At 41.4% G+C, this 72089-nt stretch overlaps 2 protein-coding genes and 1 pseudogene across 2 annotated transcripts; 1 reads left to right on the forward strand and 2 right to left on the reverse strand.

The window, feature by feature from the left end:
* The first annotated feature begins 5521 nt into the window (after window positions 1–5521).
* Window positions 5522–9831, forward strand: GJD4 (gap junction protein delta 4). The gene is made up of 3 exons (XM_087815462.1): window positions 5522–6018; window positions 7919–8801; window positions 9168–9831. Exons 1-3 carry the CDS (start codon window positions 5955–5957, stop codon window positions 9289–9291), a joined length of 1071 nt encoding a protein of 356 aa, XP_087671588.1. The 5' UTR covers window positions 5522–5954; the 3' UTR covers window positions 9292–9831.
* A 1441-nt stretch (window positions 9832–11272) lies between these two features.
* On the reverse strand, window positions 11273–11848 carry LOC107525089 (large ribosomal subunit protein uL6 pseudogene; annotated as a pseudogene).
* Window positions 11849–41988: 30140 nt separating this feature from the next.
* On the reverse strand, window positions 41989–45429 carry FZD8 (frizzled class receptor 8). Its single transcript, XM_087824002.1, has one exon. The coding sequence runs from the start codon at window positions 45037–45039 to the stop codon at window positions 42985–42987; it is 2055 nt and encodes a 684-aa protein (XP_087680128.1). The 5' UTR covers window positions 45040–45429; the 3' UTR covers window positions 41989–42984.
* Between the last annotated feature and the right edge of the window lie 26660 nt (window positions 45430–72089).

The following is a 72089-nucleotide window of genomic DNA, read 5'->3' on the forward strand; positions in this document are numbered from 1 at the left end:
CCCTCTCCTTCCCTCTCTCTGAAATCAATAAAGATATATTTAAAAAAGAAAGAAAGAAAGAAACACCATGGAGCCATATTTTCTTCATCTATAACATACTTCACTCACAGACACACAACACAAATATTAGTTCTCTCCTTCATGCTCTCTTCACACCTCTATTAGAGGCCTTGCTGTTCTATACTGTTACATGACCATGTGTCTTAGATATTTTGAGATCTGGAAAGTTGGTCACTGTTCTTACTGTTAGAAATGTACTTGTCTACTTCCTTCTTTTAAGGGAAAGGCTATATCTTATTCACCTACTTCCTGGCACAGTGTCTGCCATGGAGGAGATGTCAATATACTGTTGTTAAATAAAGCCCTTACTCTTTTTCAGAAGTACTCAACAAGCTCTCTTTAGAGAAGAAAAACAACACAACTCCAGTTTCTCTTGCAGCTCCCTCAGACAACCAGTCCTTTTGGGGGCGGAGGCCACAGCACTCTGATGCAGGAGAGGGTGAAAAGCTTTGATGTCAGGCCCTGTATTTTAGTTTCAGCTCCTCCACCTGGGTGACCTTGAGCCATCAAATGAGGAGATGTGTGCACACTGGCCAGGGTAGGCCTGGCTCACGGGAAAGACACAGGATATTTTGTCTCTGAGCTGTCCCCTGCTCCTACCCAGATTACACTCTTAGATCTAAACCTGACCCCTCTACAAATGCTGCCTGGTCCACTTCTGCTCCATCACCAGTCACTCTACACTGCAGTCTGGTCCATTTCCTGCACACTTCATTTTCCTGCTTTGTTGTCTTTGATTCCACATGGAAACAGAGCATGGTAATTGCAGGCCTGGTTTTTGGGAGAGGTCCTGGCTGTTCCGACAGCACTGCAGCAAATAAAACGGGATATTTCCTACCTTCCTTTTATTTTTGTTCCTTAAGAGAAAACAAATTAAAAAGGCTGTCTGAGGATATCCTCATCTCTGAAATTGTGGGGTACAGGGTACGACATTGGCTCAGAGATGAACTGACTGTTGTCTGCTCTTCGAGACACCACTGTCTGGGACTTCTGAATATATCTTTCATTTGTAACAAACTGGCTAATGACTTGTTCCAAATCAAAGTGGTTGTGAATATTTTGAGGATTAGTGTTCAACAGTTGTGAGTTTTAAAATAGATCAAATTCCTTCATTCTCCCTTCTAGTATTTCATGGTAGAAAACAGGCAGAGAGAAAACATACAGAGGGATAACATGAACTGGTCTTGTTAAGCCTCTTCTAACACTGAACTCACCTATTTGCAGCCACTCATTGTCTCCTTCTTTTCCTTCCTCTCTCTCTCCCACCTTTCTTCCTTCTCTCTGCTATTGCCTAAAACGTAAAAATGAATAAGAGGAAAACATGAGGACTCATAAACTTGAATGTGGCCTTTCATTATGTAAGAAGTTTGGAGCTTGGGAAAATGGGACAGTGTTTATGATATCCCACTGGCCCCTTTTCCCTAACCAAGGCCCTTACCTTCATATAAAAGCCTGCTCCCAGGAATGATGTTTCTAAACTCACACTATAGTGAAAATGACTGATAGGAATTAGTGTGCTGCCTCTCCTAGAGGTATTTTTATTGTCATCACTTTTGAAAGCCAAAGGACATCAAGCATTTAACACTGACTATTAGATAAGAGGTAGAGGTGTTTTGAGGCAAGCGATCCTACCCAAGGCCCCTGAAACTGCCTCTCAATTATTTAGAGAGGGAAATAATTAAAACAATCATTATTCTTTTTTCCTCATCTACCTGTATTGGAGATATATATATAAATTAAAATATTGTAACTTAAAATATTTTCAAAAACAAAGCATTCACACTGGTTACAAATAGAGAGGACCTCCTCCCCACACTGCCATTTGTGAACTAAATATAGTATAGTAATGAATAATCAGACTATGGCTAGCAAAGCGCTATATGTGGGTTGCCTCTACAGAAGACTAGAGTTTCTCATGGGACAAGTCTCTGCCATGCATGGGATGTGATGTCTAGGGAACATCAGGGGCTCATGGATTCTTTTTTCTCAGGGAAAAACTGCAATACCCGATAGTTCTGGGTAATGAAGATTTGGGCAAAATGTCTAGCTTTCAGGAACCCTAAGCATCTGGGCTGAACACAGAAATGTTGGGACAAAATAATTGACACCAAACATCCAATCCCAAGGAAAATTGAGTCAGGAAGGGCTCAAAATATAAGAAACAGGCCTCCAATGTGCTGTGACTACTGTTTTTACTGAGTAAAGGGAAAGAACAACTCTAGCTGGTTGACCATGCCAAAAAGACCAGCCTTGTATGCAGAAGTAAGAGACGCACAAAAAATGAACTTAATTACACTTGCCGTTTATTGAATGTTTCCACTGTACCTGGGAGATTATATGTTTTACCTCCTTTAATTCCCTTAGCTACCTCAGAGGTAGGTGCTATTATTACCTGTGTTTAACAGCTGAGGAAATACAACCGAATAAGTGATGGGACTAAGATACAAATCCATTTTCCCATTGTGTTCTCTCTACTCCTTTGATTGTTTAGTTGAACTGATGCCCAGCTGAGAAGCAGTGAGTATAAAGCAAGATGGCTGGACAGTAAGGAGAGCTGTGGTCTTGTTGGGAAGGGGTGGCAGGGTGAAGAGGGTGGGCAGGGACAGACCCTAAACAATTTATAATGCCCAGTGTTGCAAGTCATGCACATAAGCACTGGATGCTACCTGACTATGAACGAGACCACAAAACCTGATCTTGGGTGAAGCAGAAGGATGTCTCTGGAAGCCAGCCAGAGAGAGGATAAGGTGCCCCAAGCAGAGGAAACAGCTATGGCAGATCTCAGAGGCAAAAGACATGGCAGGGGCTGCAAGAAGTTCAGTTCTGCTGGAGGGCAGAATGCAGGGTTGGGGGGAGAGGAGCCCAGGTTGTGTGGGGCTTGGTGAACTCGTTTTGACATTGTTCCGAGGCAATGGGAAGCAACTGAAGAGCATTAAGTAGTGAGACTTTTTTTAAAAAAGTGTTTAAAGCAAATTAAGTGCTGGGATTTTGGCTTAGGTGAGGTGGATCTTGGTTTATTCAACTAGAGAGAGAACACAGGTGTAGTCTGTTTGTTACTTTGAGGTTTAAGCTCTCTTGGTGATGTTCAGAGTGGATCTGAACTTACAGTCTCCTATTTTCCTACACAATGCCTTTCTGAAACTTCTCATTAAATTAAATATGTGAGGGACTGATATCATATGACTGTTGTATTTTATTTCAACTGATATTACAGTGCCTCAGTTCATTCTGTCTGCTATAACAAAATATCATAGGCTGGGTGGCTTATAAACAGAAATTTACTTCTCACAGTTTTGGAGCCTGGAAGTCAAGGGACTGGCAGATAGGGTGTCTGGTTAGGGAAAGCTTCTGGTTCATAGATGGCCATCTTTTCCCTGTAGCCTAACTCTGTCTTTCCCCTAGGAACCCTTAGTATTCACTAATTCTGTGTTTGTGGTAAATTTATAGAATGTAACTACCACAAATAATGAGAACTGGCTGCAGTTACCATTCATTGAGAGAGTCTTAAAGGCCAAATAATGTGCTAGAACTTCATTTAAATTAATCCTAATTCTCAATAACCCTATAAATGAAATTTCATTATCTATAATTTATAGATAGTAAAACTGAGGCCTAATAATTTGCCAATGTCACTAAGCTAGCGGGGATGAATCCCAGGCTTAATAGCAGATGACTCTTGTTCTCTTTTCTTTTTCCTAAGTTCATTTTGTGCACTAATCCTAGCTGGTCATCTTGCACAATTCTGCCATATCCATGTGTCTTACTCCCGGGGGGTATCTTTCCCACTGGGTTTAGCATAATATTCCCTGAAATCTTTTATCCACTCCACAAACACACACACGGACATTCCCCATTGATTTAGGGCACTTTTATAAAGACAGTGCCACATGTTTGATGCTCTAACCACATCCTCCTTCTCCTCCTCTTCTGTACTGATCAGGCTTCTGGCGGCCACTGGAGTTAGGATGTCAGGCCAAGCAAAAATGTCGCCTAGCATGAGAGGGCAAAATGGAGAAAGGGGACAAAAGACAAAGAATAGGGACAGGATGGACTTAGAGAAGGAAGAGCAAAAGTGATAACGGGAACAGGCAGCCTTGTCTGTTCAGAAGATGAGTGGAAGTAAAGAGAAAGACTAAGGGTGAGAATGCAGAGGAGCAGACCCTGAGATGCACCAGTCACTGATGCATCTTGTGTAATTCTTTATATTTGAAAATCACTTTCATTTCTATGATCTCATTTGTATATCACAACCACTCTGCATAGGTGAAGGACACATTTGTTTTCTACTTTACTGGTGAGAAAACCAAGGCATGAAAAGCTCTAGTGATGTACTCAAGATCACAAAATTTTAATTTACTTCACATCCAAAATAGGCTATTTATATCACACAGCAAAATTCAGTAATTGCTTTCCTATTATTTTGATTTTTAAGCCCAATATCATGAATAGTCTATCAGGCAGCAAATATATTTTCCTTTATTTTATGCTTGAACCATATGACTGTTTCAATATTTTTAATTAGCTACAGCTTCTTAAATTTTATTGCTCATGTTGAAACATTTGACTAAAATATAGCAAAACTGCTATTCTTTTTAAGGGGGTCGAAATGTTTTCAATGGATGGAAACATGTCATGTGAATAAAGATGAAGGTGGCTTTGTTGTACTCTTCTGGAATCTTGCTAGGGATATTACTAAAGTCAAGAATAGATCAGGAATGAAGAAAATATAGGAATATAATAACTTCCATGGAAAATTGAAATAATTCCTTTTAAAGTTTACAGATTTTACCCTGATGATAAAACCTTGAAGGATGGGTTCTTTCCAGATATAATGGTGACAGCCACAATAGGATTTTTATGCAACTGTGATTGATGTCAGCAGGTCCAGACAGTGATATTTTATTCCAAATTTAACAGACATTTATGTAACTGATTCAAATGGAAGAAGCCCTGGGCTAGATGGGGCTGAGAGATGTACAAAAGGAAAACACAATCTGTGAAGGTTTTTGGGCCAGTAAGAGATTGAGATTCCATTGATGAGGCCTCTCAGTGCTATCATGTCATCTCTGCTTCCCACAAACCCTGACGGAACATTATAGGGCATAGTGGTTCTCCCTGTTGCAAGAAGAGGATATCTGCAGAGATTCAGAGACTTCCCCAGTGACCAGGTGGCTGCCCCAACTGCGCGTAGGCCTTCTTTCTTAGATTGAAGAACTCCTGTCACTAACTAGACAGGAAACAGCTAGAGAATAACTGAGTCACAGCCTAAAGTTGGGTTCAAGTCCAAGGTGCAGATACCTGCTTCCCTCAATGGTACAGGAATTGAGAATGAGGACAAGAGCCTTTTGGGTTATAATGGGTTATGCTTAAGAGAGAGGACAAAAATGAACATTTTAGTGTTTTTTTTAACAAGCGAGGTGGTGTGGAAATGTTTGCAAGGAGAAAACACCTTTTTTTTTTTTTTTTCCATGTAGAATTTGCTTGACTAGTTAACAGAACTTTTCTTTCTTGGGCTAAATGTAGTCAGTTCTATTATATATCCTAAAGCCCCTGTCTGTCCTGGCGGAGACATGTGAGCACTTCCAAGGGCCTGGAATGTCCCAAGAGGGTAAGAATAGCCCACAATGAGAGATGACTCCTGCTGTCTTCTGGTTACTGCAGTTGTCAGGAACACTTTGCCTTAGAGGCAAACAGCTCGAGGGCCTTCTCAACTCAGAGACAGAAAAACTGACCTCTTGCTCCTAGGCTCAAATCTTTCCTTTCATATTTCCAGCTTTCATTTTTAAGCCTTTTGTAGGTAACATACATCTATTCTTCCAAAGGTTTTCCACCTTCTTGGAGACTACAGGCTTCTGACGTCCCCAGCAGCCTTGAGTCTGTGACATTCTGGAAGCATGGACCGTTTGGACTTGCTTGGGTTCCTTATCATCACATTAAACTGCAACATGACTATTGTGGGTGAGTACAGGAAACACCCCCAGAGCTCTTACTCTGTTTTTCGCTTTTATTGGTTTCCCACACTTACCCCAACACAAAAGCATATGCACTGCTGGAGCAAAAGGGGGCTATGGGTCCAAGCTTCTGGTTGCACCATGGTTCCACTATCATTTAAGGAAGGCTGGGTGTGAGTGTTTTTTCTCTCCTGGGGCCTCTTATTGCTGACATGCTGGTGATTCTGAAGACCGAGCAGGTGAAAGGGGTAACACTTCTCTGGCTGCATTACCAGGAAAAGGAACAATACAGCAACAGTTAAAGAGAAATTAATGCCTCAGTTATGCTTTCTTCTTGTTCATCTTTTTACAGTTTAATCTTGAAGCTTAATTTGTAAAAATTAGCAATTTCTCTTGAGCTTTAAACTAAATCCCAATTTTAGTTTGGTTATTTTATTTTATTTTTGACAAAGAAAATAATAAGGATTTCTGAGTTTAGTGCAGATAAGACATATTTTTAGAGAAGTATAGATGTCCTGGAAAAAAGGATTGAGAAAAAAGGATGTCATTGATATTTTTCTTACTCATTATTTTGTAGAATTTAAACAAAATCAACTTGGTCTTTAAAAGTTTGAGTCAATAACTTTATCACGAAATAATATTCTTTAACTGCCTTCATTTATAATAGAGTTTTGTTTTTCTGCTATCTGATGATGTTTTCTATATCTTATCACAGAACAAAATATTTACAAATTATTTTGACTGAGTCTTAAACATGTTTCAAAATAGTTGATTCGTGACATGAAAAGAAGACTTTTGAAGTTATTTTGATTCCCCAGATTGGCCACATTTATTCATGATAAGTTGAAAAAAGACAAACCTCATTAATTCATAATAACTGAAACAGGGGAAAAGGGATTCTGAATTACTAAAAATTCTGAAAAATTTAATGTTCTTAAATTTTTGAAATCCTCACTCAAGAACATATTTATTGATTTTTAGAAAGAGGGGCAGAGAGAGAGAAACATTGATTGGTTGCCACCCATAACATGTCTTGACGGGGGATGGAACCCGAAGCCTAGGTATGTGCCCTGACCAGGAATCAAACCCGCCCCTTTTTGGTGTATGGGACACACTCCGACCAACTGGGCCATCCAGATAGAGTTTAAAGAAATTTGATTCCAAGGGCTATAAAGCAATGTTAAATACAAGCCCTGTGACCACCACCACCCCCTGCCCTGTGTGGCCCGTGTGGCTCAGTGGATTGAGCTTTGTCTTATGTGCCAAGAGGTAACTTTTTAGATTCCTGGTCAGGGCACATGTTTGGGTTGTGGATTGATCCTCAGTAGGGGGCGTGCAGGAGGCAGCCGATTGATGTTTCTATCTCCTTCTCCCTTTCCCCCCTCTCAAATCAATAAAAACATATTTTAAAAAACAACTACAAGCCCTGTTATTAAATGAAGGCCTTGTCATAAATAAAGAGACCATTATTGTAAATAAAGATTTGCTGTATTTGCTATTCACAGTTACAGGAATGCACTAACGTCCTTTAAGAAGCTTAACTTCTTAGAAAAGTAAGATCTTATTTGCATTATATTCTCAGCCCAACTTTCTTTCTAGACTAGTCCAGGAAACATTACCAAAAGGCTAAACTAGCAGAGTCAACTTAAACATTTTTAGTATTTATGCTTCTTTAAAATCTGCTAATCTCAAAGCACTTTACAAACAAGTAGAAGTTCACGCAGTGTCTGACACAGTTAGTGCTCGATAAATATTTGTCACATGTGCTAACTAGCTGATACTGTTGCTGTGACTAAAATGCATGCTTATGGACCTTATACTTCACTATCAGCCCCAGTACATACTTAAGCGTTGTTAGAAGGAAGTTTCTTTCCATGATCGTGCCCATCCTGCCTCCTCTTTTCCAGGGAAGATCTGGCTTATCCTCATGATCCTGCTGAGAATGGTGGTGATCATCGTGGCCGGGTCCGCCGTCTACCAGGACGAGCAGGAGAGGTTTGTGTGCAACACGCTGCAGCCAGGATGCGCCAACGTCTGCTACGACATCTTCTCCCCAGTGTCCCACCTGCGCTTCTGGCTGGTCCAAAGCGTGTCTGCTCTCCTCCCGTCCGCGGTTTTCAGCGTCTACGCGCTGCACAAAGGAGCCGCGCTCGCCGCCCGGGGAGCCTGCGGGCCCGAGGCCCCGAGCTCCGCGGACGCGCGCGGCCCGCCGCCCTGCAGGGCGGGGCGCGGCCGGGTGGTGCCGGACTTCTCCTCCGGCTACATCGTGCATCTCTGTCTTCGGACCTTGGCGGAGACAGCTTTCGGGGCCTTGCATTACCTCCTCTTCGGATTCTCGGTCCCCAAGAGGTTTTCCTGCGCTCACTCTCCCTGCTCTGGCGCGGTGGACTGCTATGTCTCTCGGCCCACGGAGAAGTCCGCTCTCATGCTCTTTCTCTGGGCACTCAGCGCGCTCTCCGTGCTGCTCAGCGTGGCCGACCTGCTCTGCAGCCTGCGCACGAGGGCGCGCAGGGCCCTGGGACCCCCCGAGGGCCCTGCGGGGAGGAAGCGGGCTCCCTCGGTGCCGGACTGGCCTGGGGAGGAGAGGGAGGCACTAGCGCACTCTGGTCCGTGGACCGGAGGTCACAGTGTCCGCAGCTCCTGTGGTCAGTCTGTTGTGTCAGGGCGGATGGAGTTTCCAGATGAAGAGAATGAGGGGCTGTCCTTAGCCAGCGACAAGCTGCCCAGGGCTTGCACAGATCCTAGGGGCAGGCCCCGCGCAGAGGCCCCTCAAGACTCGAGAAACGAGCATCCCGGCCCTCCCGAGCGCCCCGGCCCTCCCGTGCATCCCGGCCCCGAGCATCCCGGCCCCGAGCGCCCCGGCCCCCAGCATCCCGGCCCCGAGCGCCCCGGCCCCCAGCATCCCGGCCCCGAGCGCCCCGGCCCTCCCGAGCATCCCGGCCCCGAGCGCTCCGCCCCTCCCGAGCATCCCCGCCCCGAGCGCCGCGGCCCCCAGCATCCCGCCCCTCCCGTGCATCCCGGCCCCGAGCGCCCCGGCCCCCAGCATCCCGGCCCCGAGCGCCCCGCCCCTCCCGAGCATCCCGGCCCCGAGCGCCCCGGCCCCGAGCGCCCCGCCCCCCCCGTGCATCCCGGCCCCGAGCGCCCCGGCCCCGAGCGCCCCGGCCCGCCCCGCCGCCCGCCCGCCCGGCACTGCCCGTCCAGTCCGAGTCAACTCCTGACCCGCCGGCCTGGCGCCCAGAGCGCCCCCCTCCTGGTGGCCAGAAGGTCCGAGTGGGTGTGAAAAGGGCGGCCAGGTAGCGCAGTGACCGAGAGAAGGCTGGGACGCGAAGGTGCAGCGTTGCCTTGGCACGTGGGAAATCTTAATGTCCCTGGGGAACGTCAACGGGCAGGAAGGCCGGCTGGCCTGCGACAAGGACGCGGTGGGAGCCTTGCGTCGATTTCAGTTGGATAACCCTTCCTGCTGAGGAGCCCAAAGTGGGGCTGTAGGCTAAGCCGATGCATTGGAAAGTGTCGGGTTACTTACCGCTCATGTACTCCCTGGTCTATTGTCTTGTCCTTTACCATAATATGTGCTTTATGTAAAGCATGTTCTTTCACGTTAACAGAGCTCATTACTGTTCTAAGGTTTTCTGGTGAGTTGTTACGAGGTTTTGTTTGTTTATTTTTCTGCTTGGATAAAAGAGGCATCTTAAGCATGCCATCAGTAGAGAGACATTAGTTTAACTTCTCCAAACACCTTTAATAAAAGTAATGCTGCTTGCTTACGGTATTCCACTTCATACTTCATTGTGTTAGAGGAGAAATGACAAATGCAGAAAATACGACCAGTTGGGGTCTTTGGGGGCATCTTTGAGGGCTTTTGCATGCGGATGGAAGGTGCACAGGAAGTGGGTTGGGCCCCGATTTGCTTGTTTCCCCCCTGCCTGTGTCTCTGAGTGGTTGTCCTCACTGATTAGAGGAACTACTTGTGCTGTTGATGAGTGGCCCTAGCATTGTCCCACGTTTCTAGTTTGGGTTTTGTCTGTGTCCTTTAGAGAGCTGTACAGCTCAGGCTGTGCTGAGCCTTCATGTCCTGTGCAGCGGAGGAGAAGCACCGGCAGTGCTGTGGTTTCAGCTCTGCTCCCGCTTGGTGTGTGTGCGTTAGACGCAGCCAGCTGCCTCTGCTCCTGGATGGGCTTCCCACAAGCTCCTTGCTGCACTTCTCCGTGTTGCTCTGGTTTTCGTAACTCTGTTAGAGCTTTAGTGCTGCCTTTAATTGCCTGATGGGAAGATGCAGTGCAGCAGAAAGAGCCACTGTGGGACAGGACAAACCTGCTCACCCTTATTAAGAGAGGAGGATGAGCCGTCTGTTATGGTTCCAGAACTGACAAGTACCTGCTGTCCCCAAGCCCAAAACGGCCGAGGAAGACAAATTGACCTCACCCATTCAAATAATGAAAAAGGTGAACAAATGTACTCATGAAACCAATGAACACTGTTACCCGTTCTGAAGAAGACTTTGACAATGAAATATATGCCAGGATGGAGAGTAACATCCCATTAACTATATCTACAGGATGTGAAAGCAATTGGTTAAAACTTAAAATATCATCCAAAATTGATTTTGGCATAAAACTATTTGAATGAATGTGCCTATATATATATATTTTTAAATATATCTTTATTTATTTCAGAGAGAGGAAAGGAGAGGGAGAGAGAGAGATAGAAATATCAATGATGAGAGAGTCATTGATCAGCTGCCTCCTGCACGCCCCCAACTGGGGATCGAGCCCGCAACCCGGGCATGTGCCCTGACCAGGAATCGAACCCTGATCGCCTGGATCCTAGGTCAATGCTCAACCGCTGAGCCATGCCCAGCTGGGCAAATGTGCCTATATTTAATATATGCAGTAAATCAATTTCTCTCTCCTTTGCTCCTCAATTCATTGAAACTGTGAGCCATGACTCAGACCCCTTTCTTCAATACTTAGATCAATGTCTGCACATAACAAATAAATGTGATTTTTGAGTCTGATATTCCTAAAGTATTCAGGAGCCAATCTGGTTTTTGTTTCTTATGCATGCAATTCTGGTGGACTTCCCAAGGTTGGGCGTAGCCTTAGAGATATAAGGGTTCTCTAGGACTTCATTATTGATTTTTCCCCCTAAATCAATACATGTCTTTTATTGTATCTTTAAAATATCACAAGTAAGCCTGAGGAATCATCAGGCATCTTGCTGTTTAGCTTGATGAATAAGATCTAAGCCAAACGACTTGGATCTTATTCGTCAGCCTGCTCAACTGTTCCTTTTTCAGAAACATAAATACCATCTAAAATTTTTCTGATATCCTTGTTTTTAACTGTTCTGACTTGCTGAATCAAAGCAGCTGAATTTGATACAAATTCCATGTTGCTCCCTTCAAGAATCAACTCCTCTTTCTAGGCTTGAGATACTGAACAAGCAATGTCTGACCTCATCTGAACCCTGTGGATATATTTTTCACCCAATAGAGTTCTGATTTCATCAAGAGAACCATTCTCCTGAATAATGAAATTGATGGGGAAGTGAATGTACACATACTTCATCTTATAATGGAAGCCCAGTGTAACACCCTTGATCATGTTCTGTACATGACAGTAGATGGTGCAAACAGTAGCCAGTTCCTTTCTATTTTCCCACAGTTTGTCAGCCCAGAGCCTCTTCTTTTTCTTTCCAAGGAGACTGAATTCTACATTGATGTGATCCAAGTCCCTCTGCAGGGTGCCCCTGGGGCCCTTCACAACTGTACATCCCTTCAGAATGATGTCCACATTTTCTGGAATGTCAACAGTCTGATTGTTGAGAATGGTCTTCATCCTCACAGCAGCTGTGACAAAGAGCTTCATTACTATTTTAAAAGTAAGCCCCATAGGCCCCTCAAACAACCCAGTATTAGCATTGATAATGTTGATTAATGGAATCGACTCAGTTTGGTAATATGCATCCAGTCAGGGTGCCTGGATAATAGCTAGGAAAGGAAGGTGGGAAATGCTGAGCTGGAGTTCTTTCTCAGCCAGGGTCTGAGTGAGAACTAGGCAGAGCATGACTGTGCCCTTTTCTTACCAGGGTCTATGCTCAAGTTTGGGTTTACAAACAAGTGTGATTTTATTTGAGTGGCACTAGGAAGGGCTGCTTTGGTCACTCTGCTGATGTCCACAATCTCACTATCAGAGAATCAGAGACGAGTTTGTCCCATGGAAAAGTATATATACTATTCAGAGCTATGGGTGCTAAGAGGGAAGGGGAGAGGTAAGGAGTCAAAGGTAGGAGTCTGGGTTCTTATCTCATGTCCATCATTACTTAACATGTCACTTCATTCCTCTGGGCCTGCTTCCTTCTCTGAGTGACAAGGGACCCAGGCTGGATGGTTCCTTACTATTCTACAAGCTTAGAATCCATCAATGAGATGGGCAGCTGTCAATCATTTTAACCTAAGAGGGGTTAGTTCTCCAGGTCCTTCCATCCAGATAACTGCCTAAGCACAGGTTAAGAATGAAGGACAGAACAAGAGAGGCCTGTGTGTCCTGGGAAGAGCTGCCTTGTAAGAGAGATGGGGATCCCATGGAAAGTTGGAGGGGGCTGAAGACAATTCACTGACTTCACGCCCTATTGAATGATGGTAGAGGGCTTAGTTGACAGACACTAGGGTCATCTGATGTGACCCCATCCTATGAGGAGCAAGCTTGCAAAGACAACTTTGAGTATTCTGGAACCTAAATGGTTGTGTTAGTGTGACTGTGAACGCACTGTTGGAAAATGCAGACAGAGACCCTTCGCTTCTCTTTTCTGTCATATAGGACACCTAGTTTTGTAACTTAGGTTTTGGAGCCTTTAAAGATCTTTTCTAGATATTTAAGGGGAGGGAAAAATCTTAGATTATATCTAAAAGGTAAAAAAAAGTAGAAAATCATGTGACTATCAATCTTCCTTTTTAAGATTTTAACCTGCTTCTCTGCATCTTTGGCACAATGATTAATGAAAGATTGTTCATGAGTTTGTGTCCCTACTCCAGAGAGTTACTGAATCACCATTTGCCTAAGGCAGAGGCTATAGCAAGTTAAGGCAATTGTAGCTACTGTAACAGGTATTCCCAATCTTAGCTACTTAATACAGAAGTTTCATAAAGTACAAAGTGAGTGTTCCTGATTGATGGGCAGCTTTCCTCTGGGTGGTAACTTGGGGATCCTTCCATCCTGTGGCTCTATCATCTTCCATCCATGAGCCAAGTTGCTGTGGCAGGGACAAGTACAGTGCTATAGGTCAGGCCTGGAGAGGGCACCAGCTTTTCTGGCACATTCTCCAGTGAAAACTCAGTCCTGACTGCTCTGGAGGCTGTTATGTGCCCAGGAAGAAGGAGGAAAAGTCGGGCCAACAGTTAGCCAGTGTTTGCCGCAGGCAGCAACCATCTTCTGGGTACCTGTCCCATAAGAGGTGTTTACTAAATCCTTAGTGACCAACACACTGAGCAAAGACGTTAGCTCAGGTGCTTGGATGCATTGGGGCTGGATAGAAGAGAAAGGATGCGACAAGCTTGAAGAGAACTGACTGAACTAAGCCTAGAATCCACATCTCTTGTGCTTAGGGACTGTCCTCTTAAATACGATTGTTTCAAATAAGAAAGGATCTTAGTTGGTTTAAGTGTGTGTGGGGGTATGTGTCTTAGTTTCACTCTTTGGTCTTTGAACTGTATGAAGTCTAACTTTCCAAGAACTTTAATTCAGAAATTTTCCCAGCTTAGCATCCTCAGGTGGCCTGGCAATGGCGGGAACCCACTGGTGGAATCCAAATGCTGAATCCACGCTATTGCAGCTGGCTGCCTGCTGAAACAAACACAAAAGAAAGATTATGAGGATCAATGAGATTATGCCTATGCTTTACCAAGAAAAGTATTATTTACAGAATTAATAAATATGAGTCTTTTTTTTTTGGTAGGATGTTGCAGTCTAATGTGAGAACTTATTTCAAATTTTCTGAGTATAAATTTGGTTTCAGATAAGAAATGATGAGGAGGGTGGTGCTTTGTAGATGAAGAGAGGGGGCGTCTGGGCTTCTCAAGCACAGACTTGCCCATGATTTCCTACAGTGGAAATGCTTCCCACCCATAATGTCAGCAGCCCCGTCCAGGGGCTGGCTTAGCAGCAGAGTCTGTAAATCCTGCCAGCTATATTTTGGTTGTGCTGTGGGATAAATATTTTCTAGAAATGAAACAGATATCTCTTCCCCATTTGAAATATACATACACATATATGTATTTTTTTCTTCCTCCTGCCAATCATAGAGCAAATCTCTTCCTCTCTGCTGTGACCCAAAAGAGATATGAGTGGCAGGAAATAGAGCTGAAAGAAGTGACAAAATTTTCTCATAAGCTGAACTTGGATGGAGAAGTAGATGACATGTTTAAAATAGTGAGTGACTGTAAAGACTGTTCTCACCTGGCCATTACATCGATTGGCCGTTCACTTCCTTGGCCATCTTGGAACTGGAAAACTCCATGATTTATCACCCATGTACCACTGGGCAGTTCTCTCCCTTCAATCCTTCTTGCCCCTCTTCTGGAGGCACTCCTGGGTCTTCACACACCCCCTGTATGTGTTTTATCAATAGGCTGAGGAATATGATCTCAGATCAATAGAGCTATGTTGATAAACCAGTATTTATTGGGCATCGGCTCTGCACCTAGCATTTCACTTCTTGCTTCTGTTTCTTTCCATGAAGCTAAAAAAAAAAATCAAAAAAAAAAAAAAAATCAACTTATCACATGAGAAGCCAGCAAAATAGTAGGAAGAGTTCTAGCACATGGTTATTGTACCATCGCCACTGTTCAAACAACTCCAATTCCCGTGAACTTTACTTTTCTCAGTGTGGGAATGGGCATAGAAGGACTACCTTACTTAGTGGGCTTGCTGGGAAGCTCATGCGATAGTGGATGGTGGAAGATGCCTAAGAGGGACATAGTCACGTGTCATGGTAAAGCATTTCCTGGGCTGTGAAATTATCTATGCTTGACAGATCACTCTAAGCAGGCCTCTCCAGGAATTTGTGATGATAAGACATTTGCAAGAGGAAGGAATGCTCCCAACCTTCTTCCCCCATCCTTTCTGACCAGCAGAGGCCTTTCTTTTTCTTTTTTATAAAAAAAAAAAAATGTGTTTCAGAGAGAGGAAAGGAGAGGGAGAGAGAGACAGAAACATCAATGATGAGAGAGAGTCACTGGTCAGCTGCCTCCTGCAAGCCCCCTACTGGGGATGGAGCCTGTAACCCCAGCCGAGAATTGAACCTTGATCATAGGTTGATGTTCAACCACTGAGCCATGCCAGCCAGGCCGGCAGAGGCCTTTCTTGGACTATATTTAGGTTGTAATATCTATAAGCACCCAAATGTTAATTTATTATTGGTGGTACTTCTGGACCATTTCCACTCTTCTCCTTTCTTGCTTATGTCTGCACAGAAAAAGAAGGATTTCGGAACTGTCAGCAGCAGATCTAGGAATTGTATTGTTACTTTGGATGACAGAGTGGGTGATAAATGAGGGATAATGAAGAAATCATGGGCAATCTTTTGGGGTTGAGATGCAGCCCTTATTTCTAATTTTTATTTTTGCCCACAAGTGTCTGATCTTGTCCTATTTCCTGGCTTTTCACATGATGACGATGCAAACTGCAAAGGTTTGGCTTGAGATGCAGATTTGTAATAAAAGATGACAGCTGAGGCAGACAATGGTGGAACTAGATTGATATCACAAGTCCTGTGGGTGACTGCTCAGGAAGCCATCTAGTGGTGCCAAGCAAGGACAAATATCTCCCTTCATTTAAGATTCCTTCTTTCAGCTGTTTACTAAAGAGCTACAAAAATCCTTTGGCTGTAACTTGTCAAAAAAGGTATTTGCAAAGGTGTGTGAGGTTTTCCCCCTTGCTTTAAGAAATGATGTATTACTTTATGTTTAAGATTTTTTTCTCCTGTTCTTGTGCTTTAGAAAGTTAAAGTGCTTTTGAGCTCACAAACAGTATTTGGGAGGCAATTAAATGTCTATAAATTGGCTTTCCTCTCCTGGGATACTTGATCTCAAAAAAGCCTTAGGCATTATTCAAGTTGACACCAAGTGTGTTTGGTGCCATTTCTTTCAGAAATGAAAATTCAGTATTTTTATAGAGGTGGTTTGTGGGATTGGCCATTAAAAGGAAATATAGCCCTATGCTAAAGCAAGTTCATCAAGTTTTGTCGTATGCCCAAAGTGGTTCTTTAGAGAGAAGGTTAAGAGAGAGATTAAGACTTGTACTCCAGGGACAAATATTTCCATTTGCTCATTAGCTGAGAACATTAGCTTTTCTTTGTGTGTCTTCATTTCCTTATTGATAAAAAAAAAAGCTGAGAAGGAGTTGTCTACAGGAGACAGATGTTTGAGGAAATGGAATCTGTGTTCTTGTTACTGGTTGGGAGTGGGAGAATAAGGAGGAGGGATGAGATTCTGGCTTGGTTTACTTGGTTGCATTCACCCAAAGAGAAAACCCTGGTAGAGAACATGGATGCTGATGATCCCTGGTTTAGAAGTGTCCATGTTAAGTTGTTTGTGGAGAATTTAGAAGGAGATGTTTGATGGGGAAGTTGGCTCAGAGAAGGGTTTGGCAGGACATAGGTTTGGGAATCGTCAATATAGAGCTGCTGTCTAATCCTTGGGCATTCTTGCCCACATACTACCCTCTGCTTCAGGCAACCCCACACCTTCTTGGTGACCCTAAGGGACAAGAAAGCCAGTGGTGTCAGCAAGTCTATCAGGATCCTTATCGTGACTTCTAAGGGAGTGAATCCCTTGTTTTCCAGTTTAAGAACCAGACCTTTGCCCTGGCTAAGTGGTTAGAGCACGGGTCCCAATCACCAAAAGGCTGTGGGTTTGATTGCCTGTCAAGGGCATGCACGTGAATTATCACTTCCTGCACCCGTCAGGCAGCCAGTCAGTGTGTCTCTCTCACATGGATGTTTCTCTCTCTCTCTCTCTCTGTGTCTTTCTGTCGCTCTCTCTCTCTCTCCCTCTCTCTCCCTCCCTTCTACTCTCTCTGAAAAGCAATGAGAAACATATCCTCTGGTGAGGATTAGCAACATTATATACATACAGAACAAGGCCACAGCAGATCTTCGGTATTCCAGTTCTCAAATATCTATGCTTGAGTTTACATATTTCTTTAAAACTCTAAACTCCTTCTGTGTTCCCTCTTCTGACATTACCCAGGTTTCTACCCCAAAACATTGAAGGGCTTGATGGTCCGTACCTCGGGGGGCTCAAGTGCTGCTACCCTGTCCCCCTTTGTATTTTCATGTCAGTACAAGAGGGGAGTGCTCAGGTGCCTTACACACTTCATTTGGTGGAAAAAGCAGAGTTACTTATTACTTAACATTATTTTTATAGGCATGACTTGGTGTTACATCTGATCTCTCTGGTTTGTTTGCTGTTTTTTTAAAACTGTCCTCATACTATTGTTTTTATTTTTGTTCTTGTTGCCTGATTATTTTTTTCAAAAATTAAATTTACCTCTTTTGGAGGAAATATATTTCAATTTCAACATGCCAATATATTTTATTGCCAATTTTACTTTCCAGACACAAATGGGCAAAATGACCTGGGGACAGTGCTCAGAATGCTGGGAAGAGATGACCAGGGCACTGGTCTAAGGGGGCTGCCTGGCACTGGCCTTTCTGGAGAAAATGGCCCAAGCACCCAAACTGGTGCCATTATAAATTCATGGTCTGTAGTAGGGTCCTTAAAACTGTTTCTCCAACTTTCCTAGTTAGCTCACTTTTGTTTTTTACTCTCCTTATACCTTAGCAATGACAATGGGAACTTCTCAACTGCCCACAACTTTTCAGCCCATTCCCTAACTTCTCGTTTGCATGGCTATATTGCTCATTAGATTCTAACACTAAAGGAGGATTTCCTGTGTGCCAGGCAGTGTTTTGTGCCTTGTCTGGATTGTCTAATTTAACCTGTCACAATGCCCCTATGAGATAGTAGGAATACAGTAGTGATTCTTAGGATTCAGATGAAGAAACTGTGGTTAGAGAAGGTTGTATAAGTTCCAAGTTCCCCACTGTCGCCCTAATGATGGGATAGTGTCTGGGACTGGGTAGGTGTTTGATAAGTAATTTTTAAAATTAATTTTAATATAGGAGAAACTTAAAGCCTTTGGGGCAAAGGCAGCACATAAGAAAGGCTTGAAGACATGTGATAGAGAGAGAGTTACTAAAGGAATAGTCATTCAAGTCAACAAAGGAACAGACAAAGCACACAGGCGAGGGTATTAGTTCTGGAAGGGGACAGAGGAAAAAGGGCAAGTGTGGAGCAAATAAGGCTCTCCTATGAGAGTGAGGGCATTTCATAGCCAGGTGTGTATGGAGAAGGTGAGGAGGAGAGGAGTCAAGTCTGGAAAAGCTGCTGCAGGGAATGGGGGAGAAGGTGACCAAGGACACACAGAAGATATCACCTGGTATCCCTGTGGCTGGAGGAGGGCATTTATTAAATGCCTACTACATGTCAAGAGCACAGGTCATGTCATTTGATCCTCCCAGTAGCCCTGTGACTGTTATTTTACAGATAAGGAAACTGAGGCTCACTGCTAACCTTCTTAAGGTCACACAAACTGGGGTAGGAATTTAGATCTGACTCCAAACACCTGTGTTCTTTCCCACTGCCTTCAGCAAGCTTTTGGCTCATTATGAAGAAAAGCACTCCTCACACTGTAATCAACTCTTGGCTGACTCAAGGCTTTTTAATCACTCCTTTTCTGCGTCAGGAACAGAAGGAGAATGCTTATGGTCACAGAGGGACTACCTTTGCCAACTGCTGATTTTTTAATCAGAAGAGGATTTTTCAGCTGCTTGATTAATTCATTCTATGCGTGTCTCTCTGATTGAGCATGTAGAAGTCTGTTTGCACCTCCCCCTTTATCAGACACTCAACATGTACAGAATCATTTGCTCTGGGCGTAAGTCACTTCAACCATGTGTTTTTACACAACTTAAATTTCAAAAATGATGTAAAACAAAATGCAACAAGTCTTTAAAACAGAGGTGTGAAATAGTATTTCTATCACTCTTGGTATTTTTATTCTAGTTGGTTGGGGTCCACCTATGGCTAATTTTTGAAATTACCCATAAAAGATTCAGCTCTCGAATTGAGTATTCAAACACGAATACCTTTTAAAATCTAAATGCCTTGGGAAGAACTGTTCCCTGTATCAGTCAATTATACTTTGGTGAGCATGACTAACTGATATGTTAGTAAAATATCTCTAAGTGGGGCCATCATAGGTCTAACAAAGACTCTTTTGAGTCAGTCCAAGGTAAAGGAGTGTATGTAGTCTCTTTTGTGACAAGATAGATGGGGGGCTGGAAGACTCAGCTTCTGACCTTACCAATAACCCTGGGTGTATTTCTAACACCACTGTTTCCTAATAAGTTGTTGCTCATTAGGTACTGTTGGATCAGAAAGCATACTTTCTATGTTACATTTTTTTAGATCTGACAGAAATTCTGATATGAATAGAGTATGTGTTCTGTTCTGTATTCCTTTCCTTGGAGTCTTGATGGGTTTGATTAGCATAGAGACAAATAATGAATTTTATTATAAGTAAAAGAATGCAGGACAGAATTTGGTACCTGAGAAGGAAATATGAAAGTTATCAAAGGAGGACAGAGAAAGAGGGCTGGAGGATTCCAAAGTCATATTTCACCTGTTTCTCAATTTGGTCCTTGCCCCAACCACAGCACAGTGCTTCCAGATAGGCTCTGGTCCAACAGGGGAGAATTACATAAAATAAACGGTAGAATGGCATCCAAGTTGTTTCAGCAAAGTCTTAATGTGCTAGGGAAAAACACTGCTGATAATCCAAATGGAAATAAGACCTTTTGTTGCCTTGACACTTGCCACACAAGTTAATGAACAGTTTACAGGAAAACTTTAGGGGTCTAAAAAAGAGTTATTGGCTTACTTTAGACCCATCTGTCACCCCCCCCCCCCCCACACACACACATACACAAACCATGGGAAAAAAACCAGAGCCACTTTAAAATGGAATTGGAGTTGTCACCCCAAAGGGACTGCTTTGCATATTTTGTTCCCCAAACCTTTGGAATGATAAAACAGGGCAAAATAATCTTTGGACTGGGTCTAAGCAGCCCTTTTTTCCCAAAGAGCTGTTTGCAAAGATAACAAGAAAGCAGTTATCATGACTATTAGACTGATGATCACTGGGCTGAAAATTTAAAACATTATTTAGAATTAACATCACTATGTTTTGCTATCTGTACCAATTGAAATGCCTTCCTTCTATTGAAATAATTGGCCCCCTTCCCTTTCTCATAAATAGCCATTGCCTTTGTCTACTAATTGAAACATTAGTTGGGCTTCTGCCTGAATTAATGATTCTTGAATAGCTTTTTTAAAAAAAATTTATTTTTGTTTAAAATATTACAGATGACCCTTTTTCTCCCCAATGACCCGTTCCACCCCGTCCCTTCCCCCTCCCCAGCCCCTCTCCCCACCATTGTCCGTGCCCTTGGGTTGTGCATATATGCATATAAATTCTTTGGTTACTCTTTCCCCCTCCACTCACCCGCCCTCCTCAATCCCTCTGACATTCATAAGTCTCATCTATGCTTCCATGTCATTGAATCTATTCTGTTCATCAGTTTATTAAATTCTTTAGATTCCACATATAAGCAAGATCATGTGAGGTTTGTCTTTCGCTTCCTGGCTTATTTCACTTAGCATAATGTTCTCCAGGTCCATCCATACTGTCCCAAAGGGTACGAGATTCTTCTTCTTTACAGCTGCGTAGTATTCCATGGTGTAAATGTCCCACAGCTTTTTTATCCACTCATCTACTGATGGGCACTTGGGCTGTTTCCAGATCTTAGCTACTGTAAACTGTGCTGCTATGAACATCGGGGTGCATATATTCTTCCTGATTAATGTTTCAGGATTCTTAGGATACATTCCTAGGAGTGGAATCACTGGGTCAGACAGCAGCTCCATTTCTAATTTTTTGAGGAGCCTCCATACTGTTTTCCATAGCGGTTGCACCAGTCTGCATTCCCACCAGCAGTGTACTAGGGTTCCCCTTTCTCCACACCCTCGCCAGCACATGTCATTTGTTGATTTGTTGATGGAGCCATTCTGACAGGTGTGAAGTGATACCTCATTGTGGTTTTAATTTGCATCTCTCTGATGATTAGCGACGTCGAGCATTTTCTCATGTGTCTCTTGGCCATCCCTATGTCCTCTTTGGAGAAGTGTCTATTTAAGTCCTTTGCCCATTTCTTAATTGGGTTGTTTGTCTTCCTCTTGCTGAGTGCTATGAGTTCTTTGTACACTTAGCCCCTTATCAGATACATCCTTAGCAAATATGTTTTCCCAGACCGTGGGATTCGTTTTTATTTTGAGGCTGTTTTCTTTTGTTGTGCAGAAGCTTTTTAGTTTGATGTAGTCCCATGTGTTTATTTTTTCCTTTGTTTCTCTTGCCCTAGGAGATGTATCAGTGAAAATTCCACTACGTGGGATGTCTGTGACTTTACTGCCTATGTTTTCTTCCAGGATTTTTATGGTTTCGTGACTTACATTTAAGTCTTTTTTCCATTTTGAGTTTATTTTTGTGTATGGAGAAAGTTGGTGGTCTAGTTTCATTCTTTTCCATGTATCCGTCCAATTTTCCCAGCACCACTTATTGAAGAGACTGTCTTTACTCCATTGGACATTCTTGCCTCCTTTGTCAAATATTAACTGACCATAATGGCGTGGGTCTATTTCTGGGGTCTCTGTTCTGTTCCATTGATCTATATGCCTGTTGTTGTACCAATACCAGGCCGTTTTGATTACAGTGGCTTTGTAATATAGTTTGAAGTCTGGTAATGTGATCCCTCCCACTCTGTTCTTTTTTCTCAAGATGGCTGCAGCTATTCGGGGTCTTTTTTGGTTCCATATAAATTTTCGAAATGTTTGTTCTAGGTCTGTGAAATATGCTGTTGGTTATTTTAAAAGGAATTGCATTAAATTTATAAATTGCTTTGGGTAGTATGGACATTTTAATGATATTAATTCTTCCAATCCATGAGCATGGTATATTCTTCCACTTGTTTAAACCTGCCTCTATTTCTTTATTCAGTGTCACGTAGTTTTCTGAGTACAGGTCTTTTACATCCTTGGTTAAGTTTATTCCTAGGTATGTTATTTTTTTAGTTGCAATGGTAAATGGTATTGCTTTTTTGGTTTCTCTCTCTGAAAGTTCATTGTTGGCGTATAAGAATGCCATTGATTTCTGGATGTTGATTTTGTATCCAGCTACCTTGCCAAATTCATTTATCAAATCTAGTAGTACTTTAATGGAGTCTTTAGGGTGTTCTATGTACAATATCATGTCATCTGCAAATAATGACAGTTTTACTTCCTCCTTTCCAGTTTGGATACCTTTTATGTTTTCCTCCTGTCTGGTGGCTATGGCGAGGTCTTCCAGTACTATGTTGAATAAGAGTGGTGAAAGTGGACATCCCTGTCTTGTTCCTGTTTTTAATGGAAATGGTTTTAGTTTTTGCCCATTGAGTATGATGTTGTCGGTAGGTCTGTCATATATGGCCTTTATTATGTTGAGGTATGATCCCTCTATTCCCACTTTGCTGAGAGTTTTTATCAGAAATGGGTGCTGGATTTTGTCAAATGCTTTTTCTGCATCTATTGATATGATCATATGATTTTTGTCCTTCATTTTGTTTATGTGATGTATCACATTTATTGATTTGCGGATGTTGTACCAGACTTGCATCCCCAGAATAAATCCCACTTGGTCATGATGTATGATCTTCTTAATGTATTGCTGGATCCGGTTTGCTAGTATTTTAGTGAGGATTTTAGTATCTATGTTCATCAGGGATATTGGCCTGTAATTTTCTTTCTTTGTAATATCTTTTTCTGGTTTTGGGATTAGAATGATGCTGGCCTCATAAAAAGAATTTGGGAGTTTTCCCTCCTCTTGAATTTTATGGAATAGTTTGAATAGAATAGGTGTTAATTCTTCTTTGAATGTTTGGTAAAACTGGCCTGTAAATCCATCTGGTCCAGGACTTTTGTTTGCTGGGAGTTTTTTGATTACTGCCTCAATTTCATTAGTTGTTATCGGCCTATTCAGGTTTTCTGCCTCTTCTAGATTCAGCTTTGGAAGGTTGTATGCTTCTAGGAATTTGTCTATTTCCCCTATGTTATCCAATTTTTTGGCATATAGTTGTTCATAATATTTTCTTACTACCTTTGTATTTCTTTTGGGTCAGTTGTTATATTGCCTCTTTCATTTCTGATTTTATTTGGGTCCTCTCTCTTTGTTTCTTAGTGAGTCTGGCTAAAGGTGCATCAATCTTATTTACCTTTTCAAAGAACCAGCTCTTGGTTTCATTGATTTTCTGTATTTTTTTTTTTAGTCTCTATGTTACTAATTTCTGCTCTGATTTTTATTATTTCCTTCCTTCTACTTTCTCGGGGCTTTTCTTGCTGTTCTCGTTCTAGTTCTTTTAGTTGTTGTGTTACATGGTTCATTAGATCTTTTTCTTGTTTCTTGAGATAGGCCTGTAATGCTATGAATTTTCCTCTCAGGACTGCTTTCGCCCTGTCCCATGGGTTTTGAGTTGTTGTCTGTTCATTTTCGTTACTTTCCATGAAGTGTTTGATTTCTTCCTTGATCTCCTTGGTAACCCATTCATTGTTTAATAACATGCTATTTAGCCTCCATGTGTTTGAATATTTTTGAGTTTTTTTTTTATAGTGGTCGATTTCTAGTTTCATGGCATTGTGATCCGAGAAGATGCTTGATATGATTTCAGTCTTCTTATATTTGTAGAGACTTGCCTTGTGCCCTAACATGTGGTCTATTTTTGAGAATGTTCCATGTGCACTTGAGAAGAATGTGTATTCTGCTGCTTTGGGGTGAAATGTTCTATAAATGTCAATTAAATCCATTAGGTCTAGTGATTCATTTAAGGTCTCCGTTTCCCTGTTGATTTTTTGTCTTGATGATCTGTCCAGTGCTGACAGTGGGTTATTAAAGTCCCCCACTATGATTGTGTTGCTGTCAATCTCCCCTTTAAAGTCCTCCAAGGAATTTTTTATATATTTAAGTGCTCCTGTATTGGGTGCATAAATGCTTATAAGGGTTATTTCCTCCGGTTGGATTGATCCCTTTAGTAATATGTAGTGACCATCTTTGTCTCTTGTTATGCTCTTTATTTTGAAGTCTGTTTTGTCAGAAATAAGAATTGCTACTTCAGCTTTCTTTTCCTTTCCATTTGCATGGGATATTTTACTCCATCCCTTCACTTTTAGCCTGTGTGAGTCTTTTGGTCTCAGATGGGTCTCTTGTAGACAGCATATATTTGGGTCCTGTTTTCTTATCCATTCAGCTACCCTATGTCTTTTGATTGGACCATTTATTCCGTTTACTTTTAAGGTTACAATTAATATCAACTTATTTAATGCCATTTTCCCCCTTTATGCTGATGTACTTTTCTCTCACTATTCCTTCTTTTTCTTAAAGCAGTCCTTTTAGCATTTCTTGCAATGTTGGTTTAGTGGTACTGAACTCCTTTAGCCTTTTTTTTTTGTCTGGGAAGCTTTTTATTTCACCTTCAATGCATGTTCTTGCTTTTCATTACTTGCAGAACTTCATGCCACTCCCTTCTGGCCTGAAGAGTCTCTGTTGAGAAATCAGCTGTCAGCCTTATGGGGGTTCCCTTGTAGGTCACTGCTTGTCTCTCTCTTGCAGCCTTTAATATTTTTTCTTTGTCCTTGACATTTGCCATTTTAATTATGATATTTCTTGGTGTGGGTCTCGTTGGGCCTCTCTTGTTTGGAACCCTCGGTGCTTCCTGAACTTGTGTGGCTTTCTCCTTCGCCAGCCTAGGGAAGTTTTCTATCATTATTTCCTCCACCAAGTTCTCTATCCCTTGCTCTCTTTCCTCCCCCTCTGGCACTCCTATAATGTGAATGTTGTTTCCCTTCATGTTGTCCCAAAGTTCAATTAGATTGTCCTCATGCTTTTTAAGTGTTTTTTCTTTTTGCTGCTCTGACTGTGTGATTTTTCCTACCTTGTCTTCTAAGTCACTTATTCTATCCTCTGCTTCATTGAGCCTGCTTTTAATTCCTTCCAGTGCATTCTTGATATCAGATACAGCATTCTTTATCCCTGTCTGAATTTTATTTATGGCATGTATCTCTTTTTTCATTAAGGTTCTCGATCTTATCATCTAGAGTCGTCTTTAGTTCCTTGAACATCTTCATCATCCATACTTTGAACTCCATATCTGATAACTTGCTTAACTCCATCTCATCAAAGTCTTTTTCTGGCGATATTTCCTTTTCTTTAATTTGGGGGTTTCTTTGTCTCCCCACTTTGGTAGGTCTTAGTATTTGTATCTATATATTAGATATATTTGCTGTCCCCCAGTCTTGTGGGATGGGATTTTGTCTTGTGGGTCCAGTGGAGCCCAGAGATGTGTTTTCCTTATACCTCTGAGCTCTTTGCTCTAGGCATGTCCCTCTTGTGGGTGCCCCTTTGTGGTTTCTTTATGTTCTTCTGTTGTGGTTGGGTCTAGATTGTTGTTGATCAGTCCTTGGGAGGACCCTCCTCTCAGGTTGGCTAACTGTGTCTCAGCCCCAGCCTCGACGTGTAAGATGTTGTACGGGTGCTGTCCAGGCAGGACAATACACAACTAAAATTCCAGGAAACAAGAGGTATCTTACAAAACATCTTCACCGTCACAATGAAAACAACCCACATGAAAATAGAACTGGGAGAGTGAAGGGAGGACACACATACATACACGTTAAAAAAAAAAAAATGCTTAAAAAAGAGAAAGAGAGAAAGAAAAGTAATGCTTAGAGTGAGAGAGATGTATATTGTTGTTAATATTGGTGAAAATTTAGAAAATAATAATAAACTAAAATGTGAAAAGTAGAGAAGCTACTAGGAGATAACAGAAGCAGAGAAAAGATTCTGAAAGAAGGTCCAGCAAAAAATTAAGGGAGAGAGTGGGAATAGGATAATAGTTGAAAATGAGAAAACAAAAATACAATAAAGAGAATAAGAGAAACTAACAATTGGACAGGAAGACAGAAGGGAGCATAATGAAAGAAAAGTAGAAAAAGAAAAAAGAAAAAGAAGAAAAAAGTTATGTCAATGGATTGAGAGGAGAGAGAGAGATATAGCCCAGGCAGGGAGGGAGTCTGGTAAGAGATTTGGGGGAAACTATAGAGGAAAGCAGTAAACTTGGTTATAATGATAAAGTTCCAGTCATTAGCAGGGATATCAAAAATGTCTTGATATTAGAAGCAAGGATAAAATAAAACAAAGCAAATAACCAAAAGAAAACTAAAAACAAGCTAAGCAAGACAAAATTCTTTTATAAAAAGGAGGAAAAAAAAATTTAGTTAAAAAATTAAAAAAAAAATTTAAAAAATTATTATAAAATTTAAAAAAGAAGAAAAAACAAATTTTCTCCCCTTTCTCTTCTTCCTAAGGAAAAAAGGGAAAAAATAAACAAACCCACAAACAAAAAAACCCCAAAATCAAACCAAAGAAAACAAAACAAAAAAGCAGCAGAAAAAAAGGGTAGTCAATCAGGTGAGTTTTTCTGGGCAGCTTATGTTGTCTGAGGGTCACTGTTTTGTGTGCTGATTTCAGTTCTCCTGGGAAGTGCTTGTGTATCAGCCAATGTGAGGAGCCGTCTAGGTTTGGCTCTGGTGTCCTTAGGTAGATGGTTGATGTGAGGCTCTCCATGGGCCACTTCCTCTTGTCAGCTATTTTGCAACCTTGTAGTTGCCTGGTCTTGCTCCAGAGTCTTCTGTAGAGTCTTTAGGGTGCAGGGTGGCTAGTGTAGCTCAGGGTATCCCTCCCCTTAGAGGTGTTGCTGTCAGGCGTGCAGTCTGTGGGAATGAGTCTCTGCTCCACCACCAGCTCCTCAGTACCTACCCTGTCCTCTGATTCTAGTTCCCCAGGCTCTGGCCTGCTGCAGCTTCAGATTGATTTCAGCCTGTTGCCTTTTCTGTATGGGCTGTTTCAGCAGCCTGGGCTCAGTGGGTTTGATTAAAACACATTCTGGTGAGCCCTTTGCCTGCCCAGCCCCCAGCGGGGTTTTCAGTGTTTCCTCCAGCTCCCAAACAACAGTCCGTGAGAGTCTTATTCTTGTAAAATCCTCCTGTGAGCTGCTCTCCCTCCCCCCTCAGGACTGTGCCCTGCCGGTGTGTCTGGGGCTTCAGTGAGCGGGACCCACCCCTTTCCTGTTGGGGGGGTGCTCCTGGCTGTAGGAGAGGCCAGCAGGCTCCGCCCCTCCCTGCTCAGCTCTGGTTGGCTGGTTGCACCAGGCCCGCCCCTCAGACAGTCTACTGTGCAGACCCCATGGCAGCCTCCACTGGTCTGTCCTCACAGTGCACGCTGGGAAGGTGGGGACCAGTTCCGTGACCAAACCCACAAAGCAACACACAGGCTGAAAGTCCACCCTGCAAGGTTCCAGTGGGAGGGGACCCAAAGTCAGCTCTACTCAACTCCCCGCACCGCTGGTCTCAGCAAAGCTGGAGCGGCTTCACGTGCCATCACGGTACCCCTTAGGGCTGGTCACAGATCCCAGCCTCTTGGCACCGGGAGCTCAGGGCTGGGAAGGCTCCTCCCCTCCCCCACGCCACACAGATTCAGCGCTTTCTGGGGCTCAACACAGTGCCCCACAAGGAGGCAGAGGGTCCCCGTGTGTGGCTGCTCAGCACAGTCCTCTGTTCCCTTACCACTTGGGTGCCTCTGTTCCCTTACCACTTTGGGACAGCCTTCCCTATGGTTGGCACCTGGAGCACCAGACGCCAGTCGCAGCTGCCACTAGAGGCTTCGTTTCCTCGGAAGGCACCGTGCCCTCTGGGACTCACCGCTCCCCTGAGTCCCTCTGCCCTGTGTGCGGGGCGCTCCTTCCCCTCTCATTGCTCCAGGTGTGGGATCCCCGCTTTTGGATGCCGTCCGCACTCCCGAAGAGAGGGAGCTTGGCAGCCTCCAGGCCTCAGGGCTCGGGGCCCAGCACAGGTTTCAGGGGGCACTCCCCCCTCCTACGCCCCCCTCTCTTACCGGACTCGTGATGTGTCTTCAGGTCTCCCCACTCGCATTCCATCCACTCAGGTATGTTTCTCTGTTGTTTTCATGCTGGTTACATAGGATTTTAGGAGTAAATCGAGTGCGTGGCTGGGCGTGGGGGCGCTCTGCTGCTTCTCACAGGGCCGCCATCTTCCAAAGTCCTGAATAGCTATTTTTATTGATCGTAATAAATACTTGTTGCCTCTCACTTTGAAAGACCTTCTGTTTTAAAGCTAATACACCCTTACTTACTGAAGCAGGAAGCATCTGCTAGTCTTGCACTTATCTTTCTTGAGTTGGTTCAACATGATTGTGTTGGAAAGTCATGAAATTCACCACACTCATCCTTTAATTATACTAAACTTGAATTTAAAAGCTTCTGTGTATTTGGAAACATACAATCTTTGGTCTCAGACTTCTAAGTCCTTTAAGAATTTTTGAAGTGCAAATATACGAATCATAATACAGTGTTAGCTTCTGTTAATCTAAGAGATTGTGAGTCATTTTAAACCTAGAGTATTTTAGACTTAGTCATTTCCTTCATATGAAATCCAACTTTCTAGCATAAAAACGACAAAGTGTGAAGTTTACTAGCATATAGAATTTCAAGTCTAAAATATGGAAACTGTATCTGGATGTAACATTGCTAATGTGACTGCAGCATTTTGTTGCAACTGTGATTAAAATTTTTCTTTTAATAATCTGTGCTTTTCTTTTCATAAACTTTCTTCTCTATTTTTCCTTGCTTCTTTATTCTTTTCACTGATTTAGCTTACCCGTAAGTTCATTTCCTCCATAGGCCAGTGAATTTCATATAAAGTAAATGTTTACAGCTGACTATGGTGTTCTGAATGCCCTCCCATATCATGGTAGTTAATGGAGACACTGAATGGAATTCCCAGTTCTCTGTACACAGTAGGTGCTTAAAAATTTGTGTTGAATGAAATTTTAGAACAACATTAATTTTTAATTAAAAAAAAAAGAAATTCTCTCTTTTGAATGGATTAAAGCAGTGATACTTAACCATCATAAGTGCTTTGGTTAAAGCAGTGATACTTAACTATAATAAGTCATGATAATTGCTTTCTTGTTATCTTTGCAAACAGCTCCTTGGGAAACAGGGCTGCTTAGGCCCAGTCCAAAGATTATTTTGCCCTATTTTATCATTCCAAAGGTTTGGGGAACAAAATATGCAAACATCTCAGTGAGGAGTACAATATCTTAAATTTTCTTCTTTTTCTGTAAATAGAGATTTGAAATATACTATTATTTCTCTATCAAGTCAGTTGTTTCTCAGAAGAATTGAGTGAGAAAGGCAGAGCAACAATTTTATCATCCTCATTTCATGGGTGAGGAAAATCACGTCCAGAAAAATTACTGAGATTACAAGCTAATGAAAGTAGGGCAAGAACACAGAAATTCTTCTCTCAGTCTAGATGTCTTTGTATTTTGCTTCACTAGTTTCAGTAGAAGGGAGACTAAACTATGGCATAGAGAGAGGAGACATGTGACTATATTAGTGGGGAGCTGTGGTCATCATCAATGCCATTCAATACATATTTCCAGTTCTTCTTTTTCTGGGAACATGGTAGGATTATTTCCCTGCACCATTTAAGGTGCCATATGGCCATGACTTGCTTTGGCCAATGACATGTGGATATAAAACATGTTATTTTCCAGCAGTAACTTTAAGAATCAATTGACACATTCCTTCCCAACCAATGTAAGGATCATGGAAGTACAGGTCAAGATAAAACCTTTTGCCAACCTGGATCTCTGAGTACCAAAGGTGAATAGAATGCCTTTGCTGACATATGCTGGACATGTGTAAGTGATACATTATTTTTTGTTGTGTTAAACCACAGAGTTTGGAGTTGTTTGTTATTGTAATAAAACCTAACTTATTTTGATTGATACAGAAATTAAGGAGAATAAATGGGTAAAGAATGTGTGGATCAGTGGGTGAATAGGTGGATGGATGGTTAGAAGAATAAATGAATGGGCCAAAATAATCACTGGTGACTGGATGATGTCCAGGAGATAAACCTCTTCTCTTTGCACCAATGTCCCAAATGCATAGATTCAGATAAAGTGCGAATCACTGGGTTCTGGAAGAGTATTTATAATGTTCATCTGGCCTCCAGAACTACAATGTAATAAATCTGTATTGTTTTAAGCCATTAAGTTTGTGATAATTCATTATAGTAGCAATGGGAAATTAATACACCCAGTTACCTATTATTGTAAGCAAAGCCCAGCTTGGGTGGGAAAGTCTTATGTGATGCCACCATCACAAGGTGGCACTGAAAATTCCTAAAGCAATTATTGATTGTAACACTCTCATGGCATTTGTGTTTTTTGCCTCAAAGGAGTTGGTGTTGCATAACCAGACTCTTGTGTATTACTAGAATAAACCAGTTGCCCATTGCATCACTGGAGAATTATCACTTAGCACCGTCGCAGAACTGAGAGACAATTCTGGACCTGTGAATCCTTTTTGATGCTAAACCAGGCCCTGTGTCACTCCACTTAATCTCCTTGGAAACAGGAGCATGTCTTATGTTACTTTGCATCTCCCTATAGATACCAACAGTGTTTATTTTTTTAACAACCATCACCATACATAGTTACAGAATTTTTATTTCTTGTGATGATAGCTTCTAATTAGGAAAAGCGCTTTATTGTATGTGACTCTTTGTGCTAATAACTTTGGCAAAAGAGCTTTAAAAATGTTAGTTACATGGCCATTTGATGAAAAAAAGAGATCTCCAATTTATCTATAAGTGTTAATACCTGTTCTATTCCACATATATAATTTTTTCCTCCCCAATTTAATTTTGTATTGGTTTCAGGTGTACAGCCCAGTGGTCAGACAATCATATACTTCACACCAAGTTTATGCATTTATTTCGTTCTTTAGATTCCACATATAAGTGAAATCATATGGTATTTGTCTTTCTCTGTCTGTTTCACTGAACATTCCCCTCCATAATTCCAGTACCCCAACTGGCACCATACATAGTTATTGCAATATTATTGACTGTATTCCTTATGCTTTACTTACTTCCCCACGACTATTTTGTAACTACCAATTTGTACTTAATTCCTTCCTCTTTTTTACCCAGTTCCCCAACGCCCCTCTCCTCTGGCAACCATCAGGTTGCTCTCTGTGTCTATTAGTCTGTTTCAATTATGTTTATGCATTTATTTTGTCCTTTAGATTCCACATATAAGTGAAATCATATGGTATTTGTCTTCCTGTCTGATTTCACTGAGCATAATACCTTCTAAGTCCATCTATGCTGTTGCAAATGGTAAGATTTCATTCTTTTTTATGGGTGAGTAATATTTCTTTGTATATATGTACACAGCTTTTTTATCCACTCATCTATTGTTGGGTACTTGGTCAACACAGTGTTTTAAGGGAAGAAAGTGTCTTGTACATTACCATAATTTTGAGGGTCAATTATATGCTTGACATAAAGGTGAATAAGACAGTGTCTTGACTCTCAAATAGCTCACAGTCCAATAAGGGAGAGATAAACATGAACAAATTATGATATACTGTGGCTAGTACAATAATTGAGAAGAATGAATTGAGAAGTTTCCTCTGCAAACAAATCGGAAGAAGGAGAAAAACTTGGTGTGAGGGATTAGGGAAGACTTCAGAGAGAAGTTAAAACTTTGATTGGGTCTTTAAAAGACTCCTAACAAGGGGTTTGCTAGTAGAGAAGGGCCTTTCAGGCAGGGGGGCAACACATTCAAGGAACAGTGTGTGTTGTGAAACAGTGAGAGGTTGAGTGGGGCTGAAATAGTGCTCAGGGAAGGTGGTACATGCCATCAGCTTTCTGCCTTTGTTTCCAAGTATAGAATGTGGGGTTGGACAAGATGAGTGATTCTCAACCCTACTGAGACAGAAATTCTGAAGGAGTGTGGAGGTCCAGAGATCTGCACTATAAAATAGATTCTACTGTACAACCAGGATCAAAAACACTGAGCTAGATGGGCTCACAATTTCCTTCTAGACCAGAAATGAAATGATTTCTTAAAATTATACCTATTGTCTGGTTCTAGCAACCCCTTTTAAATATCGACTTCCATTTTAAGAATATTACTTCTAAAAATAGAATTTTTACTAACTGAATTTGAATAAAGTCTGTGCAACCTTAAGGTTTAAATACATATTTTATGCTCCTTAAGAGTAGATTTTTAAGGTAATAATTATGGTTTTTAAGAGAAAAGAAATTATTTGCATAAGTTAGTATTTATTTGTCAGGAAATGAGATAACATGATCTCTTTGAAATTGGTTTTGGAGGTAGTATAATGCTCTGTCCCTAGGGTAGGAATGCAGCCAACCTGCAAACCTCACCATGCCCTGGGATTTATTCTCTTGCAGAGAGCTATTATGACAGGGAAACTTTGGGCATGATCCAGACTCTGGCCAGAATCAGTATTGAACTTTTCCTCCTATATAGGCAGGTATGCTATGTGAAGTAAGAAGTGTTATTAGAAAGCGCCAGCAAATACTTCAACATCTTTACCCAAATCCACCAGCATGCAAGTCTGTGCTATCTATCTATGCCTTTTAAAAATAATCTTTTATTTACTGCCATTTTCAGCTTCCCATTTTTGGTTTAAAAGTGCACATGGAGAAGAAAGCATAAGCAAGAAGCTTCATGACACTGGTTTGGCAGTGACTTCTTAGCTATGACACCAAAAGCACAGGCAACAAAAGCAAATTTAGAAAATGAAACTACATCAAAATTACAAAACTTTTGTACATCGCAAGACACAATCAACAAAATTAAAAGGAAGCCTATGGAATGGGAGAAAATATTTGCAAATCATATATCTGATGAGGGTTAACATAAAGAATATATAAAAAACTTTTACAATTTAACAATAAAAAAAAAAATCGAATAACCCAGTTAAAAAAATGGACAAAGCACTTGAGTACATTTCTTTAAAGAAGATATACAAATGGAGGAGATTGCGGCGGAATAGGCAGATATTTCTTGCACCTCCTCCCAAGCCAGAACTGGAAATAAAGCTAAATTGGGGAACATTCACCTGGGATTACCAACGGAGGTCCAACTGAGGAGGAGACATATCAAGGAAGGGCAGAAGACACCCAGAGACTCGTAGGAAGGGTGAGGTTGTGGAAAGGGCAGGCCCAGCTCCCCCCCCCCCCCCAGAAGATGGAAGCTGAACCCCAGGCAGGCTCCACGTTCAGGAGCAACAGAGCCCACCACAGTGGGCTGGGTAACACCCAGCTGTGAAAGGCCGCAGGGCTTCTGGCTGCCGAGGAGACCCCGAGCCAGTAGAAGACAAAGACAGTTGTTTTTTAAAACCCAAAGCACTGGATTTTCACTTGCAGCTGCTCACCTGAGGCTTTGATGGAGGGAGGGCGGTGAGGGCTGGAGGTCCCTGAGGAGAGGCTGGGGTGGGAAGCACTGAGGGGAGAGGTGAAAAAGCAGGGGCCGGGGAGACCTGCATTGGGTCGTACCACCCCTAAACCTAAAGGTCCATTTTTCTTGAGAGGCGCTGGCTCCTCCCAGAAGCCACAGTTCAGGAAAAGGAAAATACCAAAGGAAAATACCCTGCCCTAGAAGATACAGCCTGCCCCACTCTCAGGAGCCCTGCTTGCCACACACTGCATCTGACCTTAGAGCAGACAGCGCTAGAGGCTGAGCCTAGGTGTGTGAACAGTGTCAGGGAGTGTCACTGACTGGGTTGGGGGTGGGGCCATCCACCCCACTGTCCGGTGCTTCCCTCTCACAGGAGAGCTGATAAAAACTCCCAATTTCCACCCGATCCCACTGGACTGCCTATGAAGATCTCCACAGGCAGGAACATATTCTGGTATACTTTCAGAGGCATATCTCTGGGATGGGACACAGACCCACCACTTCCCCTGAAATCAAGGGAGACCCAGAGGACTGTCCTCTCCATTCTGCCCAGTGGCTATCATTTAAAATTGAAGGTGAAATAAAGAGCTTCCCAGATAAAAAAAAGACTAAAGGAGTATGTTACCACCAAACCAGTATTGCAGGAAATGTTAAAGGGAGTGCTGTAAGTAGAAGAAGTTGAGAGAGAGGGACATAGTTACAAAGAAAAAAGGCAGTAAATAAGTACCTATCAGTAATAACATTAAATGTAAATGGATTAAATGCTCCAATCAAAAGATATAGGGTAACTGAATGGGTTAGAAAACATGACCCATGGGTTAGAAATAAATGACATAGAGACTACAAAAGAGAATACAAAAGATCAATGAAACCAAGAGATGGTTCTTTGAAAAGATAAGTAAGATTCATGAATCTTTAGCCAGACTTATCAGGGAACAAAGAGAGAGGGCCCAAATAAATAAAATCAGAAATGAAAGATGCAAAATTACAACTGTGAAATAACAGAAATGAAAGATGTGAAATAACAGAAATACAATGGATCCTAAGAAAATACTTTGAATATGTATATGACAACTAACTGGACAACCTGGGTGAAATGGACAAATTCCTAGAAATATACAATCTGCCAAAACTCAATCAGAAAAAAAGCAGAAAGCTTAAATAGGCCAAAAACAATTGATAAAATTGAAACAGTAATTTAAAAACTCCTAGCAAACAAAAGCCCTGGACCTGAAGCCTAGAAGGCTTCACAGGTGAGTTTTACCAAACATTCAAAGAAGAATTAACACCTATTCTCCTCAAACTATTCCAAAAAATTCAAGAGGAGGGAAGACTTCCAACTCTTTATATGAAGTTATCATGATCCTAATTTCAAAACCAGATAAAGACACTACAAAGAAAGAAAATTATATGCCAATGTCCCTGATGAACATAGATGCTGAAATCCTCAACAAAATATTAGCAAATCAGATCCAGCAACACATTAAAAAGATCATACACCATGACCCAGTGGAATTTATTCCAGGGATGCAAGAAGGTTCAAAATTCAAAAATGAATAAATGTGATACATGACATAAACAAAATGAAGGATAAATATCATATGACCATATTAATAGATGCAGAAAAAGCATTCAACAAAATCCAGCACCCATTTATGATAAAAACTCTCAGTAAAGTGGGAATAGAGGGATTATACCTCAATGTAATAAAGGCCATATATGACAAACCTAGAGCAGACATCATCAATGGGCAAAAACTAAAGCATGTCCTTTAGTATCAGGAACAAGACAGAGATGTCTGCTATCACCACTCTTACTCAATACAGTCTTGGAAGTCCTAACCACAGTGATCAGATAAGAAGAAATAAAAGGCATCCAAATTGGAAAGGAGGAAGTAAAACTGTCATTATTCACAGATGACATGATATTATACATAGAAAATGCTAAAGACTTCACCAAAAAAACTGCTAGATTTAATAAATGAGCTTGGCAAATTAGCTGGATACAAAATGAAAACCTGGAAATCAATGGCATTTTTATACACCAATAATGAACCCTCACAAAGAGAAATGAGAGAAACAACACATTTACCATTGCAACAACAACAAAAAATAAGGTACACCTGGGAATGAACTTAACCAAGGAGGTAAAAGGCCTATACTTGGAAAACTATAGGACATTGCAAAAGGAAACAGAGGAAGACACAAAAAAGTGGAAGCATATACCGTGTTCATGTATTGGAAGAATTAACGTAATTCAAACCCATACGATCCACAGCAATCTATAAGTTCAACACAACCCCTATTAAAATACTAACAGCATATTTAATATTTTATCTGTATTAGAATTTGATCCTTGCAACAATCCCTATAACGTAGGTACTATTCTTATTCCCATTTTATGGAGGAGGACACTAAGGCAGACCCAGGCTTAATCACTTGCCAAAGATCAGACATGAATGGAGCAAGGTCGTGGGTTGAGAGTCTGTGTTCTTTTTATTTTATTTTATTATTTTATTTTTTAATATGTTTTTGTTGATTTCAGAGAGAGGAATGAAGAGGGAGAGAGAGAGAGAGAAAACATCAATGATGAGAGAGTCATTCTTCGGCTGCCTCCTACTGGGTATTGAGCTCGCAACCAGGGCATGTGCCTGGAATGGGAATCAAACCGAGATCTCCTGGATCATAGGTTGATGCTCAACAGCTAAGCCATGCTGGCCAGGTGAGAGTCTGTGTTCTTAACCTCTCCATTTTCCTGGTTTTCTGCAGCTTACTGGAGATTCTCTAAGGTAAAAATAATGTTCATTATAAGATATTTTCCAGCATGATTAAATTGAGTTATTAGCTTATTTTTGGTTCCTATTAAGTATAGCCAAGAAATGCTCTTTAAGTTATTACACAAAATTTGTGTCCCTTTCATGGGTTAGACCTATGACCCTCTGCTTAGACTTTTTCTTACAGAATTAGGGTAAGGTGTACCAGTTACTATCTAAAATCATACTTATTACTTAGAATAAAGAAAACCTGAGTTTACTTTGCAGAAGTTCATCTCACTTTCTAGATCTTTTTTTAGGGTACCCAGAGAAAGAGTAGATTCCTCTACTGAACAAATATTATCCTAAAATTCTAAAACTTGAGCAAAGTTCTAGCATTAGGTAAGATAGTATCAGTTTCCTTTTAAAGGATCCCAGCTAACTTGCTTTCCAGACAATACAACAGACGCCCTGGTCTTGGAAAGTCACGCCTAGAGTAAGTCAATACAGCTTTCGTTTCAAGCTGAGCTGGTTTCAGTAAATAAGCTTTTACTGAATGAAAAAAGAACATTTACTATATCTTTAGTAATTAATAACAAATTAATTAGTAATTAGTAATTAATACATCAACATCATTGATTCCTCCTAGGTTGGGCTTACTTTCTAGTTTAATAGAACCCTGTGTGCCCAGTTTTTTGTTAGTTTTTTACAAGCGAAAGGAAAAGCAGGGTTATACAAAACTGCTTTGTGTGGTGAGATCTTCAGTTCCAAACAACAAAGCATGAACTTCTCTGTTTGGACCAGGTGAGGGCACTCCTGTTCTCTCCCAAATATTTACTACTCAAGGTGGCAGAAAAAAAAAAAAATCACTTCCATTTAGATTAGCCAAGTGGGATACAACAGCTAGTTTGTTTAATTTCTATTTATATTTGGTTGTTTCATTTTAGATCATAACATCACCTTCAATGAATGACATGCACTGGTTTTCAACTCTGCCTATACATGAGAATCACCTGGGAGTAGTTCTAAGAAAATTTTGCATTCTCATATTCCATTTCAGAAATTCTGATTCAGTTGTCTGGGGTACTGCCAGGGCATCAGTATTTTTAAGCACTTCAAGTGCTTATGTGTATGTAGGCAGGAGTGAGAACTACTCCCAGGGTGTTAGTTAATTAGAAATGAATTTGTTAGGGAATAAACATTGGAAATTATTTTTCTAATTTAGCGCATGGTTCACCTGAGTGTTTAAGGTGATATAAATAGGTACCGTTGTCCTATGTGAATAATCGTTCTTCCCAAGGCTTGTAAAGCAGTTAAAACTTGATGTTCAAATTTATCTAATTTGCTCTTGCCCTGGCCAGTTCTCCTTTACTTCCATGCTTTTCTAGCCATTTTTCTTTTTCAGGTACCACCTATTTTCTTAGGTCATCTCCCAGGGTCTGTAGTTTAAATCAGTAGCGCTAATCTCCTTTTTGGCTTGTTCTTTCATTTCAGAGATTTCCGTGATGCTCCCCTTGGACTCCATAGGTCCTGCACGCTCTGTTTTCTGCTCCCTGCCTTGCCCTGGCTTATTGCCCAGTGGCTCTGCTGTCTGCCTTCCTCCCTGGCCCTTAGCCAGGCTCTCCCTGAAGGGCCCGTAGGCCTCTGCTGACCAGGGCAGATGATTCTGCTCCTGGCCTCTTTCCCCAGTTTGAACTCTAGCTGTCAGCAGCAGTGTCCTCTCATTCTTCCAGGTCACTGCAGCTCCTCACTAAGCTAGCAGACAGACTCAGTCCTTGGGTCTTTTGTATCAACTAGGAAAATGTTCACTATGCCAATGACTGTATTATTGCAAATGTAGGCAGCAACAGAGACCAGGTGAGCTGGCCCAAGCCAGCCAGGGGTCTGAGAGGCAAAGCTTTGCTGGCAGCCTCTGAGGTTGTGTGTTCGGATATTCCTGTGTAGAACAACTAGGTCAGCTGATGTTCAGGGACAAATGCACATAGTGGTGGCCAAAGGAATTTCCACGGACAGCAGGGCAGCTGGGAAAGGCAGAAATAGGAGAGATAAGTAGCATCCATGTCTTCCAGGCCCTGCCCTTTTCCTGACTGTATGATCTTTGGCAAGTCCAGTCCTCTTTGGGCTTCTGTATAGGGATAACTTGTGCGTGCTTAAACACTTAGGGATCTTGTCAAAATACAGCTTCTGATTCAGTGAGCAAGACCTGAGAGTCTACATTTTCATCATGTTGATAGGTCTTGCCTTTCCTACTTGTTTATGGAGTGGTGAGATTCTCCATGGCCCCTGGGATCTTTGTCTTTAAAATTCCACGATCATAATAGGTGACCTCTAAGATCTTGAGTCTGCATCCTCTTGACCAGCGCTTCTTTTTTCCCCTCCAATCTCCACCAGCCACCTGACCCTCAGTAACAGGAAGTACAGCTGTGGGCTCTGTGAGGCTGCCTCTTCTCCATATGCACCCATTAAAGGCCTGGTCTTCCCACACAGCTGTGCTATGGAAATCTTTCTCCCGTAGAGCTCAAGTATTCCACAGTACATGCTACCCCTCTTCCTTTTGGCTGACCTTGTTTCGCAGCAGTTTCTATTCCTTGGTGTGTTTCCACAAATACCTGGCTAGACATTGGGGACACCCTGCATCCTACCCATCCCAGCCACATTCACGTGTAGCACTGAAGAGTGTCCATTGGACTCAGTAGATGGACTGCTATGTGGGAAACAGTAAAATAGCATATTTAAACAGGCAAGTCAACTGCATGCCACCTCAGACTATTCTTCATGACCGGGAACTCATTTCTTCTCCCATTAAAAGGTATAGTGGATCTTTGGGAAGCAGCTCATTCTTTAAAAAAAGATAATTTTTAAAAAGATAAACCTTTGGATTTCAACACAACTTAATTATATTTTTAGTATAACCATTAATATTGAGGATTTCCTTCCATTGAAGTCTTGTGGGGTCCTAAACTGATGAAGTTTGAGGTTCCTTTTCTTGAAAGAATTCAAAATTATGAATACAAAATGCTTGCAGGACCTCTCTGTGGAGTCTGTGTGGGACAAGGGCTGTACTGTGGGGCTTAATATTTTTGAATGAAACTGTTCATCCCCTAGTTCTGGAACTCCATGGTAGCACAAGGTGGCAGTATAGTTTCAAATGTGGAAGGTGGATCACTACACTTGTGATTTGTTTGGAAAGTCTCAACTGAATGTTTTCTCCTGCGCTCTGCAACTGCTTTTGTCTCTTTCTGTGATTTTCTTTTTCCTTTGGCAAACCTGATTTCCTGTCCCAAAACTGTGAAGGATTTACAGAAACCTGCTACACGATCAACACATGTTAAGAAACTGTAATGGTGACAGTTTGTTTCTTAAACTTCTACACTTTTCTCCCCTTCTATTTTATGGTACTTTCAAATTGCATTTACTATAAAGCAGAAAGAAATGTTTCACATAACTTCTGCTATAAGTAATTTTAAAGAGCTTTGGCTTTAATGGTTTTAATCATATCAAACTTTATTTACATTGATCTAGCCACAAAATAAGCACATCCCCTCTCTATCCCCCATATTTGACAAGATTTTAAAAAACTAACGCTTGTTCCATATATTAAATAAGGTCACACCTGTATAGCACAGAGGGTTGTTTTGGCAAGGGACCCATTCATTTGTCTAATGGCCAAACTCCCTTTTCCCACTCCAAATCAATTTTGGGTTTTTTATTTCATTAAAAGATCAATTTGAGTATTAGCAATTTTGCAACTTAAGGTTTATCTTTAAAGGCGAAGAACTGGCACTTGTGTTTTAGTATCAGTCTCTAGCTACAGGTCTTTTTACTGAGAGCTGTCCCCAGAATGTCAATAGTGTTTTGGTTTTTTTTTGTGTTTCTTTATTAAGCTTGCTTATATTAAACACACTTACCACCCTTTTTGTGTAAGTTATCAAATACATTGAAGAAATTAATAAAGACAAAGCTTTAAAGTTCAACATTTTCCTGTGTCACATAGTTAAAAATGTGTCTATAATGAAAATATCCCTACATTAGAAAACCCACATGCTAACTAGTGACTTTTAGCTCTCTCTTCATCCCACATATGTGGTAGACTATGGGAATGCCCTTAAATCCTACATTATAACTGAAAATGTAAAGTTTATGGCTGGTTTATGTACAGTACAGTACATGATCATCACATGGGTTAGAAGCAAGCCACTTATTGGAAACTAAGTTACAAAATTGTAATTCTTTAATGAATAAAACTGCTGGGAGGTGAATATTTTACAATGCCTTTGACTTTAAAAAATAAAATCGGCATGACGGTTAAAGTGGGTGTTCTTATTGCATATCTAATTTCAATAATCCAATTAACTCTGGAAAGGATTTGCAAAATGTTTCTACCAAGAAACTTCTTAAAGGCCTCTAACATAAGCTTGGGAAGTGGTTTCTGTCCTATTAATTAAAAAATATTTTTTAAACCACTAAAAATTCCTATTAGGAAAAGTAAAGAGAACAAACATCGTAGCAGGCTGCAGAGAATAAGTTCCCCACCTCACAGTTTGATGTCCCCCATCATTAGCAGGGTAGCTGCCCATTTCTTATTTTGATTGACAGGTTAATAAGAGACCTGGGGCTATCTTTTCAGTATGAACATATAACCTTACCAATTACTTTTAAATTATTGCTAATCTTCCAGAAAATAACAAGCATGAGAAGTAAAAATATATGAAAGAGAAATGCCTGCTGAAGAAGCTTTTACTGCCGGTGCTTTTAAAGGTTCAGTTCAGAATATTTGTCATAATTTAGTCAATAAAATTTAGGCACTGAAGATTGTTTTTATTTTTTAAGGAAAAACTTGTAGTTTATAATAGTTCATTGGTTTAATTAGGAGCAAAAAAGAAGGGAATTTTGTAATACAATTGTCTAGCAAAGGACAGTGCTTTAAATTGGGGGATTATGTGCGCAGACCACCTGTAGGGCATTCAGAGCCTCTTTCTATAATGCTTCAACCCATGCCTAGCTGCCCGCAGGCTGGCTAACAATGCCGAAAAGCTGTTTAAAAGGCTGAGCCTACTTGTGCCTCTGGTCTTCACTAACTGTTACAAGTCTTCCTCTCCCTCTCTCTCTTTCAAAGTAAAAGTCCCACATCCCTTTATGGGAAGAATTTTAAGGCTCTATGGTGGCCAATTGGTCTGTACCAAGAGGAGCCAGACAGCGGGGAAAGAAACTTCAGATTATACAGCACATTTGGAAAGGAGAAAAGATCAAAGTTTTTCAAACTCAAAAGACCAAGTTCCCTACAGATTAATCCTATTCATTTAGCTCCTCTTAAAGAAATGGTGTGCTGGGCCACTGGTCAGACAGGTAAAAAGTTCAACAATTGCCAAAGCATTCTTTTGCTAATTCAACAGTGCTCAAATAAATTAGCTTAAGTGTTGACAGAAGGACAATAGCTTTTTTTCTAGGAAAAGCAGCACATTTGATATACACAAGCCTGGAAGGTTATTAAGATGTTAACCCGTTAGTTTAATCCACTAAGGATGCCTGTTCCACCAGCAGAGTGTCAAGTGACTTAAACATACTGTACAGGGTGTTTGAGGGTTTAAAACGTTCACCTTTACACTTCAACAGTGTTCAGTCCAGGTGCTTTCAAAATCATGAACATGAGAGAAATAAATGTGGGGTTTTTAATCTTTTAGTGATATTATACAAGATAAATAACAAGACCTGAGTGGAATTACTTCCTTGCAATAGTCCACTTAGAGCTACCATTAAAAACACCATCTCTTTGGAAGGTGCAAAAACTCAGTTTTGATTTCAGTTCAACAGTGATATTTACTTTGCTAACAACTTAAGAACTAGAGTTAACAGGTCATTTTCTCCATACCTAAGATCAGTGTACAGAGAAACCAGAAAATGTCCATTTTCCCAGCATGTCCTTAGCAAGCACTTTAAAGGTAACAGCTTAGATAGAAGAGGTAGGGGGAGAGGGCAATGTTAAAATCATTTATCAAAAGTCATTTTATTGTCAAAATAGAATTCTTATATTTGTTCTTACAGGAATGGCCTCTAAACTTTTTACAAAAAATGTACAGATTGTATATCTCTGGATATGTACATATTTTACAGTTTTTACAACTTAACAAATAATTATATAAATACATCCTCTAATGTAAGAAACCCGTATTTACTTGGGGTGTATAATTAAGACATTTCATGTTTATTTACTTAAGGCATTTGCCTGGTCATTAAGAATACTCAAACCGCCCAATCCAGTTTGTTCGCGATCATCACCCCCTCTAGGATGCTTAAGGTAGGTCCCTCAGGTGAAATCTGTAGATCTGGCTTCAAGCTCAGCGAATGGCAACTAGCGAGGGCTCCAAGCCTAGGGTTCTGGGAACTCTAGGGTCCACCCTCCGGTGCCAACAGAAATCAATGCCTCGCACGTCAATGGAGGAAAGGGGGGCTGGGTCTGGGGGCCCTCAAGGCCAGGTACTTTGTTCTAAGCCAGTCATTTAAGTCTCAGCTAATGGATACCATTAAGTTCATTATCATGCTAATAGCAGTCAAAACGAAGAAGGGGTGGGAACCTCAGCCCTTCGAGTGTTCCTTCCCAGCACTAGGTCTCCAAGCTCCCCCTTCTTTCGGGGGGGGGGGAAGGCCTACCCTCCGCTCAGACTTGGGACAATGGCATCTGCTTGGGGTAAGACACGGAGCTGGCGGTGCCAGATCGCCAAGTCAGGCCTGTGCTGACGTCACTGTAGAGCGAGCCAGCTCCGCCGCCCGGGCCCCCGCCGGCTCCCCCGCCTCCGCCGGGCCCGCCGGTGTCCCTCAGGCCGGCATCCCCGCCCGCCGGCGCACCCTTGCTGGCCCAGCAGCAGCGGGTGCACAAGGCCCGCCACGACTCGAGCGTCTTGCCTGACCAGACCCACACCCCCGAGGTGATGCCGACGACCAGGCACATGAAGTACTTGAGCATGAAGACAGCGTAGTCGGGTCGGCGCGCCTGGTCGGGCTGCAGGTCGCGCAGGCAAGGGCAGTTGTGCGTGGCCTCCCAGCGCGGGCGGTTGTGCTGCTCGTAGAAGAGGCAGGCGACCACGACGGCGGCGGGCACCGTGTAGAGGACGGTGAAGAGTCCCAGGCGGATCATGAGCTTCTCCAGCTTGTGAGTCTTGGTGGGGCCGCCCTGCTGTTTTATGACTGAGCGGATGCGGAAGAGGGACACGAAGCCGGCCAGCAAGAACATGGTGCCAATGAAAAGATAGATGACGAGCGGCGCCAGCACGAAGCCGCGCAGGTTGTCGAGGCTCTGGTTGCCCACGTAGCAGATGCCCGCCACTGGGTCGCCGTCCACGGAGCTGAGCGCCAGCACGGCGATGGACTTAACGCTGGGCACGAGCCACGCGGCCAGGTGGAAGTACTGCGAGTAGCCAGCGATGGCCTCGTTGCCCCATTTCATGCCCGCCGCCAGAAACCACGTGAGCGACAGAATCACCCACCAGATAGAGCTGGCCATGCCGAAGAAGTAGACGAGCAGGAAGACCACGGTGCACAGCGCCGGGCCTGTTGTCTCATAGCGCACATGCTGCTCCACAGCGCCCAGCTCCTGGTACTCGCCGCGTCCCGCGGCGCCGCCCGCGCCCGCCCCCGCCGCGCCCGCGCCCGCCGCAGCCGCGCCGCTCGCACTGCCCGCGCCGCCCGCGCCCGGCGCGCCACCGCTGCACGCCACCTTCTCATGCCCCGCCACCAGGCGTACCAGATAGCCAACGGACACGAAGAGGTAGCAGGCCGAGAGGAAGATGATGGGTCGCTCCGGATACTTGAAGCGCTCCATGTCGATGAGGAAGGTGGATACCGTAGCGAAGGTGGACACAAAGCAGAGCACAGACCACAGGCCGATCCAGAAGACGGTGAAGGCCCGCTCGTCCTGGCTGAAGAAGGGGTTGTGGCAGGGCAGTGCGCAGTTGGCGATCTGGCCGGTTTTGACGCGGTTGTACAGCGGATGCCGCTCGCTGGCCACGCTCACCATTGGCGAACGGCACTGACAGCCGGGCTCACACGGCACTGCGCCGCCGGCAGGGGGCCGCGCCTTCCCGCCTCCGCGAGTCGGGGGGGACGCCAGGTCCCCGCCGCCCTCGCCCCTTCCTCGGGACTGGGGCCTGGCCCCTGGCGGGCGGCCGTGGCCGCTGCCAGAGGGCGGCTGGTCACCTGGAGGCGGCGGCGGCGGCAGGTGGCGCGGCGGGCTGGGCGCAGCCGTGGTGAGGTCCGTGCGGTTGTAGTCCATGCACAGCATGTCTGGGTTTCCCTGTTCCGGCAGCCGGTCGCAGCGCATGCGGTCCGGCCAGGCAAAGCCGTACTGGCGCATGAGGGGTGCGCATCCGGCCTTGGCGCGCTCGCACACGGAGCGGCAGGGAGGCAGGGGCTTCTTGTAGTCCTCTAGGCAGATGGGCGTGTACATGCTGCACAGGAAGAACTTGAGGTCTGGCGAACACTGGATTTCCACCAGGGGCCAGAACTGGTGCACCTCCAGGCCCGCCTCGTCCTGCGTGTCGTGGTTGAACTGGTTGGGCATGTAGGTATAGTTGTAGCCGATACCCTTGCACAGCGGCACGGTGATCTCTTGGCACGCCAGCTCCTTGGCTGAGGCAGCCGCAGCGCCGCTGGAGAGCTGCAGCAGCGCCAAGGCGGCCAGCAAGGAGGTCACTTCCAACAGGTAACACCACTCCATGCTTCGTGCCCTTGCCCTCAAGGTGGAGGGCAGAGGCTCCGGAGGAAGGAGGGAGGGAGGGAGGGAGGGAGAGAGGGGAAGAGAGGGAGAGAGGGGGAGAGGGGGAGAGGGGGAGAGGGAGAGAAAGAGAGAGCCGGAGGAGAGAGCGGGTGCCCTGCCGGTCTTTCTCCTGTTTCCCTCGGAGGTTATCTGCCGATAACCTAGTCTCTTCTCGGGACACGTCCACACGGCGTGGTCCGCCGCTCCGGGGAGATGAGGGTGGGTGCCGGAGTGCTCTACAGTCCCCGAGGGTCTGCCCTGGTAGAGCTCAGCCCTTTCGAAGCACAGTGGCTGGTCCCTGGCTCATCGTCCCTCACTCGCTCGCGTTCTCTCCTGCGCGCGCTGGGGCACTTCTCCTCGCCGCGCCGCGCCGCGCCGCGCCGCGCCGGCGCCGGTGACTTGGCTAGGCGCAGAGGGCGGCGGCGCAGCAAGTTTCCTTTCGGGCGGGCCGCGGCGCGCAGTCAAGATGGCTGGGCCAGGCCGCTCCCGCGCCGGGTCAGCTACTACGGCCCCCTAAGGCCCCCCTTTCGGCCCCCAGGGGGTCATGTTCGTTCCCAAAGCCGCTCTGCTGCAGCCGGACCTAGGGACCCGCCTCCGCCGAGGCCGCGTCCCTCTCTCCCCGGCGTCGGTCCGGTAAAAGTCCACTCTGCGCTTGGGCCAGCAATCGGCGACGTGCAGGCAGTCTCTTCCTCGCCAGACGTGCAGCACCAAATCCAGACCGGAAAGCGGAGCAGACACCTGAGCTGCTCGGCTAGCGCCCACAATCACCTCCTCCTCAGCAGGAGCTTCGCCCTTCAGCGAACTTCCCAGCTGCGGCCCCGCTAGCCTCGCGGCCGCCTCATGAATATTTATACCGAGCTGACTCGGTCTCCGCCCTCGGCCCGGCACGCCAATCAAGGGGGACGGGGAGGAGTCTTCTCGCTCCCAAGGCCCAGCCTTCCTTAAGGCGGTCCAAGTGTCCACACGGTCATGCGCGGTGTCTGCCGCTGGGGAGTTTCGGTAACCTTGGTATTGACCGCTGAGACCGAGGCTTTGCCACGGCTGCAGCCCCCCGTCCGATCCCCCTTCCACCGCCCCGGCGCTCAGTGCGTCTGAGGACTCGGTTCCATTTCTAAGTCTGCACTTGGGGACGGAGGACGAGGTTTTAATGCAACGAGCGCTCTCCTAGGCCCGTTTTAAACAAGTTAAGTCCCCTCTTACGACTCTCACCGAATGTGGGTGACCTCCCGACAATGGGGGCCGGCGCCCCTCTGTAAGCTGGGCCGGGCGCTGTTGGAGATCTGGGAGGGTGCTCTTCTTGGAATTCTCAGAATTATGGTCTTTGAGGCTTGGAAATGTGGGAGAAACGGAGACGACGGCAGTATATTTTGGATGGTGGGGCAGGAGAAGGACCGCCCAGACGGAAGTGTCCCTGCGCGCCCCGCTGCGGACTCGCGAAGGGCGCGGGGCAAAGGGACGGTCCCAGGGTTCTTCTCCCGCCTCTGGCGGAGCCTCAGTTTTCTTATTGGGAGAGCGAGGTAATAGTACATATCTCAAAGGGGATTCTGAAAGTAGATGAGATAAAATATGTAAATCACCCGGGACTCGGTGCTTCCTTAAGGAAAATACTTCCCTTTCTCCTTTAAAAAAAAAAAAAGAAAGAAAAATTTATAAATAGGACTGGAAACTGCTGCTGGGTTTACTCGCCACTTTGTACTTCTGGAGCATATGTACATCTGTCCGAAGTTCACGTGTTTTCCCAGAGCTGCCTTCTCTTGGGTGGGAGGTAGTGCTGCGCCCTGGCACTGACGTGCAGACTTGTCTCCGCGGTCTGCAAGGAGCGGGGAGAGATCCTGGCTGCTTTCAGCAGTCGCTTGGGTCGCGGCCAACCAGCTCCGCCGGCCAACTTAACTTTGGTGGTGGTGGTGGGGAGGGGTGGTGGGGGGCGGGGGGTTGGCGGCCTGGCATGTTAATTTACGCTTGTTAGGACTTCCCAGGGGGTTGTCTTTCTCCTAGAATGGAGTGTTTATTTTTTTAATTGATGTGCTGTTTCATTTAGCGCTTGTATGGAATTCATGCTGGGGCTGTAATTACTGTAATCTCGGGAACGAGCATTTCAGTTAGCCAGAAGGGTGGCAAAGAGCGTGCTCTCTCTCTCTGTCTCTCTCTGTGTCTCTGTCTGTCTCTCTCTCCCTCTCCCTCACTCCCCCCCCCCCCCATTCTCGTTCTCTGTCAAGATTTTTGCCATTTGTCAGGTTTCACAGGTATGAGTAGGGCTTGAGAACCCGTTGTTGAGAGTTTGGGAGCAAAAGAAGAATTAAAGGTACATTTGAGGCCAGTTCATTTTTTCAGGGTGGTAGTGGTGGTGGTGGTGGTCGTAGGTGGTTGTTTAAAAACAACTCTCAGAAAACAAAAATAACTAACACATTTGTATATTGCTTGAGATAATGGAATCTATGTCTTCCTCCTGTTATCTCTAGTTTAGCAACCTCATTTTGCACCACATTTTAAACATATAGGCAGACTTCCCTCCCATGCCCCACCTGCCTTTTGGTAAATTCTGTATTCTTGCCAAGAATTTTAGGCAAAAATACCCCACCATACCCGCACCCTTTCTATCCCTCTCAACTAAAGTCTAGTTACAACCTCTTTATACTGAAAAACAACACCTCCCACTTTCGTTTTGGAAAAACTGAACTCCATAGGAATTTAAAATTCAAAGGCTTCAGAAATATTAGCTGACTTAGCAGAAAATGGTCTATTCAAAAATGTAAAGACTCGACCTTTACTAGGTCTTTCTATCAGTTCCTTTCCCCTCTCTTCCTAATCGGTATTCGCCTTTATGGTTTATTGATTGTAGAAAGTCACCTATTTCTTTTGTTGGTACCTTGTTAATAAAGGGCCATTCTCCAGAATATTCAACTGCAGAGTATTGACTGGTAATTCCTGGAGTTGGGTTCTGAGCTCAGTTGTGAAGGTAACCCTCCCCCTCCCTCCCTCCTTCCCCCACGCTGCAAGGCCCAGACCACAGATGGGAAGGGCTGGTTTCCAAAAGCAGCACAGATGGTGAAAAGTTTCTACTACTTTTCTTCAGCAGGGAAATGTCAAATAGCGAAGTTTAGAATTACACTATATAAATTTACTAGAATTAGGTGAAAGCAAACTGACATTTGAAAACTGAGATAGAAAATAGTTGATTTTGGCTTTTAATGGCATTTAATTTTGTTCTTTTTTCTTTTGAGACAAGATGAAAGCTTTAATGATGTGGAATGTGGAAATTTTTGGTAAGTATATTAAGCTTGCAAGAGAAAATAAGCAAACAAAAGTTCAGAGCTTTCAAAAATCATGTAAGCTATTTAGGGGATCTAACTGATTTGTGAGATTAAAACTATTTACATAAAAATCATTAAAATTTACTTCTAATTGAGAGAATACGAGAATAGAAATAAAAATTTACTATTAAATTAACTGGCTACTTGACATTCTTTGAGAGCAGAGATTTATGAAACCAGTTAGTGTATAAAAGGCAACAATGAGGCAACTAGAAGCAAACCAGAATCATTTATCAACATTGTTGACTAAATAATGATTTTTTTCTTTTGTATGTAAAGCAGCTGTTTTTTAAGGGAGGGAAAATAGTTTTAGTAGTGACATAAATAATGTAAGGAACTTTCTAGAGGGATTTTGTTCCTGAATAGTCCCACAAGCTTAATAATATAAATAGTTGAAGGCACCATTTTAACTCAGAGGAGGGGATCTTTTACAAAACATTGGATACCAACTTAGATAGGACACTATCAATATACTGTCTGTCTGAAATTTGAGAAACTTTGGGGAAATTATGTTTCAGTGGATTTTAATTTAAAAATGCAACAAAAACTTAAAAATTTTTTATTGATTTCAGAGAGGAAGGGAGAAGGGGAGAGAGACAGAAACATCAATGATGAGAGAGAGTCATTGATGGCTGCCTCCTGCACACCCCCTACTGGAGATTGAGCCAGAAACCCTGGCATGTGCCCTGACCAGGAATCCAACCTTGAGCTCCTGGTTCATGGGTCCATGCTCAATCACTGAAGCACGACAGCCCCATACAACATAAAACTCTTGATACAAGAGTGGGTCTAACATTTGCCAATATAATGATATGTTCCAGACTCTAAGCAGAGAAGTCTTGGCTAACTAATGAAATTTCTCAGGTATTTTATAAAACAATAATTGTTTCTCCTAACAGTTTCTTTTCTTTTCAAGGAAACAAACAAATATATATTATTAGAGAATATAAAACTCTATCAAGTAATATTGGGGTTTCTTGGTGTTTTTAAATCTGTCTTTCAAAGGATGATGTCTCTTGAGTTACCCACTTAATAGCTGAAGGTAAGGTAGTCTTGCTTCAATCTCTATTAGAATCAGAATGAGTGAGATTACTTTTATATTCTTTCATATTAACATTAAACTCCAGTAAAAGTCTTTCTCCTATTTTCTCCACCACTAGAAAAAGGATCCTGTGTCTGCTGTAACAAGGCCAAGTTGTGAATAGATAGAGGTAAATGAGGCAAATATGTGCCACTGACCAGGAATCAGATTCTCACTTTACATGCTACTGCCATTTTGAAAAAGGGCAACTGTACTATCATTATTTAATTTTATAATTATTATAAAATAAGTTCTAAAAATCAATAATTGCTTTTTTTCCTCATTCACACCAGAATATTAGTATATACTGAAACTCTTATGACATGAATGCATTGTGCATTAGTTTGAAAACTTTCAGGTGCAATAAAGACCTTCTAAGTAAAATTGGCTTAATCAAGGACACAATTATTCTCATATTGATAAATCTAGAAGCAGGAAGGTCCAACACTGTTTCATTCTGTCGCTCAACAATGTCAGGTCTGATGGTGGGCTTCTAGTCTCCTGGCTTGCCCTCTAATTATATGGGGCCTCCCTCTGCTGAATCATTATGTTTCATAGGACAGCAGCTGAGCAGGAAGACTGGCAGGACCTCCCCTTGTGCAGCTCTTTTATTAGAAAAGAAAACTCTCCTTGGAGGGCCTTTGAATAATCCCCCTTAGGTCTCACTGGTCTGAGCTTGTCACACCACTCTTAGCTGCAACGTAGGCTGTGAAAGCTAAGGTCTTGTGGGTGGCTGGTCCGCTTGTGGCAAGGAAGGGGAAAAAGGGAGAATGGCTATTGAATAGAAAAACAGCACTCATCCACACATTACTATTTGGAATTAACTTTCAAGCACTATTATTTAGCCAACGTTCCTAGTCTTCCAGAGTATTTTCTTCAGGGCTATGACTCATCGAGATTCAGGAAAACTTTGGTATCTACATTTTTTCCCCCTTTTGAAGTTCTCACCATACAGTTCTTTATACAGTTGATATGAAATAAATATCAAACAGCTTACTACTTATTTAATTTAAATGTGTATAAACTTCATAGGGTAACTCCTTAGCTCCTTTTTGTTAAGCCTCTTCTCTCCCTTTTGGAGACTTCATTAAAAACATAAACACAATTTTGGAAGTTTAGTTTTTTTTTCTTTTCCTTTTTAGTCTTATACCATGTAACATTAAAAATATTGACAACATTAAATATAATGTAGGAGAAACTATTGAATAACATTTCTGAAAGGCTTATGGATGTGAAAGAACCTTTATACTAGAAAAATTTTGGCATAGGTAAGAGTTTACTCTGGTAACAATAAAATGTGATCTCAAACAATAATAAAATTGACATTAGTAATACAATTAATTGTTAGAGTAGTAAGGGCATGGAGGTGGTGGAGTTGACAATGATATTTCTATTTTGTTTCACTTTGACCAGATTCAGATAAATGTGTAATTTTTTTAAGAAATGACAGCATTTGACTATCTTTCTGGTATGAGTCTTCCTTGCTCTTAGAAGCAAATGTACTTCTACAGGATTAACGTTATAGTTTATACTAAGTATAAATTGTAATATAATTAATAAAGATAAAATAATAAAATTTGATTGCATTAATGTGTTTATAGCAATAATGTCATGACATTGATATGAAGTTCTGTTATGCTTTCTCAAAACAGTCCAGTAGAGTTCAGTTTGAAAATCCTAGTTTAGAATCTGTTCAAAATATACCAATAAATGAAATAAAGCAAGGTATAGAACTATATGGTATGAGCCAATTATATTATATATGCATTAAAAAAAGACTAGAAGGAAGTTCATAAAAATGTTACCTAATTGCTGTGTTTAATTTGGGTTAACAGTGACATCAGAGCAATGGTGGCATGAGAGGTATTGTTGGCCACTTCCCTGGAAATTACAACAAATTAACCAAACTATAATTCAACAAAGAATTCCCTACTCAAGGCAGAGGCATGCCTGAGAGATCTGCACACTGAAACATCTAAAGGTGGGCAACCAGGAATAAGGGGGGAGATGAGAAAGGAGGAGAGCCCAGATGACCCTGCAACTGGGAGCTTGAGGCATGTCTGGGAGAGGACAGGAAGCTGGAAGTAGCAGTTGCTTCCTTCAGCCAGCCAGGAGGAACAGAGAGCTGCATGGGACAGGCCAGCAGGGCAAGCGGAATAAACAGTGACTGAGACAGCAGACACCTGACAAAGGGCAGGGTTCTACCAAAAAGATATCCACTGTTGGGTGGGGGTGTTTCTGACAAAGAAATAGAACCACAGAGCCCTGCCGCTCCTTGGACTCCCAAAACTTGCTTCCCATTGCCCTCAGTATCAGGTCAAGGAACATTTTATCCCTAAACCAAGAGCTATTACAGTAGATAGCTATTCCCCTCTGTGACAGAACCCTTGGTTTGGTGGTTGGATCGGGACCCCATGGAGATCAGGGTCGTCATTATGATGAGGACACAAAAAACCCCACCCCCAAGCAGTAGGGTTGTACTGTCTTACAGAAGGCTTGGAGGTCAAGTCAGGGAGATAACGGAGGTAAAAAAAAATTCTTATGATTCAGCTCCATCTATTGGAAAATAGTAGAACCTCTTCAGAGAATACTGCTGTAGAAGGGACATTTATGCCTAGACAAAATAGAGGAGCAAGTACCATGAATAACCACAGTAAGGAGGATAATCAGAAAGAAAATGAGAAATTCCCAGAAAGCAAGCAGGAACACATGGAATTATGTGATATAAATGTCAACGATTTCAAGGTTGCAGTTCTGATAGTACTCAATAAGATGTGAGAAAATACAGATAGGCAATTCAGTGCACTCAGAAAACAAATCAATGAACAAAACAAGCACTTTACCAAGGAGATTGAAACTTTAAAAAAGAACCACTCAAGTCCAGAAAATGAAGTATGCAATTAAGGAGATTAAGAATGAGCTACTGAGCATAGAAAACAGAGCCAACCAGATGGAGGAAAGGATTAGTGCTATGAAAGATAGGAATCTAGAAATGATGCAGAGGGAAAAAGAGAAAGACCTGAGCATAAAAAAAAATGCAAGAGCTCTATGAGAACTGTTTGACTCCATCAGAAAAAAAAAACACAAAGCAATATTAGAATAATAGGCATTCCAGAAGGAGAATGGAAAAGAGAGTATATTCAAACAAATAGTGGATGAAAACTTCCCAAGCCTATGGAAAGAACCAGATCCTTGAATCCAAGAAGCCAACAGAATGCCTAGTTACCTCAATCCAAAGAGGCCCTCTCCAAGGCACATTGTGTTAAAACTGTCAAAGGTTAATGACAAAGAAAAAATTCTCAAAGCAGCTAGAGAAAAGAAAAAAGTGACCCACAAAGGAAAACTCATCAGAATTTTATCCGACTTCTCAGCAGAAACTCTACAAGTCAGAAGAGAAGGAACCAAATATTCAGACATCTGAAAGAGAGAAGTTACTAGCCACGAATAATATATCCAGCAAAATTATCCTTTAAATATGAAGGAGAAATAAAGATGTTCCTAAACATGCAGAAGCTGAGATATTATCACTAGTAAACCTCCACTGCATGAAATACTCATGAGTGTTATTCTACCTGAAACAAAGAACATAAGATCACAATACTATGAATGAAATCACCAAAAACCTTACAGCATAAACAGGGATAATTTGTGATAAAAAAAAACATAAAAGGGGAGGAGCACAGGTCTGAGCCAGGAAAGGAGAATGAACATCAGATGCATTCAAAAGAAAAAAAAAAAAGGATTGTATATATGAAACTTTATTTTTTATAAATCTAATGGTAACCACACACAAAAATCCCCAAACCAGAACATATAGCTCAAAAAAAAAAAAAAAAAAAAGGACACACAGGAAAGAAGTATGAAATACCACCAAACAAAAGCAACAGACAGAAGTACAAAAGAAAAGAACCATGGAAGCATAGAGCTATCAGAAAACAAAAGATAAAATGGCTAGAGTAAATCCTCATACATCAATAATTACTCTAAATGTAAATGGTCTGAATTCACCAATAAAGAGGCACAGAGTAGCAGAGTGGATCAGAAAACAAAACCCAACCATATTCTTCCTACAAGACACATCTAAGCTGCAAAGACAAAGATAGATTCAAAGTAAAAGGGTGGAAAATGATTCTCCAAACAAATAACATCCACCAAATAGCAGGTGTAGCCATACTTATGTCTGACAAAATAGATTTCAAGACAACAAAGATAATAGGAGACAAAGATGGACACTTCATAATGATAAGGGAAACACTACATCAAGAAAACGTAACACTTCTTAATATATATGCACTAAACCAGGAAGCACCGAGATATATATAAGGCAACTACTCACAGAACTAAAGGGAGAAACAGATCAAAACACAGCCATAGTTTGGGACCCTAATACCCCATTGACAGCTCTAGACAGATCAAGCAAACAGAAAATCAATAAAGAAATATCGACCATAAATGAAACACTAGACCAAGTGGACATAATTGACATATACAGAACATCTTAACCCCAAAAATCAGATTAAACATTCTTCTCCAGTGCACCTAGAACTTTCTCAAGGATAGCCCATATGCTGGGTCACAGAACTAGCATCAACAAATTCAAAAAGACTGAAATTACACCAAGCACATTCTCTGACCACGGTGCCTTAAAATTAGAAATCAACTGCCAAAAGGAGGTAAAGAACCCACAAATAAGTGGAGATTAAACAACATACTACTAAAAAATGACTGGGTCAAAGAAGAATAAAAGAGGAAATCAAAAGATATATAGAGGCAAATGAGAATGACAATACAACACATCAAAACTTCTGTGATGTAGCAAAGGCAGTAATAAGAGGGAAATTTATATCATTACCGGCCTATCTCAAAAAACGAGAAATTCCCAAGTAAACAACCTAACATCACATCTTAAAGAACTAGAAAAAGAAGAACAAATGCAACCCACAGTCAGCAGAAGAAAGGAAATCATAAAAATTAGAGCAGAATTGAATGAAATAGAGAACAAAAAGACTATACAAAAAGTTAGTAAAACAGAGAGCTCGTTCTTTGAAAAGATTAATAAAATTGATTAACCCCTGGCTAGACTCACTAAGGAAAAAAGGGAAAAAACCCATATAAACTAAATCAGAAGTGAAAGAGGAGAAGTAACCACAGACATCACAGATACATGAGATCATACTAGAATGTTATGAAAGACTATATGCCACCAAATTCAATAACCTAGAAGAAATGGGTAAGTTCCTAGAAATATATAACCTTTCTAGACTAAATCATGAAGAATTGGAAAACCTGAATAGACTGTACAGCAGCAAGAAAATTGAAACAACCATCAAAAACCTCCAAAAAGTAAAAGTCCAGGACCAGATGGCTTTACCAATGAATTCTGCCAAGTGTTCAAAGCAGATTTGATACCTATCCTTGTCAAACGCTTCCAAAAAGTTGAAGAAGAGGTAATGCTTCCTAACACATTGTATAAGGCCAATATAACCTTGATACCAAAACCTGGCAAGGATAACACAAAGAAAGAAAACTACAGACCAATGTCTCTGATGAATACAGATGCCAAATCCTAAACAAAATACTAACAAATTGAATACAGCAGTACATCAAAAAATAATACATTACGATCAAGTGGGGTTCATTCCAGGGTCACAGGGAGAGTTCAACATACATAACTCAATCAATGTAATCTAGCACACTCACAAAAGAAAGGATAAAAATCATATGATCTTATCAATAGATGCAGAAAAGGCATTTGATAAGATATAACATCCATTTATGATTAAAACACTCAATAAACTAGGAATAGAAAGTATCTTAACATAATAAAGGCCATATATAATAAACCCTGTTAATATTATATTCAATGGTGAAAAACTGAAAGCTTTTCCTCTAAAATCAGGAACAAAACAAGAATGTCCACTCTCACCACTCTTATTTAACATTGTTTGGGAAGTCCTAGCCAGAGCAATAAGGCAAGAGAAAGAAATAAAAAACATTCAATATGGAAGGAAGAAGTAAAACTGTCAGTTTTTGTGGATGACATGATTCTGTATATAGAAAACCCTAAACACTCCACCAAAAACTATTAGAAACAATAAATAAATACAGTAAAGTAGCGGGATACATAATCAATGTACAAAAATCGACTCCCTTCCTATATACCAACAACAAAAGTTCAGAAAAAGAAATGAGGAAAAAATAACACCACACAATTCCTTTTACAATTGCAACCAAGAGAATAATATACCTAGAAATAAACTTAACTAAGAAGGTGGAAGACCTATACGCTGAAAATTACAAAGCATTATTAAAAGAGATTGAAAAAGACACAACAAAATGTAAAAATATCCCATGTTCATGGATTGGAAGAATCAACATAGTTAAAATGGCCATGTTACCCAAAGCAATATACAGATTTAATGCAATCCCCATCAATATACCAATGTCATGTTTTAAAGAAATAGAATGAGAAATCATCAGGTTTGTATGGAACCACAAAAGACCCCAGAGAGCCAAAGCAATCCTGAGAAAAAAGAAAGAAGCTGGAATTATCATGCTACCTGACTTCAAATAATACTACAGAGCTACGATAATCAAAACAGCATGGTATTACCACAGAAACAGACACACATATCAGTGGAAAGAAATAGAGAGCCCAGATAAAACACCACATGTATGTGGCCAGATAATTTTTGACAATGGAGCCAGAAACACACAATGGAGTAAAGATAGTCTCTTCAATAAATGGTGCTGGGGAAGCCTGAGAAACAAGATGGTGGTGTAGGTAATAGCTGTACCCGATGCCTCCTATAGCCACATCAAAATTACAACTAAAATACAGAACAACCATCACTCAGAACCTCCTGAAATCTAGCTGAGCATAAGCCCTACAACCAGGGAACTGAAGGAGCAATGAGACCAGTAGGAGGGGTGGAGACATGGGCAGATAGGGACTGAATCACTGAGACGAGGTTGGGGGCCGACACCCAATGCAGCAGTTTAACCCTGGGAGGGATATCTTGGCAATGGAGGTTTCCCAGAGGAGTGAGGGCTACCAGTTCCACATCAGGCTCCTAGCCCAGGGCTCCAGGTCTGGGAAGAGAAGTCCCCACAACTTGGATTGTTAAAACCAGTGGGGACTGTTGCTGAGGGAAACGGAGTCTTTGGGAGTCCCAGGCTTTCCTCCTAAAGGGCCAGCACATGAACTCACTCAGACGCCTTCCCTCTGAGCTCCAGCTCCAGGCAGCAGCTTGAAAGGAACCTGGAACACTTGAGGAGAGACCAACTTGCATGAAATTGGGGTGAAAGATGGAGGGGCAGCTTTCTCCCAGACAGAAGAGCTGGCAGAGACCATTGCTCCTTTTCTCCATCCCTTCCCCCACAGAGCCAGTGGACAGGACCATATTTGAATCTCCAGCACCTGACTCACACCTTTCACCCCACCCTGGTGATTCCCAGAGATCCTGCCCCTCCCTACCCACAGGCTCATTCAAGCCATTTCCAGTGGCTTTTCTATGTAAGTGGCCTCTCTAGCCTCATGCTTAGGACTTTCCTAAAATCTCTCAAACAAGCAGCAGCATGCTCCCTAGGGCTTGATAAGTGGCCTTAGGCCTGGCACTAGTGGAAGCCTGCATTGGTTCATAGCTTAGCCTCTCCTGGACACCTCCAAGCTCAGCACAAGTAGCAGCCAACTACGATTTGTTGTGTAGCTCATGCTGGGTGGCCCTGGGAAAGGCACTGGCACAGGCTGACTTTGCACCTCTCAGGAGACCCCAGAGACAATGAACCTGGTGGTCAGACTCCACCACACTGGATTACAGCCTTACCATATCCACGAGTGCCATACTCAAGGGGCGCACTTAGTGAACACCAAAGCTCCACTGAAGTAAATCCTGCTCCATAGGGGTATCTCCAGCACAGCGGCTCTTTGGCTATAGTTGCTGCTGGTCCTCATAGCTGATTAGCCTGGGAGTCAATCCCTCCCAGTGATTCCAACAGCAACCAAGGCTCAACTACAGCAGGACAGAGCACACAGCCCACACAGGGGAGCACCTAGAAGGCCCAGCTCAGGTGACTGGGGAGGCTGAGACACTGGACCCTACAAGACAACTACAACACAAAGCCACTCTACGAATTCCAGGAGACTTAGCAGCTCTACCTAATACATAGAAACAAACACCTGGGAGCAGCCAAAATGTGGAGGCAAAGAAACATGTCACAAAGGAAAGAACAGAAGAAATCTACAGAAAAGGTCCTAATGAAATAGAACCAAGCAAGCTAACAGGTACAGAGTTCAGAATTTTGGCTATAAGGATGTTCAAAGATATTAGTAAGACTATTACAAAAACAAGTGAGACCATTGATGACCTAATAAAATACCTATCAGAAACGAAGGCTACAGGAACTGAAATGAAGAATAATTTACAGAGAATCAGCAGTAGAGTAGAGGCCCCTTAGAATCAAGTCATCAATTTGGAACATGAGGAAACAGAAAACACCCAACCAGAAAAGAAAAAAGAAAAAAGAATCCAGAAATATGAAGATAGTATAAAGAGCCTCTGGGACAACCTCAAGAGGCCAAATATTTGTATTTTTAGGGTGCCAGAAGGGGAAGAAATAGAGCAAGAAATTGAAAGCCTATTTAAAAAAATAATTACAGAAAACTTCCCCTACCTGTGGAAAGAAATAGACTTACAGTCCAGGAAGCACAGAAGGTCCCAAAGAAGAGGAACCCAAAGAGGCCCACAGCAAGACACATCATAATTAAAATGCCAAAGGTTAAAGACAAAGAGAGAATCTTAAAAGCAGCAGGGGAAAAGCTGTTAGTTACCTACAAGGGAGCACCCATACGACTGTGAGCCAGTTTCTCAACAGAAACCTTGCATGCCAGAAGGGAATGGCAAGAAATATGTGTTGAAACGCAAGAGCCTACAACCAAGATTACTCTACCCAGCAAAGCTATCATTTAGAATTGAAGGTCATATAAAGAGCTTCTCAGACAAAGAAAAGCTAAAGGTGTTCATCACCACCAGACCAGTACAACATGAAATGTTGAAGGGTCCCCTTTAAGAAGAAGCTAATGAACAAAAGAATCAGACAAACTAAGTAGATCCAGAGACATTGACATATGCCACAGATGATCATATTTCAGAGGGAAGAGGGAAGAGGGAAGGGCTGTGGAGGGTGGGACGAGATTAACCAAAGAAGTTATATGCTTATATGCATAACCCATGGTCACAGACAATGACAGGGTGAAGGCCTGGGGAGAGGGTGGGAGTGAGATGGAGGGTGTCAATTGGAGGGAAAAAATGAGATACCTGTAGTGCTTTCCAATAATAAAGACAAATTAAAAAATAAAATAAATGGTGCTGGGAAAACTGGAAAGCCACATGCAAATGAATGAAACTGGATTTCGGTTTGTCCCCATGTACAAAAATTAACTCAAAATATATCAAAGACCTAAATGTGAGACTCGAAACAATAAGTCACATAGAAGGAGACATAGGTACCAAACTTATGGACCTTGGTTGTAGAGAACAGTTTATGAACTTGATCCGAAAGGCCAGGGAAGTAAAGGGAAAAATAAATGAATGGGACTATATCAAACTAAAAAGCTTCTGCACAGCAAAAGTAACTGACAATAAAGCAAAGAGGCAGCCAACCAGGTGGGAGAAGATATTTGCAAACAGTAGCTCTGACAAAGTTTAATTTCCAAGACATATAAAGAACTCGTAAAACTCAACACTAAACAAACAAACAACTCAATAAAAAAGTGGGCAGAGGACCTGAACAGACATCTTTCCCAAGAAGACATATGAACAGCCAATAGCTTTTTGAAAAGATATTCAACCTCACTAGCAATTAAGGAAATTCCAATCAAAACTACAATGAGATACCACCTCACACCTGTCAGAATGGCTATGATCAACAAGATAAGCAATAACAAGTGTTGGAGAGGTTGTGGAGAAAAGGGAACACTCATTCACTGCTGATGGGAATGTAGACTGATTCATCCACTATGAAAAACAGTCTGGTGATTTCTCATAAAATTAAGAATAAAGCTATCATACTACCCAGCAATCCCTTTCCTGACTATATACCTGAAAAACTTGAAACATGTATTTGCAAAGATATATGTACCCCTATGCTCATTGCAGCATTATTCACAGTGGCCAAGACATGGAAATAACCAAAGTGTCCTGCAACAGAGGACTGGATAAAGAAGATGTGGTATATGTACATGATGGAATACTACTCAGCCATAAGAAAGGATGAAATATTGCCATTTGCAACAACTGGATGGACCTTGAGAATATTATGCTAAGTGAAATAAGTCAGTCAGATAAAGCTAAGAACCATATGATTTCACTCATATTTGGGATATAAAACTGAAACTCGTGGACACAAATAGCAGTGTGGTGGTTGCCAGAGGGAAGGGGTTGGGGGTTGGGGGGTTAAGGAAGTCTTAATATATGGTGATGGGAGAAGATATGACTTTGGGTGGTGGGCACATGATTTAATATACAGATCTTGTAACATAGAAACCCACACCTGAAACCTTTATGTTCATATTAACTATTGTTACCCCAATAAAGAAAAATTAATTGGGTTTAGTAGTACTACTTTTTCTTTTCTTTTTTATAATGATCTGTCTTTTATATTCTGGAAAAAAATATCTTGAAATAACCCTTAGCATTTATTATGTATTATTTTTTCTGTTCTTAATTTTATGTATTTTGTCTTGTCTTCTTACATGGATCAAAATAATCGAAGAACATGTTGGTTATCTCTTTCTCCCTACACAGATTCTATACCATGTATGACCATATGCTATCAGAATATGTTGTAGCTGATTTATAGATTGACTTCTTGTCCATCTTATCTTGGTTTGGATTCTCTAATCCCAGTGCTCCAGAACTGTCCTGGTTGAGAAATTGTTTTTTTGAATGGGATGAGGGGGCGGAGAGGAGGAAGAAAGGTTTTTATTGGAGGGCCACAGAAATGGCATTAGAAGTCAAACTCTAGACGGCACCTTGTCTGTCCTGGGTACCATGTCCAATTTTGCCTTAGGCCATCAATTTCCAACCTTTTTCATCTCATTGGACACATAAACTAATTACTAAAATTCTGTGGCACAACAAAAAAATATGTCTTTTGCTGATCTGAAAAAAAAAAAAAAAAGGAAAAGATAATTTTGTTCTATTCACACTGGGTGGCTATTGTTGTGTTGGCTGTTGTCATTTTTTTATTTGACAATTTAAGTGAAAAGAGGTCAGTGCCCCTGACTAAATAGTTAAGTACTGCATGTTTTAAAAATTCTTGTGCGACACCAGTTGAAAATCGCTGCCCTGGGTTAATGCAGCCTATTGTCCATGACGTTAGGTCATCCCCATGGTATTACAGAGTGACATGTCAAACGATTTGAGCATTTCTTTTTACTGGTTATATGTAAAGTAAAAGTTACTGAAGATTGTGTGTAGTGGTGGAGAGAAGAGGAATTTGGGATCAGGTAGGCCTGGGGGATGTCAAACATTTTGGGGGCCATCTTTAACACCAGCCACATTCATTGAGTGCTAGGCCCTATGTTGTGTTAGGGCTATAAAGATGAATAAGACAATACATTGGTCAGGGTTCTCCAGAGAAACAGAACCAGTGTGATATATATGATTTATTATGAGGAAATGGTTCATGCAATTGTGGAGGCCAAGAAGTCCCACTTCCTGAAGTCCCTTCAGAAAGGCCAGTGATGTAGTTGAGTCAAGTCTGACAACCTGAGAACCAGGGAAGCTGATGGTGTAATTCAGCTGGGAGAACCAGGGAGGCTGAGGACAGGAGAAAACATGTCTCAGTTCAAACAGGCAGAGAAAGGGTGAATTCTCTCTTCTTCTGACTTTTGTTCTGTTAATATCCTCAGTGTGTTGGATGAGGCCCACTCGCATTGGGGAGGGCAATATGGTTTACTGAGTCCATTGTTTCAAATGTTAATCTCATCCAGAGACACCCTCACAGACACACCTAAAAATAATGTTTAGCCAAATATCTGGGCATTCCATAATGTAGTCAAGTTAGCCATCATCCTAAAGTGCGGGGAAAAGCCTTTACAGAGCTTTTGAAGAATGATCAGGAATTTGCTAATTTGAGGAGAAACAGAATGTTCTAAGCATGTGACAAAGCATTTACGAATCACTAAGATGAAATTGCTCATGCATTTGTTGCATTTGTTCATGGAACAGCAAGAACGTTTGAACAGAAACATTTTTATTTGTATTCAGTCAGTTGATATTTGCACCTTTGACGAGGTTGAATTTGGGTCTACAGAGTTCAGTATCTGTTATCCTGTTTTCAGCTTCTAGTAACTTTACCCAGAGGATATGCTGTGTCACATTACCTGGAATTTGGAGGTGGGATGACTGCCAACTTTGTGAATTCTGTGACTCCATGATGCCATCAAAGCTCAGTTCTGTCCATCTTCTTTCTCTGTCAGTCTCTGTATGTTGGTTACTTTCCTTATGGTTCCAAAGTGATTACAGATGGAAGCTCATATCTTCACACACAAATGAGGAACAGAGGTGGAAATAGGGACATTCTTCTCCCTGGGTCTCTTTTTAAGATCCAAGAAAGCTTCACTGGAACTGACTTCTTACCTCTCATGGGTCAGATTGGGGGAAAGGCCTTGGCCTAGCTGAGAAGAGGTCACTTGAATAAAATGTGAGCTTTGCCAGCCAGGAAGAAGGGTAGGGGCATAGCCTTGGGTAAGTAACCAGAAGTGTCTGCTTGAACCCTGGGACCAGTTATAACATACAGTCAGAGGCCAACATTTCTTAGGGTCTAATTCCTGCTGTCCAAGGTCAGATGCTGTCTAGCCCAGTAGTCTTTGAAGATTCCTACGCTCTTTGTGTGTCTAGTCAAAGTTAAAGGACTTCAGCAAAGCTCAAGTCTTTTCTATTCTTCCCTTCCTCATAACTACATGCAGGTGGGATCTGCATGTAAAATTCCAATTATTTATTTCACTAGATCAATGGGTTTTGCTTAAGAGTATAGTATATATCTGCTTTCAGCAATCCAATTGCCCCCCGACTGGGTGTGGCTCAGCAGTTGAGTATTGACCTAGGATCCATGAGATCGAAGTTCAATTTCAGGTCAGGGCACATGCCGGGGTTTTGGGCTCCATCCCTAGACGGGGGCGTGCAGGAGGCAGCCGATCAATGACTCATCATTAATGTTTCTATCTCTTTCTCTCCCTCTCCCTTCTTTTTTCTGAAATCAATAAAGATATATGAAAAAAAAGAAAAAGAAAAAGAAAGAAATTCAGTTGCCTGTGAGGCCTCTTGGCCAGGATGGAAAAGGACTCTATCCGGCAAAACAAGCTGGAAGGTTTGTAGTTTTGATTACCATCCTGTCTCACCCAAACTCTCTGCAGGGTACTTACTTGAAGGAACATCTTACTAAACACCTGGGAAGCATGACTATTAAGAACTGCCAGAAATGAACATTTATTTCTCACCTGTGTGGCTTCCAGAGCTTCATGGGGCTGGGTAACAAACTCCTTCCACTAATCTGCAGACAATATGGGATCCAGGATTGCTGTTTGGGTGTTTTTAGCTGTGGATATGACCAACTCTCTGCAGCTATTGCTGCCCACACAAGTGCTAAAGTTTCCCTGTTCTTTATCTTTCCTCTAGCATTTTGGGTCTTACTCAACTTCACTTTCTGTACACTATTCCTATATTTACACTGTTCATAGTTCTCAGGAAAATATTTGTGGCATAATGATGAGCAGTTACTGTACTGATCTCTGTAATTGCCTTTCTTCTGTAGATGCCAGTCAAGAGGCTCCTCGCTTACTAAATCTTGCCTACAAACTTTTCACTAGGATGTGATTGCGGTAATGTTAAAATGGGATTTTCTAACAGGAGATTCCCCTATCTCACCCAAGGTGAGCCAGATTCACCTCCATGGCTTTCTACATTTCACAATGTTTCTCAACCCTATCTGCAAGTCTGCCGCAGACAGCAAGTGTTACTTTTGGGAGAGAGCCTTTTCTTCACAAATGTTGGCTTTATCATGTTCTGTTACTTTGGGGGCTAAAAAGGTCAGGTTCTTGTTTTACTTGTTGGTCTATTACTCTGTTCATTATTAAATCATTACATTTTCCAGTTGGATCCATGTGGTCTCTGGATTCCTATTTCAAAGACATGTCTATCTTTCTATCCATGGTGACATCGTCTCTTCATTTTTGTGATGTCTTTGGTCTTGTCCTCCAGTCTTAAAACAAATAGAACAGAAAGATTCACTTTATGTTTTATTTGTCAAAAATCTGAAAGGATTCATTTTCTATTAGGATGCTATTGGAGTTTGGTTGCCTTGTGGTAATAAAATATCAAGGTTTCTGCTGGAAGGTAATCTACTGAAATTATATATCTGTATTTTTCTGATTAGAGTAAAAAAAATGTAAGTATAACTAAACAGAATGAATACTAAGCTCTAATTCATAATTGCAGAATGAATATGAGCCTTGTTCCTAAATTCCCCAAGTGAGTAATAAAAACTGCACTTAGAAAACGAAGTTTGGATTCTATGCTAATAGTCACTATGGGGAATAGTTAAGTGTAAGACTAAGAGTGACCAGAATAAGAATGCAAAGTAGTTTCATCTGTATTACATTACTAATGAGAGGCTGGATGGGCAAAGTTGGGCTAGAATAATAATGTTAGTTACCATTTATAGCATGCTTTGTTGTGGGAGGCTCTGGGTTTGACCTTTTTTTATTATTTAAGATTTTTGGCAACTAGTTAACCCTACTCATACTGGCTCATGCAAGATGGAAATTTATTATCTCACATAACAAGAAGTATAGAAGCAGGGTAGATTCCCAGGTTGAATGATACAGATTTTTAAAAACATCATCAAGGATTCAGGTTCTTTCTATTTTTCTGTCCTGCCTCTCTTAAGGTAGTTGACAGTGGTAACCTCAGGGTCAGAAGATGGCTGTAGCAGTCCTAGGCTTTACATCCAGAGATAACATCCCAATGAGGTACAACCAACAAGCAAGAATGGGCTTATTCCATTCCTTTTCTTTTTCCTAGAAGTCTCCTGGAAGACTCCATTGGCTGCATTGGGCTAAATCCCTATTCCTAAAGGGAAAAACCACAATTGGCTTACCACAATTGGCTTAAACAAATCAGGTCATCTCACCTCTTGGAACTGGAAATTAATTCTTCTTTTTCTGAAGTACCTGGCCATGTGGAGGAGGGTGAAAATCTGAATAAAATTAGGGTTTATAAGAAAGAAGAAGGGAAGTAAAGATGGATGTTGGCTAGGCAATCAATATTCTGCTACATAACAGTATCCATTTCTATTTTTATCTCCATCTCTATATATTGATAATGTCCCAGCCTTACAGAAAATTTGCATTGATAGATGTTAAAAGTCATGTCTTACAGATGAGGCTCATTCCACTACCATGTTTTGTATCATGGTGTTTTTAAACAGTGGAATCTTTCTTCCAAGCAAATCTTGAACCAACCTACAATATATAAACAGATAAAAATATATATGTTGCAATGATGAAATGAGCAAAAATAATTAAAAAACCTCAATGAGGCTATTTTGATGACCATAAAAATTTGAAAATATCAGTTATGGATGATGTTTATGATATCATATGCACATCCAAACTCAGAAAAAGACCAGTGCTGACCTGAACCTTTCCTAACCAATGTCTTATAAGTTTAGATATATGCACAGAAATGATCAAAGCAGCTTTATTCTGAGTGATTCACATAAATGCTGATCTCACAGGAGAATTACTGTGTTGAAGGTTTTTCAATTATATTCATAATTTTGGGGAGTGTATTTTCCCTGTTCTGACATTTCCTTCTAAGTAAAGCATCTTCCCTGGCGAAGCACTCCTGGCTGCTCTCTCCCCGCCCCCCACTTATTTGGCTGTGGTTTCCAGAAGCATGAGGTATGTATTGCCCTCCGTTTTTCACCTGCTAGCCCTCTGGCATGCTCTGTTCCCCCAGATAAAGGCCTGCCTCTCCCCAGTGCTGCCAGCGACCTAGAGTAAGTCTGCTCTGTGCTGGGGTTCAGTTTGGGAAATAGTCCATAAATAAAAGGCACAGTTTCTATGATCAGCTTTGTTGGTTATAAAATTGTATTTTATCCACCATTGGCTGCCCCATAATTTATTTTTCAATATTTTTGTAATCCAGGGATTAACATAGTTTCTGCTGTATTCCCCACCACCAACCCCTTACTCCATCATAATACTTTGTTTTCTTTTATAAAAAGAAAATATATATTATAAAATATTTCAAACATATTGAAAATATAGAAAATGCAACAAATATACAACCCATATTTAATGTGTTAACATTTTGACACATTTGTCTCAGGTCTCTTATGTTTTAAATACATAAATCTTTACAAATATGGCTAAAATCCCACGCCCCATCCTCTTCTTTCCCTAGAAGTAAACACTATTCTAAAGACATTGTGAATTGAACCCTTGATTGCTTTTGCACTTTTTATACATACATAAACTATATAGTATTGTTTTGAATAGATTTTTAAATATTTTACAAGTGGTATTGTATCTATCTTTTTATACATAGCTTTATAAACTCAATATTATATTGCTATTGATCTGATTACATATTTTAATATGACCACAGTATTCCATTGTATGAATAAGCCACACTTTATAATTTTCTCCACTATTGACTAGCAGTTTGATGGCTTCCACATTTTCAATAGTACACTTAGTGTTACAGAGAATATCTTTGTATATGTCCCCTTGTGCACATGTTCAGCAGTTTTTCTAAAGAAGCTATCTAAATTTCTAAAGTAAAAATTCAATGACTTACCTGTAGACTGTGCTTAACTTCAAATTGGCTAAATATTGCCAAACTGCTCTTCAGACTGGTTGAACCAATGTACAACCTCTCAGAACATATGCTGCAGTTTCTGATTTCCCACAACCTCAGCAACGCCTGAGATTAGGCACTCGCTGTCTGATGAAGTTACAAAAAAACTCATTGTTTTAATTTATGTTTCTGATTATTAATGAGATTAAACACATTTTTATGTGTTTTTTTTACTTTTTGGGTTACCTTTTCCACAAGTTACCTCTTCTTATTCTTTGTCCATTTTTTTCTCTTGAGTTGTTTTGCTTTTTCTGTTTTGATTTGAGGAGTCCTAACATTATCTTGGACATTCACCTTTTACGCTTTGAAGATGTTTTTCTCTGAGTCTGTGGCTTACCTTTTAGTTTTGTTTATTATATTTTTGATAATACAGAGTCATAAAATTTTTACCCTGCTCAAACTTATCAACCTTTTCCTTTTTTTTCCCCCTCTTGTTTAAGAAATCCTTCCCTAACATATTGTAAAGTTACGCTATATTTTTCTAGAAGTTTTGAGGCTTTTCTTGTCATATTTAAGTTTTAATCCATATGGAACATATTTATGTGCTCTGTGTGAAGTAGGTATTTATTTTTATTTCTTCCCATATGTATTGACAATTAAAATGGTACAGTCATTGAATAAACCATTTTTTCCTCTTCATTTGTAATGTTACCTCCAGTATATACCTATGTCTTACAGGTACCTAGGTTTGTTATGAGCTGCTATCCAGCTACATTGGTTTATTTTCTATCTCTGCACTACTAACACATATTTAAAAATTTTTATTAAATTTGTTTGGGTGACATTGGTTAATAAAATTATATAGGTTTCAAGTGTAAAATTCTATAATACATAGTCTGTATATTGCATTGTGTGCTTACCACCCAAAATCAAGTCTCCTTCCGTCTCCATATATTTGACCCCCTTTACCCTTTTCTACCTCCTCCAACCCCTCTCCCCTCTGGTAACCACCACCACACTGTTGTTTGTGTCTATGAGTTTTTGTTTGTTTGTCTTGTTTGTTCATTTGTTGCCTTCAGTTTTATATTCTACATATGAGTGAAATTATATGATTCTTGACTTTTTCCATCTGGCTTATTTCATTTAGCATGATGTTCTCAAAATCCGTCCATGTTGTTGCAAATGGTAGTATTTCATCTTTTCTGAATCCATTGTATATATGTATCACATCTACTTTATCCACTCATCTATTGAAGGACACTTCAGTTGTTTCCATGTCTTGCCACCATGAATAATGCTGCAATGGACATAGGGGTACATATATCTTTGAGAATAAATGTTTTCAAAATTTTCAGGTAGATACCCAAAAGAGGGATTGCTCGGTCATATGGTAGCTCTATTCTTAATTTTTTGAGGAACCTCCATACTGTTTCCCATAGTGGCTGTACCAATTTACATACCTACCAGCAGTGAATGAGGTTCTCTTTTCTCCACAACCTCTCCAACACTTGTTATAACTTGTCTTGGTGGTAATAGCCATTCTCACAGGTGTGAGGTGATATCTCATCGTAGTTTTGATTAGCATTTCCCTAATAGCTAGTGAAGTTGACTATCTTTTCATATATTTGTTGTCCATTTGTATGGTAGGGGTATCTACTCAGGGCCTCTGCCCATTTGTTGTTGTTGTTGTTGTTGTTAATCCTCACCCAAGGATATTTTTTCCCCCATTGATTTTTTTAAAAAAAATATATCTTTATTGATTTCAGAGAGAGGAAAAGAGAGGGAGAGAGAGAGATAGAAACATCAATGATGAGAGAGTCATTGATCCCCTGCCTCCTGCATGCCCCCGACTGGGGATCGAGCCCACAACCAGGGCATGTGCCCTGATCGGGAATTGAACCCCGACCGCCTGGATCCTAGGTTGAAGCTCAACCACTGAGCCATGCCCGGCCGGGCAACCCCATTGATTTTTCTTAGAGAGAGTGGAGAGGAGCAAAGAGGGGAGAGAGAGAGGCAGACAGACAGACATCAATGTGAGAGTGACACATGGATTGGTTGCTTCCTGCACCCTTTCCCCCACCACCGGGGGCTGGGGATCAAATCTACAACAGAGGTACATGCCCTTGACCAGGAATCGAACCCTCAACACTTCGGTCTGTGGTTTGATGCTCTAACCACTGAGCAAAATCAGCGAGAGCCCTCTGCCCATTTTTTAACTGGATTGTTTGTTTTTGTTGTTGTTGAGTTGTATGAGTTCTTTATATATTTTGGATATTAACCCCTTACCAGAGGTAATAACATGAATTTCAACTACTATGGTTTTATATGCTTTAGTTTCTAGTAGATGAGGGCACCTTAATCTTCTTTTTCAAAATTATCCTGATTATTGATATCTATTTCCCTCCAAGAATTTCAGGGCCACTTTGTCAAAAGGTCTGTAAAACCTCTGTCCAATCTGTGGTTTTGTTTCTATATTATTCTTAATTTGTATCATTTACATATTTTCCTTAGTCTCACCAGAAGTTTGTCCATTTTTTAGTCTTTCAAGGAATTTGTTTTGATTTTGTTGAATATTTCTAATTTTTATTATAATTTATTTTTTGAGCCAAGAATTATTCAAAAGTGTATTTTAATTCCAATTTTTATCACATTTTTGTCAGAGGACATGTTCTGTATAATGCAGATTTTTTTTAAGACCTGTTTTGTGGCTCAGTCCACTGTCAATTTTTGTAAATGTTCCATGGGAAGTTGAAAAGTATATGATTTCTGTGTTGTCTTCAGGGTTCTATAAATGGCTATTTAGTTTATTATTGAGAAATGTAAGTTAAAACCCCCTACTAAAATCATTTCTAGGTTCTTTCCAGTAAATTCATCTTGTTTGTTTGATTTGAGGCTGTGTTGCTATGTGCATAAAATTTCAAAATTGTTATTTTTTTTTTGATGAATTGTTCCTTTCATTATAAGCAATATATCCCTAATTCACATCACAGCCCCCAAAGTCAGTTTTGCTGATGGTTAAATGAGGCTTTGCTGTTGTTGTTCATATTTTTCAGATATTCCACCCCCACCTTATTTATTTACTTTCAGTTTTATGCATCATGTTTAAGATGAGTCTCTTGCTAACAACATATAACTAGATTTTCAAAATACAACCTGTAAGTCTCTGTATTTTATTTGAGAAGTCTAGTTTCTTTGCATTTATGATTATCAGTATACTGTATCTCTTAGTTGCATATATCTTAGCTGCCATTGATTGTAAGATGCAACATCATTTTAGTTACCATTAAGAAATAAAACAAACAAAAAAGCCTGGCCAGTGTGGCTAAGTGGCTGAGTGTCGACCCATGCACCAAAGGTCACTGATTTGATTTCTGGTCCATAGATGTTTCTATCTCTCTCTCTAAAAATCAATAAAAACATACTTAAAAAAATGTTTTAAAAAAAGAAACAAAAAATATATTGTATTTGAGCAGCAACACAGTACTTATTTTGAACTTATTAAAAGAGCTCTTTCAGAATTAGACATATTTTAAAAATCATATTTTGATCTTATGCATAAGTATAAGTAAAATAAATTAGTAAAGTTATTTCTAAAAATTGTCACACTCAGAGTTTAACTCTTCTCAATTAGCTTTTGACTCAGGGTCACCAATGTTTGTACTTTTTCAGGCCCTATTACCCTCCAAGCTACTAAAGGAAGTATCGAAAGAAAGAAAGAAAGAAAAAGAAAGAAAGAAAGAAAGAAAGAAAGAAAGAAAGAAAGAAAGAAAGAAAGAAAGAAAGAAGAAAGAAAGAAAGAAAAGAACTAAAAGCCATTAGAATTGACTCTTAAACTGACTTTGTAGTTATGGGAACAAGCCTCTTTTTGAGTCTAGCTTTGGGTATGTTGTTAGACCTGTTTGTTCATCAAGTTCTTTCTCCATCCCCACAGCTGTTTGGTTCTTAAGTGTTAAAATATTGCTCCATGCCCAGCCAGTGTAGCTCAGTGGTTGAGCATTGACCATGAACTAAGAGATCACCAGTTCAGGGCACAAGCTTGGGTTGCAGGCCCAGTCTCCAGCAGGGGGCTTGCAGGAGGCAGCTGGAGGCAGCCGATCAGTGTTTCTCTCTCTCTATTCCTCTCCCTTCCTCTCTCTCTAAAATAAATAACAACATATTTTTTAAAATACTGCTCCACTACTATTTTCAGGATTTTCTTCTGAGATGTTTAGACTCATTTGCAAGTTTTAATGCTGGCATTTTGGGTGTTCATGTATACATAATCATTGACATCCATGTTTCATGGCCAACAGTGTTTTTAAAACGTTATCAATTGAAATATACATCCTGCTTTTAGTGATGTTAAAATATGGACACATATGTGCCTTAGAATTGATGAAACGTTTTATAGTTATTTACATATAAAGATGTAAAATTTATTTTTATGTTTTATTCTGCTTCCTCTTTGACATACCTTTTTCCTGGAATATTTCCCCTTCCTTTTCTGCCTTCTATTAGATCAAGTTTCCTTTAGTTTACTGCACTGAAAGTTATATGTTTTATTTTTATTCTTTCCAGTAAACTTTAAGTTTTTAACATCCATATTTGACTTGATAAAGCTAATCAGTATCTCTATGTCCCTTTTTAATAATATTATACTAAATCGATTGCTTTGGCTCTACTCTCTATATTATATGGTATTGTTTTCTAGTATTATAGTTTCAACTTGTTTTTAACCATCCAAGTCTGTTATCATCATTATCATTTTTTTTTTAGGATCATACTTACTTAGATTTACTCACACCTCTAATAATGCCCTTCCTTACCTTTACTCCTTATATCTGCTTCTTCAAAACATATTGCTTCTTCCTTTGAATTCAGTTTCCTCCTTCCTGAGATACACTTTTTAGTTTGAAAATGTATTATGCTTGCTCTTAAATGATAGCTTAAATGGATATAGGATTTTGGGGGAAGGGGTAGGGTTATGAGGGTTATGTGGGTTATGTGGGTTTTGGTACTAGTATAAATCAGGTTCTAAATGTGTCCATGCTCTCAGTTTAAAAAATAAGTTTATTGTTGTTGTTTTCTGTTCAGGTTAGTAGGCAAGGCTTTTCTCATTCCTGTTTCACTGAGATAGAAGCCTGTCCATGGTTTTGGTTCAGTTGCACTTGTCAGTCCCACTTGACATGCGCAGTTGGCCTATTTTCTTGCTTTCTATTCCTGCTCACCCTCTAGCTCTCAGGTCCCTTCTTATTGCTGGCTGTTGGGAATTTCTCTTTCTGTCTTCTGAGTTCAGTCTGTATTACATTTTTATCTTTCATTTCTAGGTGTTTTGTGGCAGGAATGTTTTGCATTGGCTCAGCCTGCCTTTCTGTGGATCTTCATATTGTATTTTTTTTTAAAATGTATTTTTAAAATATTAAAAAGTCAAGACTATATTAAAAATGAAAATTCAAGTGTTTAGCTCAACTTCTGGTTCCATGGAACGTTGGTTTTCTACAAAATATGGTCTTTAAAATATTGCTCTATTGTATGTCTTTGAAGTCTATAGTTAACTGACTGCCTAGGCTTGACATTCCACGCCTAGAGTAGATAGAACAGACTACAGGCAAGGAGGTCTCCTCTTAAAGTCTGCCACCCTATGGCAGATACATACCTGAGGTATCACAAGTTGCTTCTTATGGCAGACTTGGGTTGTCAACTCTAGAGTAGCTGATGTGCATGTCAATGAACTTCTCCCAAGCTGCTGATTTTTATTTTCAGATAGGTTAG

This window comes from Miniopterus natalensis, chromosome 1 (genome assembly GCF_054644295.1).
Source record: "Miniopterus natalensis isolate mMinNat1 chromosome 1, mMinNat1.hap1, whole genome shotgun sequence".
Taxonomy (NCBI): domain Eukaryota; kingdom Metazoa; phylum Chordata; class Mammalia; order Chiroptera; family Miniopteridae; genus Miniopterus; species Miniopterus natalensis.

Excerpts from the sequence above, each read along its gene's own strand:
- GJD4 (XM_087815462.1), top strand. The coding sequence starts at position 5,955 with ATGGACCGTTTGGACTTGCTTGGGTTCCTTATCATCACATTAAACTGC. Across the intron at positions 6,019-7,918 it reads CTGCAACATGACTATTGTGG|GGAAGATCTGGCTTATCCTC; the intron begins GTGAGTACAGGA and ends CCTCTTTTCCAG. Across the intron at positions 8,802-9,167 it reads CAAGACTCGAGAAACGAGCA|CCCCGGCCCGCCCCGCCGCC; the intron begins TCCCGGCCCTCC and ends CGGCCCCGAGCG.
- FZD8 (XM_087824002.1), bottom strand. The coding sequence starts at position 45,039 with ATGGAGTGGTGTTACCTGTTGGAAGTGACCTCCTTGCTGGCCGCCTTG.